This window comes from Nycticebus coucang, unplaced genomic scaffold (genome assembly GCF_027406575.1).
Source record: "Nycticebus coucang isolate mNycCou1 unplaced genomic scaffold, mNycCou1.pri scaffold_59, whole genome shotgun sequence".
Classification (NCBI taxonomy): domain Eukaryota; kingdom Metazoa; phylum Chordata; class Mammalia; order Primates; family Lorisidae; genus Nycticebus; species Nycticebus coucang.
In genome coordinates this window covers 401,057-473,145 of record NW_026515586.1, presented here as the reverse complement: position 1 = coordinate 473,145, position 72,089 = coordinate 401,057, and the positions used below count along the sequence as shown (strand labels likewise).

At 37.8% G+C, this 72,089-nt stretch overlaps 1 protein-coding gene across 1 annotated transcript; it reads right to left on the bottom strand.

The window, feature by feature from the left end:
- Positions 1 to 37,015: 37,015 nt before the first annotated feature.
- Positions 37,016 to 67,851, bottom strand: LOC128579495 (band 4.1-like protein 2). The gene is made up of 7 exons (XM_053581561.1): positions 67,591 to 67,851; positions 65,240 to 65,327; positions 60,285 to 60,422; positions 59,642 to 59,739; positions 54,938 to 55,098; positions 48,954 to 49,100; positions 37,016 to 37,143 (listed from the first exon to the last, which is right to left on the bottom strand). The coding sequence occupies exons 1-7, from the start codon at positions 67,626 to 67,628 to the stop codon at positions 37,016 to 37,018; spliced, it is 798 nt and encodes a 265-aa protein (XP_053437536.1). The 5' UTR covers positions 67,629 to 67,851.
- Positions 67,852 to 72,089: the final 4,238 nt, after the last annotated feature.

Below are 72,089 nucleotides of genomic sequence, written 5' to 3'. Positions count from 1 at the left end.
CTGAGTAGTTGAGACCAAAGTCACCCCCACATTGCTGGGACTATTTTTTGGTTGAAGTTGTCATAGGTGTTTAGCAGGCCTGGGCTGGGCTCGAACCCTCTTGCTTCAGTGTATGTGGCCGGCACCAAGCCTATATTCTTTTCTTAATACTTTTGAAATGTACCATTGCATTATGCGCATTAGGTGAGGTCCCCGCCAAATACCCTCCTTCTTCTCAGCTCCCCACTCTTCTTTCTACTTTCTGGACTTTAGTTATGTGTAGTATTGAATACCTTGGATACCTTTTTTTCTATTCTTGAGAGACTTTGCTAAGAAGAATATGTTCCAGCTCAATCCAGGTAAGCACACATGATCAAAAATCATTTTACAACAAAGACATTTGCACCAGAATGTTTATTGCAGTCCAATATGTAATTGCCAAGACATGGAGACAGCAAAGTGCCCATGAACCCATTAATGGATTAACAAATTGCAGTATGTGTATACGATGGGAGACTATGCTGCTTCAACGATATTATTGCTCAGTTTCTATTTGACTTCTCTAAATGTAGTTTTGAAACATGTTTTAAGCTTTTAATCCCACTAGATATGCATAGTTTATTTCTTAATGTAAGGTGACCTCTTTTTCATTTGAAAAATATCTAACCCACCCCCATTTTGGCAGCTTTTTTTGTTGTTGTGCTTTATGACATAGGGAGATACAAAGTGGTACAGGAAGAGTAGCTAATAGGGGAAGGAGATGTAATGCCGCACACACACAGTCATTGCTATGAAATGTCTGCAACACCCAAGGTCATCAGTGGCTGACTCTTGAGAAAGCGCAGTAATTACTTGCTACATGCAAGGATGCATGTGTGATGGATTTTAAAATACTGTATTTTTAAGCTAAGATAATTTTTGAAAAATATTTTGTATCAGTATAGAAAACAGTTTATAACTATTTGAAGTTATAAATAGAACTATTTTAAAAACAGAGTGTCATGTCGTTCTAGGTACTAATGTAAAGCAAGAAATTACTTAAAAAAATTTTTTTTTGAGAGTCTTACTTTGTTGCCCTCGGTAGAGTGCCCTGCTGTGGCCTCATAGTTCACAGCAACCTCCAACTCTTGGACTCAGGCAATTCTCTTTCTTCAGCTTCCCAAGTAGCTGGGACTACAGTCACCCACCAGAATGCCTGGTTGCTTTTTTGTTGCAGTTGTTGTTGTTTAGCAGGCCCGGGCCAGGTTGGAACCTGCCAGCCCTAGTGTATGTGACCAGCGTCATAACCACTGAGTCTTAAAATTCTTACTATATTTTAGTTGAGGGTTTCTGACCTATTTATGGCCTGCAGGGTGCATGTGTATTATTTGAGAACTATTTTGCTTATCTGTGGTATAGGATATTGCAAAAATTATGCCCAAACCTTTTCTTTTTTTTTTTTCTTTGCTTATCAGCTTTTGTGGGTGTTTGTGTATTTAATGGTGGCCCAAGGCAACTCTTCTTCAGATGTGTAGCAGAGAAGTCTAAAAGGCTGGACACTCCTTTAACATATTTTGGAATAGACTTTCACTCAAATCAGAATAGTCTGATCCTGTAAAAGTTTGGCTTCATTATTGTCATCACCTCTGTTTCACACAAGGTATTTTCTGCCTTCAGCTGCTGCATATCCTGTCTCTTCAATCAGATACTTTCAACAGAGATTGTGAGGGGCTGAATTGTTTCCTCAAAAAAGTCATGTTTTGTAGTTCTAACTCCTGGTTATTTAGAATGTGACTGTATTTAGAGATAGGATTTCTAAAAAGAAAAGTAAGTAAAATGAGCATGGGTAGGCTCATGCGGGTAGGCTCAAATCTAATATGACTGGTTTCTTTCTAAGACTTTGAGAAAAGATCTTTGATGTAGACCAAGGAGTGACTTGTGAGTAAAAAGAAATCAATCCTGCTGACATCTTGATCTCGGAATTTCCAGGCTTCAGAACAGTTACAAATAAATTTCATTTTTTAAGCCATTTAGTCTGTGGCATTTTGTCAGAACAGTGCTAGTAAACTAATCCATTAACTCTCTTCTGATATTGGGCAGGCCAGAGACTTCCTTCTCTCACCCTGGAGGATAATGGGCTGTTAGTCTTTCCCTTTAGCAAGATTCTTAATGCTTTTTCTTCCACAGACTCCTTTGGCAGACTGACACATGCTATGGATCCCTTCTCTGAATACATTTTTATAATTTAATTTTTTTTTTTTGAGACAGAGTCTTGCTCTTTTGCCCCAGGCTGGAGTGCCGCAGCTTCAGCCTAGCTCACAGCAACCTCAAACTCCTCTGACTTCAAGCAATCCTCCTGCCTCAACCTCCCAAGTAGCTGGGACTACAGGCGCCAGAGTGAACTTAAACTGTTGAGCTCAAGTGATCCTCCCATCTTGGCCTACAAGAGTGCTAGGATTATAGGCATGAGCCACTGCGCCCAGCCCCAGATTCTATTTTAAATGGACACAATAAAATGCATAAACTTACAAAGGGCACCAATGTTATGGAAATTAAGTTATCAAAATATTTTTACATGTAATGCTTAAGATCATGAGTGTTCCTATTAACACAGTGAATAGTGATATCTAGCAAACAAGCCTAATTTAAATGGTGATGAGCCTAAATAATATTTTGAGCTACGTATAATAATTGTAAAGTTACATGAAATATGTATGTATATGATGACAAAGCCACAAGTACTACTTTTACTACTGTGGTTTATTTCCTGCGTTCAAACCGGGAAATAATAAAAATTTCACTTAGAAGTTAGTGATGATAAATATGCAATTTGTTTTTCTTCATCCAAGTTCACAGAGTGGAATTAAGAGGTCCTGTCTTAGGGCGGCGCCTGTGGCTCAGTCGGTAAGGCACCGGCCCCATATACCGAGGGTGGTGGGTTCAAACCCGGCCCCGGCCAACTGCAACCAAAAAATAGCCAGGTGCTGTGGCAGGCGCCTGTAGTCCCAGCTACTCGGGAGGCTGAGGCAAGAGAATCGCATAAGCCCAGGAGTTGGAGGTTTCTGTGAGCTGTGTGAGGCCACGGCACTCTACCGAGGGCATAAAGTGAGACTCTATCTCTACAAAAAAAAAAAAAAAAAAAAATTCCTGTCTTAGAACATAATAAGAGAATCATTTCCATTTGTATAAAAAGCTAAGGATTTGAGACCACCAAGTAGAATGTTCATTTTGGGTAGTAAATTTGCACAGATCAAGCCCTTTTTTTGCCTGTTCTCCTTTGTAACCAGTGGTGTGTGTTTGCAAGGTAGTGAAAAGGAAAGAATAATCTGTGATTAAACATAAAGAAAACCTTTGCTGGGCTGTAAGATAGTTACCCTCGATAACTAATGGAATTTCAAAGTGTTTAGGGGAGGATGTGCATTCTAGGCTGTGCAACTGATTTTGTTGGAAACTTTAGAAGGTCTTCAGTTTTGATTTGCAAAGGCAAAGTGGCATTGGGGGGGTGTACAGTGTGTCTCCTGGGTCACTTATGTAGCTGGGTGAGGACATTATCAAAAGCTTCTTTCTGTCCAACATTAGCATAGATGACATAACCAAGGAACAGAATAGAATGTGTGTTTTGGTGGATCAGTGTAGAATTGATGAAGCTATGGCAGTTATTTCCACATGTGACAGTGATTTCTTACTCTCTCTGATTGCCATACAAATCTTATTTACCAGGAAGATTATGTGTCTAAAGCATTATTTCATAAGATATGTACTCTGCTGCTGGACATTGAATTTCTTTTGCCTTTAGTCTGTCTGTGTATAAAATGGATAAATCAAAAATACCTGTTGTGCTTTATTAAAAAATGTATATAAAGCATCAGCTGTAATATAGCAATACATGCAAAAGCCATTAAATATAAGCTGTGAAATGCAATGCAAAGACAAGGTGACAATATGATACTAAAAATAAACATGCTGAACACTTTACTAGCAATTGCAAATTAATGTAGCCTTCAAGATTTATTTAGTCAAACAATTTTTAACAGGAGTGATGACAATATTATTTAATGAGAAATATTAGGATTATAAACCTTTAGTTAAAAAAAGTCCTAACAATGCCAACCTTTTTTAATAGAGATGTGCTTTCTGGGTGGCGCCTGTGGCTCAAGGCGTAGAGCGCCAGTCCCATATGCCGGAGGTGGCGGGTTCAAACCCAGCCCCGGCCAAAAACCAAAAAAAAAAAAAATAGAGATGGCTTTCACGTGGACTTAATAACAACAGGATAGAATCCCTTGATATGAGGAAGCTTTTTCCTTCCTACAGTTCTAGCAAGAGTTAGACCTTAAATTGAGCATTTAATCCAATCTAATGAAAGATTTTTATTTTCATATAATTAGGAAGCAGAATCTCAGATATGACTTTGTAGATGAAATCTAACTACCTATTAAGATCTTAGGAGATACTTACAAAGAGTTTAGTGCTGGTCAGGCTGGGGTAGATACAAGTTTTAAAAGCTACAGGTGTGGTGACAGCCTTGCTGGAAAAATCCCTGAGAAAAAATTTAAAACTGGATAGTGACTGATGAAAACAATGAGATTCTAAGTATCTTTATCACTGTTAAAGAACTGAAAAATCAGATTGATTCCTCTTGAAGGCAGGACCATATTAAGAAATGTCAAGTTGGTAGGGGTTCCTAGAGGAAGGAAGCTGTATAATTTTTGAACAGTAGGTTATGATGGCCTTAGATGTGATAATTTTGACAGTGTATTTGTGATGGTTGAGTCAGAACAGGTCAATTAGCTTTTATTTATTTATTTTTTTATTAAATCATAGCTGTGTACATTAATGTGATCATGGGGCACCATACACTAGTTTCATAGATGGTTTTACACATTTTTCACCTTAGTAACTTAACCAATGCTTATATATGGTAGTTTAGAACATTTAGGTCTGTAGCATTTTATTTTAAAAATTGAGCAATATTTAATTAATTCTAATTCATTAAAATAATGTGAAGGGTTTGTTTGCATTCATCAAATTGCAACACTTCTTGCAATTTAGAATAATTAATGAGGAAACTAAATTCAACAATAACTAAGGATATTTAAAAGGATATTGTTCATCTACATTGACCTGAGAGAAATATGGAACCCTGCTAAAAATAGTGTAATTATAAAAGCCATCATATGATTCTAGAGCTGGGGCAGAAAAACTTAAGATGGGCCTGGGGCATCTTTTGTTGCCAGAAAATAAAAGTATGCTAAAAAAATGGGGCATATTGAAAAGACCTGGGAACAAACCGAAAGAACTTCCAGTGGCCAAAGTTGGGACAATGTAATCGAATCAACAATATAAATGGTATACATAAAAACATAAACAAAAAATAGATATTTGGATTATACCCCAAAGCTAAAATAGATACTTATGAAGCCATACTGGACACAAACACATTCGTGAGTAAACATTTAAGTGGGGTGGAAGTGACAACTTTTCATTACAACAATATTTCAATGAGTAAATCCAGAAAGAATGAGGGAAATAAAACAATCAACATTTGAATACCAAAATAATTGCTTTAACCAAGATCTGCTGATAGATGTTAAAATCAGTGAATAAAAGTGTAAACAGAAACAATGTTTGCCTTAAAGTATCAGATACTGCATTAATCAACGATCAAGATTAACAGCTATTAATGTCATCTACTTTCGTATATGAGGCACTGAGAAGGGTGTGTGACCTCTGCTGTCTTTCCCAGTAATAACTAAACTCAATCTAATAGTGAGAAAATATCATACCCAGATCATAGGATAGTCTGTGAAATAATTGTCCATTATATTCAGAGTGTCAAGGGAATAAAAGACAAGGAAAAACTGAGGAACTGCCCGAGATTGGAAGAAACTAAAGAGGCGTGACAACTAAATACAATGCAGGATCCCTGGTTGAATCTGGAACAGGAAAAAAGTGAAAAAACACAGAAACCTAAATACTGTGCTTAGGTTAATAGTATTGTACCAAGGTTCTTTTCTTAGTTTTGATAAATGAATGGGCTGTGGTTATGTAGATGTTATTAGCATAAAGGGAACATGAATGAAGGGCACATATATAGAATCTCTCTGTACTATTTTTACAACTCTTCTATGAAGTGTAAACTTAGCTCAACATTAACTTTCTTTAAAGCTCTTAGAATATACATATCTAATTATAAGATAATAGCTACACTTACACAGAAGTATGTGGCAGATATTGTTACAAGCGTTTTACATATATTGAGTTATATAATCTTTACAGTGTTATGTTGTAGATGCTAGTAGCATCACCCAGTAAGGATGAGAAAAGTGAGGTAAAGAGAGTTTTATCCTGAGGTCATACTTCTACTTGATGGTGAAGCTGGGACTTCATCTATAGAATGTGTAATCATAACTACTCTTTAATGGACTTCACAACAAGTGAGTTACCTATAAGAAATATAGTTGCCGGCTCGGCGCCTTTGGCTCAAGCAGCTAAGGCACCAGCCACATACACCTGAGCTGGCGGGTTCGAATCCATTCTGGGCCCACCAAACAACAATGATGGCTGCAACCAAAAAATAGCCGGGTGCTGTGGCAGGCGCCTGTAGTCCCAGCTACTTGGAAGGCAGAGGCAAGAGCATCACTTAAGCCCAGGAGTTGGAGATTGCTGTGAGCTGTAATACCATGGCACTCTACCCAAGGTGACAGCTGGAGGCTCTGTCAAAAAAAAAAAAAAAGAAAAAGAAAAAGAAATATTGTTGCCATAATGATGTTACTTGAAATACCTTGTGAATTTATTTGTGGGTGTGTGCAGCATGTCCCTTTCCATAACCTAAATGTTAGCAAATGTTTGTCTTTTGATAATGTGTTTGATTTTTAAAAATCATTCAGGCCAACTTAGCTATGCAGTTTGAAATAAAAAATAAGGTGGTCAGGTCATATAGAAGTAATGACTCTAGTAGTCTTCTAAAGTAACTGATTTAACTTTTAAAGAAAATGTTTTAAATATTTAACTCTATTAATATATATGACATGTAATACTGTTTTGCAACAGGATTTTTTCATTGACTATTATATCATAAATATCTTTTCATATCTATACTTTTATGCATTGTTTTTGATATGAAAAAACACTTAATTTTATGAATACAATAGACTTAGAATTGACTTATAGTCAAGCATCTATTTGGAAATGGGCTCTGTTTTCTTAGAAACAATACTCTTATGAAGTTCTTTCTATATATTGTGTATTCTTGTATCATTTTCCACTCATACTTGATATACAGGGTGCACATAAAGTTTGTGTATAACTATTTAAAATTGCACATGAACTTTATGGATGCCCTATATATGAATGAAAAAATGATAAATATATAATATTAATATATAAAATATATTGTAGAAGTATATTAGTATTTTAAATTAAAATATATATCAACATTTCACATTAAAATATATGTCAATATTAAATATTGAATATATTAATATATATATATAAACCCACTGCTTGCTAGCCACTATTCTACATACTAGGGATACCACAGAGCAGAAATTAAATCATCCTTGATTTAATCTCCTATTAAATCTGCTATTAGTCTCATCTGCTGAAATTTTATTTCAGCTATTACATTTTTCAGTTCTGAAGGGCTGATTTTTAATATAGTTTCTGTTTTTCAGCTGAAGTATCTTACTGTATTAACTGAGCATAATTTCCTCTACATCCTTGAGTATAAACGTAAGAGCTCTTTATACATTTTTCCTACTAATTTCAACATCTGGGTTACTTTAGAATGGGTTTTCATTAGTTGCCTCTTATATTGAATATTGATCATGTTTTTCTAATGAAATTTGGTTGATGTGCTAGACATCATGAATGATGGAATGTAAGGACTTCGATTTTCTTGTGTGCTTCCAAATGTGGGTGTATCTGCCGTGGTTTTGGGTGTTGTCCAGAATCTCAAGATAGTTGACGTGTTTTGTAGAATTTCTATTTGCCATTTATGGGATAGTTGGTACAACAGGGCAATGACTATAAATATAATTCTATGTAAACTCATTCTTGAAAGGGTTTAAAATGTTTTGAGCATCAGAGTAGTAATAATAATTTTTAGAACAGACTATCATTTGGGCATATTACTTCTTTGGACTTTGTTTAAATTTTATACTTTATAGTTATATTCTGTAAATGAATATTGTTAGCTTTTTCATTTCCCATTTTTTGTATGTTAATACATATGATATTCCAAAGAGGTTTTCTTCTTCATAAAAGTAGATTAACATTAAAAATAATACATTTAGGTAAATGACTAATTTATTCTGAGTCATAAGATATTTTGGGTAACTTTAATTGTATTATACTCCAATTATTTGAAAAAGATATATATAGCTTATATGTAAACTGTGTGATTAATAGTAGGAGCTACAATATAAAAAGAGAACAAAACAAAATGATGACATTTTCTGTTTTCTTAACTGTATCATTACCCCTCTATTTTTATTTTTTATTTTTATTTATTTATTTATTTATTTATTTATTTATTTATTTATTTTTGTAGAGACAGAGTTTCACTTCATTGCCCTTGGTAGAGTGCCGTGGCGTCACACAGCTCACAGCAACCTCCAACTCCTGGGCTTAGGCAATTCTCCTGCCTCAGCCTCCCGAGTAGCTGGGACTACAGGCACCCGCCACAACGCCCGGCTATTTTTTTTTGTTGTTGTTGCATTTTGGCCGGGGCTGGGCTTGAACCCGCCACCCTCGGTATATGGGGCCGGCGCCCTGCTCACTGAGCCACGGGCGCCGCCCATAAAAATAGTATGTAGGCATACCCCCAGGTATATGTTTTGGTTTCAGACCACCACAATAATGTGAATATCGCAATAAAGCAAAAACTGCAATATAGCAAGTCAAGCAACTGGTCTGGTTTCCCAGTGCCTGTAAAGGTTATGTTTATACTATATCACAAGACAGGTGCAATGTTTTATGCCTTTTATCCTAGCACCGTGGTAGGCCAAGGCAAGCCTGGTTGATATAGTGACAGTCCATCTTTATAAAAACAACAACAACAAAACACTTCTGTAGGCTGTTACATGTGAAATAGCATTATGTCTATAAAACACACACAATTAAAAATACTTTCTTGCTAAAAATGCTAATGACCATCTGAACTTTCAATGACTTATGACCATTTTGCTTGGGAAGGATCTTGCCTCAGTTTTGGCTGATCAGGATGGTGGCTGCTCAAGGCTGGGGTGCTGTGGCTTCTTCTTAATTAATGAAGTTGTCTTATTTCACTTATCAGTTGACTCTTCCTTTTACTACAGATTCACATGTAACATGTGATGCTGTTTGATAGCATTTTATCCATAGTAGAGCTTCTTTCAAAATTGAGGTCAATTCTCACAATACTTGCCTCTCCTTTATCAGCTAAGTTCAAGTAATATTCAAGGTGCCTTGTTATTTCAATGTGCTCACTCCTTCACCAGGAGTAGATTCCATCTTAAGAGACTACTTTCTTTATTTGGAGGTGGTATATTACATTAATAACTTTTTTAAATTTTAGTAAAATGTATATAATATAAAATTTGCCATTTTAATCATCTTCAAGTGTACAATTTAGAGGCAGTAAGTATATTCATAGAGTTGTGAAAACATCACCACTTTCTATTTTTAAAACTTCCATCACCCTAAGACAGAAACTCCTTACCCATTAAAATAGGTTACCACAGGCTCAGAGGAGGAGGGAATGGGGTTATTAATTGATGGATACCACTTTCTTTGTTCACTTTTAGGAAGCAACTCCTTATCTTTCAAAGTTTGATTATGATACTGCAGCAATTTAGTCACATCTTCAGACACCCCACATCTATTTATGCCTTCCTGGGTATTTCTACAACATACAAGGGCTGTCTGGAAAGTATCCAGTCATGTGATAGGAAAAGAGACATTACGGCTGGATACTTTCTGGACATATGCCACTATTTCCTCCATTGAAGTTGTGGATCCCTCAGAGTCATCAATAATATTTAGAATCAACTCTTTCCAAATTACTGTAAATGTTGGTATTTTGACTTCCTCCTATGAATCACAAATGTTTCTTATACCACGCACAATGGTGAATCCTTCCCAGAAGGTTTTTAGTTTAGTTTGTGCAGATCCATCAGAGGAATCACTGTCTGTGGCTGATAACCTGAAAAATGCATTTTTTTTTTTTTTGTAATTTTTGGCTGGGGCTGGGTTTGAACCCACAACCTCCAGCCTATGGGGCCGGTGCCCTACTCCTTTGAGCCACAGGTGCCACCAAGAAAATGCATTTCTTAAATAGTAAGACTTGTAAATCAAAATTATTACTTGATCTATGGGCTGCAGTATGGTTGTTTTAGCACAAAAACAATACTCATCTGTGTATCTCCATTAGAGCTCTTGCATTGTGAATGGGCAGTAATATTTTGAAAAGAATCTTTTTCTTTTTTTTTTCTGAGCAATAGATTTCAACCATGGGCTTGAAGTATTCAGCAAACCATGCTGTAAACAGATGTGCTGTCATCTAGGCTTGGTTGTTTCATTTCCAGAGCAAAGGTAGAGTAGGATACTTTGGATGGTAAATGAGCATTGGCTGGCTTCAGTTTAAGGTCACCAGCTGTACTGACGCCTAACAAGAGAGTCAGCCTGTCCTTTGAATTTTTGAAGTCAGGCATTGACTTCTCTCTAATTATGAAAGTCTGAGATGGCATTATATTCCAACATAGGGCTGTTTCGTGTGCACTGGAAACAAAACATATGTTTAGTGTGGTCACCTTCAACAGTGATCTTAACTAGATCTTCTGCATGGCTTGCAGCAACTTTACATCAGCTCTTGCCACCCACCTTTAACTTTTATGTTATAGAGATGACTTCTTTCCTTAAACCTCATAAATCACCTGAATCAACCTCTGCTAGCTTCAACACCTCCAGCTTTCCTCACCTCTCTTATCCTTCATATTTGAGAGAGGGTTTTACACTGGGTTAGGTTTGGGCTTAAGGGAATGTTGTGGATAGTTTGATCTTTAATCCAGACCACTAACATTTTCTCTATATCAGCAAAAAGGCTGTTTCACTTTCTTATCATACCTGTGTTTGTTGGAGTAACACTGTTAATTGCCTTCAGCAACTTTTCCTATTCATTCATAGCATGGATAGCTGTTCAGTGCAAAAGGCTTAGTTTTCAGACTTACCTAGACTTTTGACATGACTTCCTACAAAGCTTACTCGTTACTAGCTTTCAATTGAAAATGAGACGTGTGTGAATCTTCCTATCACTTGAATACTTAGAGACCATTGAGGGTTATTAATTGGCCTAACATCAACATTGTGTCTCAGACAATAGGGAGGTCAAAGGAAAAGGAGAGAGATAACTGAATGGCAAGTCATTGAAGCAGCTAAAACACACACAGTATTTATTGACTGTTTATTTTTCTATTTGGATGTAGTTTGTGGTGCTGCAAAACAATTATAGTGACATCAAAAATCACTGATCACATATTATAACAGATATAATAGTAATAAAACGAAATATTATTAGAATTATGAAAATGTGGCACAGTTTTATCAAGTGAGCACATGCTGTTGAAAAATAGAGCAGACAGACTTGTTGATGCAAGGTTGCCACAGATGTTCAATTTTAAAAAATGTGGTGTCTACAAGATACAGTAAAGCGGAGGACAATGAAATTTGGTATGCCTGTATACTGACGGTGCACAACCTGCTGTTTTGAAATATGTGTACATTGTGTCATTGCCAATTTCTGATTTAAAACCCTTTATTATATATACAGATTTATAAATTTCCATGCTGAAATTCAAGGCCAAAATATTTTCAAAGTAAGTTTGTAATGGTTTTCTTTAAAAGAGAAAAAAATAGGATTGTATGACTTTTAAAGATGAAAATATTTTCAGCTTGGTAATAGAAATGGAGACAGAATCACATTGATATTTCATATGAAAAATTGTCCTTCCCGTATTTCTCTCTTTTTTTTGAATAACAATATCCAATCATAATAAACTATTTTCTTTTTGACTATATAATTTCCCATTTGCACTTAGGAAAGGGAAAACTAAAGATTGCTAAGATTTCTTTCTGACGTCCATTTTTTGTAATTAAAATAATCATTAGCAATTAAATTATCATAGGATGTTTCTTGTCCTTTATAATGCTAACATAAAACCCTTGTTTGCTATGCCTTACTAACTTTCATTGCCTTTGAAAGGAATTCTCTGCTCTGTAATTGACAGGAATTCTTGGGAGATAAAACTCTAAATAGATATTTAAAAATTAAAAAGAAAGGCAGAAAATCAAATAGAAGGAATCAGCTGCAGTTTCTGATTTTGTTACCTAGCACTTAATTTCCATTCCTGGAATGCTCAAACATCCAGTCCTAGTTGGAAAGTTTTATCTTTATGAGCTATTTTTAATGAGGCACAGTGAGAATGTGATTTCAGATTTATCATGTGCCCTGTATCTGTTCATAGTGATCTTTAAGTAAGAAAAATAAATATAACAGTTTCTGTAGTACCTGCTAATACATTGTTGACAGTGAGTGATAGGAGGACTGCTAGTGGTTACCGAATAAGAACTTACATACTTTGGGGTAAGTTGAAATTTTTACACCCACATATAAACACAGTACATACAGAAAACTAAAAGGAAGTTCCCTACATATGCATGTCTATAAGAATCTAGACTCATCTATATCTACATAATTATTTTTATGTCATATGAACTAAAATAAGATGAGCAAATATATATAATTATAATTGTATAATATATATACATACATATACACATACATATAAAATATATACATACATATAGATTATATGTATAATGTCTGTGTATATATAATATGTGTGTGTGTGTATATATATATATAAAATCTTCCAATGTTTAGTCCATTTGTACTGCTGCAACAAAATACCACAGACTGGATAATTTATAAATGATAGAAATTTATTTCCAATCGATCTCCATCAGGAAGTCCAAGATCAAGGTGCTGGTTGGTTCAGTGTGTTGTTAGGATGGCCCCGTTTCCAGGAGAGGGCCTTGTTGCTGCAACCTCTGAAGAAGATGAACACAGTGTCCTCATGCAGCGGAAGAGAGGGAAAGAAGGGACTTGCTCCTCAAAGCTCTTTTATAAGATGCTAATCTCATTCTTATGAGCTATACTGTCATGAATATTATCAAATTGGTGATTGCAGTTCAACACGTAAATTTTGGTGATTACATTCAAAGCATAGAAGAAATGGTAAGAAATTTGGCTAAGATCTCACTATCTCTGTAGAGCTAAAGGTCTTCACTGAGGAGTCTAGGAAATAGTTAATTTTTCACTTTGAAGTTATGTTGTTCAACTTGTCCCTACTTTTAATTTTATTATTTAATGCATTTTTTAATAAATTCTTCACAACTTAGAACATATACTGTATTCCATTATTTTTTCATAAATACATTACATCCACCTAGCTCATTTGAAGCAACTTATATAAATGAAACTCAAAGTATCTATGTTAAATATAGTAAGTGGCTACAAACTTTAAAGAATCTTTTTAAAGTCATTTATTTTCACTACCAAATCAGAGTATACAGGCAAGGGCAACATTTTAAGACATATTATAAAACCTAAAATACTTAAAATAGTAAGTGCTATATAGTTAGGTTAGAAATATATGCTAGTTACATATAAGAATATGACATATTACCATATTAAAAATATTTTAAATAAGTATCAATAATAAAAAGTCAATAAATGGCCAAGTGATAAGTGTCTAAAGGAAATGAAGTTTATAATGTTATCATTATCAGTTCAGTAAATATTTAGTTAAACACTTGAGTATTTCTAAACCACCAAATATTAAAATTCAGAAAACAAAGAAAACACATGGAAGAATAAATTGTAGGGGTGAAAAGATAAAAATAGATCTTATTTCCAGCTAATAAAGAGTATAGCTTTTCATTTCCTAAAGAATTCCTAAAAACTGGAATTATTTTAAAACTATGGACATAAGTGGACAAAGACATGAAGTGATAATTATGAACAATATAATTAATGAATATATAAAAATGAGTAATCCCACTTGTTTTTAAAGAAATATAAATTGAATTGACAGCGAATATCTGTTTCTAATCTCAAAATACTCAGTGATTAAAAGATATACTTACTATGCTTTGAATGTACCTCAAAAATAATTTAATGATCTTCAAAAATGTTTATGGCACACCTAAGAGCCTCTCACAGCACACTGGTTGAAATAAATGTAGCTCTTAAATTATCAGATGAGAACTTAACACTGTATATAAGGCAATATATATTAAAAGCAAAAATAACATTTTACCAATAAAATCTAAAATATCAATGAGGGCAAAAATCAAAATGACAAAATATTTCAGTTCTATAAATATCCCCTAGTGTTTCAACTCAGGCATTTCTTGAGACAAAGTAGCCTCCTGACTTCCCAGGAGATAGAAGGGCATAAGATCATTGAAACAAATAAAAATAAACCTCAACCTACTACATGCTTTTACAATCAATCCACATTATGATTTATCTCATACTACAAAATAGACTAAACATAGAAGAAAAAATGATATTTGCAGGATACGTCTCTGACAAAGGTTTAATAACCAGAATCCACAGTGAACTCAAACGTATTAGCAAGAAAAGAACAAGTGATCCCATCTCAGGCTGGGCAAGGGACTTGAAGAGAAACTTCTCTGAAGAAGACAGGCGCACAGCCTAAAGACACATGAAAAAATGCTCATCATCCTTAATTATCAGAGAAATGCAAATCAAAACGACTTTGACATATCATCTAACTCCAGTAAGATTAGCCCGCATCACAAAATCCCCAAACCAGAGATGTTGGCACAGATGTGGAAAAAAGGGAACTCTTCTACACTACTGGTGGAAATGCAAAATAATATGTTCCTTTTGGAAAGATGTTTGGAGAATACTTAGAGATCTAAAAATAGAACTGCCATTTGATCCTATAATTCCTCTACTAGGTATATACCCAGAAGACCAAAAATCACATTATAACAAAGATATTTGTACCAGAATGTTTATTGCAGCCCAATTCATAATTGCTAAGTCATGGGAAAAAAACAAAGTGCCCATTGACTCATGAATGAATTAATAAATTGTGGTATTTGTACACCATGGAATATTATGCAGCCTTAAAGAAAAATGGAGACTTTACCTCTTTCATGTTTACATGGATGGAGCTGGAAAATATTCTTCTTAGCAAGGTATCCCAAGAATGGAAGAAAAAGTCCCAATGTATTCAGCCCTAAAATGAAACTAATTTATACCTTTCATAGGAAGGCTATAACCTGTTCTCAGTACAAGAATATGGGGAAGGGGGAAAGGGATGAGAAGGGAGGGGGAGGAAGGGTAGCGGGTGATTGGTGGGTCCACACCTAGGGTGCATCTTGGAAGAGTGCAGGTGAAGTTTACTAAGTGTAGAGTATAAGGGTTTGAACACAATAATTAAGAAAATGCCATGAAGGCTATGTTAACCAGTCTGGTTTAAATATTTCAGACTATATATGGAACCAGCACATTGTACCTCATGATTGCATTATTATACACAGCTATGATTTAATGAAAAAAAAAAGTACAACTCATTCATCTGAATACATTTCCCAGTTTGTCAGAGACAAAATATCTCTGCATTTCTTTGCCATAAGCACTATTCCTGAGATCCTCATTTTTTAGTATGTAAATCAAAATTTGAATAATCAATTTTTATCACTGTCACTTATTTTTGTAAGGTAGATATAGCTTATTCATCTCATTTGACAAAGTACATTTTTCAGCTGACCTCTGCAATCCTTAAATAATGTTTTATTTGAAAACTCTGTAGACACTATTCAAGAGTAAAGATATCTACTGTTCTTATTCTCAGGACGTGATCACAATAAAAAGTCCTTCTTGGGAGGATTCTAGTTCTGTTTCTTATATCACAACAGTTCTATAATCTTTAATAATTCAGAATTCAGATTATATCGTTTCTCAGTTTTTTTTTCTTTCACCTTTGTGGCTAAACATTTGATTGCAATGACAAAGTGCAGTCAGGATATAAACTTATTTTTAGTTATGCAACAGAATGGGAAATTTTGTCTAAAACATCAAATATTTTAAATTTTAAAGTTGGAAGAGGTCTTGAAATATGTTATCTAATTCCCGCTTTTTACCTCACTATGATTTGTAAATTGGCTACAGCTAATTAGAGGAAGAATTCTACCAGAAAGTCCAAATTTCTTGATTCATTTTCCACATTTTCCTTATCAAGGAAATAATTTATGAATTTTAATTGGAATTTTTCTATATAACTTTTAGCTGATATTCAAATTGTATTCCATTACTTAAAATAATGGGGATAAATAACATCCATAGTAATTGCTTATTGTAAGTGACAGTACAGCGTGCCCGTGTATGTGAAACACACATAAGGCTTGTGATAAAGTCTTTGTGAATCACAACACACTATTCTGTTCTCAGGACTCTCAATTGTAGGTATATCTGAAACTGTCAATCTAATAATAGATTGATTTAATAATAGAAACCCTAAAGCACATTAGATACAGTCTTCCCTCAGTGTCCACAGGAGACTGGTACCAGGACCCTGTAGATACCAGAATCCCAGGATGCTCTAGTTCTTTATACAACATGACGTAGTATTTGCATGTAACCTACACACATCCTCTCCTGTACTTCCAGTCATCTCTGTGTTACTCATAATACCTAATGTGATGTAAATGCTATATAATAGTTGTTATACTTTATTGTTTTTTATTTGTATTAGTTTTTATTATTTTTTATTTTCCTTAATAAACTCAATTGATTGTCAGTTGAATCATAGATACAAATCTCTGCATACGGAACTCCTGAATATGGAAGGCCGCTATCCTTAATTGCTTCCAAAACATCATAAACTTAATAGAAGGGAACATATTTTTGTTATAATTTTAATCTTTATATTTAAATAAAATATATTATGACATTTTATTAATATGACTATTTGATGTTCTAGAACTTCTATCTAAAATAATAGACAAGGAAATGTTTATTGCAGCAGCCCATATAGCCTGTGGCTAGGAGGAGTGAGAGTTATAGGAAATACCTGTATAGCTCAACAGTGGAACACCTGGGTGGAAAGGGCATGGAGAGGGATTTAGCTCTCCTAACAAGCATGAGAGCTCGTGAGATGAGAGCAGTGGTGAACTGGCAGTCTCTACGCCTGTGTGTTGAGAGGCACGAGATGAGTTTTATATAAGGCTGCAGGAGAAGGCAGTCAGGAAAATGTGCATTCTATCATGGACCTGCTTACTCTGACTCTGTCTCCTCTCTGCCTGCAGAACGCCAGCTCGGCATCTCTCTGCTGAAGATTACCAAGCTCTACTAAAGACTAAGATCTGTCTATTCTAAGAAGACTGCTTTACTCTAAGAATCTCTCTGTCTCCTGCTGAAGTAGATAGCCGTCAGACACCAAAGAGAAATTGCTCCTGAGCAAGGTAGCTTAGTGGTCTGAGTTCGGAACATAGTTAAGCCAGGCCCAGGCCTGGCCAATCCCAGGCTCTGACAGTTTATTGTGAAGTGATTTGTTTTTTTCTTACACATTATACATCTACATGGATATTTTTTCTACAGGTGTTAAGAAGATACTGGGCGGCGCCTGTGGCTCAGTCGGGAGGGCGCTGGCCCCATATACAGAGGGTGGCTTGTTCAAACCCGGCCCCAGCTGAACTGCAATCAAAAAATAGCCAGGCGTTGTGGCGGGAGCCTGTAGTCCCAGCTCTTGGGAGGCTGAGGCAAGAGAATCGCTGAAAGTCTAGGAGTTGGAGGTTGCTGTGAGCTGTGTGATGCCACGGCACTCTACCGAGGGCCATAAAGTGAGACTCTGTCTCTACAAAAAAAAAAAGAAGAAGATACTAAGATTTTCAACTTTATTGAGTATTTCAACTTTACAACATCCCAGTTAAAACCAAGGCTTGGAGGTTCTCATTTTCTTCCCCTTTCTGTCTTCTGAATGTAGACCATTGATGGCTCATCATTTACAAAGCACTGATAAGCACAGGCTTATAATAATTTAGCTGTTAATTGCTTTAGCTGGAGATTTTCTGTTATGAGTGTAGAATACATTTCAAACCAATGATACAAATTTTTTGTTTGTATTCACTATTTGCATGCAGAATGATTTTGAGATGAAAATTGAAGGCTTCTAATTTTATTCAGAATGACAGCTATGTATTTCCATAAATGTATGAGCATTTTGACGTGAAACTGTTATTTCTCATCTGAAGTCATAATTGTTCAGCATGAAAGTAGGCTATGAGAATGAATAATAATGACAATTTGCCTTTTTAAGATCATGGCATAATAGGCATAATTTTCAGAGGTGCGTATAAGCAAAAGGAACTCTGTCTGTAGGCAGCATCACAAGGTGGCTGTAAGAAGAAGATGTGAATTGCTCATCTTTGCAGCCGTCTCGCCTCTGACCTTTCTTTCTGGATAAGTGTAGCCTGTAGCCAGGTACCTGCCAGTGCTTTACTAAAGATGGTGACACAGAGAGCCAAAGAGAGGTCATGTAGGAATCCCAAGAGGTTAATACCTTTTGTTATAAAGCTCAATGGCATGACCATTTAGTTGTGACATGTCGTTTTTAAAGCAATCTGCTCCTTTTAGAGGAATCCATTTCTCTGGGTTGTCAAGAAGTAAAAAGCTTCTTTTGTTGTTGTTAAATGATGTTTTAAAATCCCATCCAATTTATGTTAAAGAATGGATGGGATTCTAGGATGGTTAAGACTGAAGACAGTGATACATGAAAAGAAATAAAAGAACACAGCAAACATGAGGCCTGGCAACAACCACGATAGTTATTTGTCTGCCAGCTGCAGTAATAAGGACTAGTTGTGCTGGATGAGAAAGCTGTTTAAAATTCAGATGCATCCAATAAAATATGCATGCTTCAAAAGAGATACGGTGCATAAATTTACAGTTTAAAAAATAACACCAACATTTCCAATGCTGAATTACTAAAATCAAAAATTAAATTCTTCAAGCTTATAGGTGTGATAAATAATGCAATAGATTATAGACATTGATAGAGATTTTGCTAAAAATAAAGTACTTTTGTGTACATTCTTATCAGTGTATATGTGTATGATGCATGTGTGTGTGTGTGTGTATGTGTGTGTGTGTGTGTGTGTGTGTGTGTTTAATTAGGAAAAATTCTATGAGTAAGTTTACGCTCTGAAGCATTTTCTGGTGACCCAATAATAATTTTCAGTTACCCACTTCACTTTGAAGAGCATATAGTAGGATTCTGAAATTAAGACATTCTCTTTTTGATTCTATATGCTTTAACATGGACTATAAGAGCAAGTTCCCTTATAAAAGTAAAGATATTACCATTAGCTCAGGGACTGTTTCTCATCTGTTTGGATCATCATTCTGACTGTCATTTCTGGGACCTTTCCTTCAGTTGTTTTTAAGCTAATGGTGAGAAGTTTGTGCAGAACCACCCACACATGCTTGTCCAGTTCCTGGGTGACCCACAGAATGCATGTGAGAGGGCTACTTGGATCACAGACAGTCTTTGCCTGTGGTACCAGAGATCCCTTCAGTGCAAAATTTATCTGGCCCTTATGGATACTGTATTAACATTGTGCATGGAATGTTCAACTGCCTCGCTCTTGAGCTCTTCCCTGACTTTAAATGAATACTTTCTTGTGATATAAATGTGTGAACCGTAGTCATTTATATAAACCTGGAGAAATACAAGGAGGTAGCATTGGAAGAAAATTGTTATTGCACTCTGATCTTGAAGGAAAATTGATTTATTATCATGAAATAACAAAGTACTCTTAAAGCTAAAACCTTTTTTTGCCCTACTTTAACCTGACAAAAAGGTTTACTTCCTAGTTATAAACCCATCTAGAGCATGGCCTCTAATGGAAAATCTGAAAACTGCTTGGCACATGGCCATGGGAACCACTGCCCTAATGAAAGCCTTCATTAAAATACTGCTAGGATCTGTGTGCTATGGCAGAGTTCCATCCAAAGTGAAAAAAAAATTAGTCGCACCTGTAATGAGAGTTCAATTAAGTGATCTTATAGGACAAGCTAGGAGAAAATTAAATATTGAATCCTTCATCACTAAGTGTTCATCTTGAAAGGAATCATATATGGACCGGAAAGAAAAGAGTGGAGATTAGCTGATAGGACTACTCGTGTGTGTGTGCGTGTGTGTGTATTTATTTATTTATTTTTTACAGTGAAGTAGCCCTTATTCAACTAAGGTACATTTTGTTCTTTGATGAAATAGGATCATGTAAGACTGCACATTCCATGTAAGACAGAGATGCTGAGGTTGGCAGGCAGTGCCAGGAAAGCACTGTGTGCTTGGACACAGCATGCGCTAGGACACGGCCTGTGCGAATCATTTGAACTATTGATCACGTGCAGTATCCTCAATTACTAAAAGGAGCAACCTTAGATTTTCTAACCTGATGTGGTATTTTGTCAAATTTTCAAATTATCTGCATAATCAGAAAATCAGTTAAGATATTTATGCAGCAAAAAGTGATCATATCTCTTTAGAGTATTGAAGTGCAGCCCTAAGATGTTCTTCTTTCCATGTGTGTTTTCCTCCTTGACACAGAATGTTTCTCTGCCCCGTATGCCTGGCATGGCCTTTATCTTTTCTTCTAAAATATCCAACCATTGTTTCCTAGCTGAGACATCCACAAACCTTGAACAACAAAGATGATTTACTCCTGGCCACTGCCCAGGGCCATTTGCCAACCTCCTTAGCAAAAATCATGAAACTTACCAGGAAGCGATATGAATGGCCACCACTGAGGGGTCCTTGGGACACTTTTCAAATTCACCATACTCAAATGTAGAAAGACTAGGACTTTCTCATACCCTGTGCTCAAATGAGATCTGATTATACTGTCCCTAAATAAACCCTCCAGCTCTGTCCTATTCAAGTCACAATAATGCCCATCATGCAGAAGAGACAAAATTGCTTCTAGCACACTGCCTCACACCTTGCAGTGAGTAATAACTACTTGATGAATGGATATGCAGAAAAAGGCACTAAACAGCAGGATGCATATCTGCAGCCAAAGTCAGAGCAATTATGTTTCTGGAAACAGGAGTCACCCAAAAGTAACAATGACCCGAGTTGCTGTTCTACTTAACCACACAATTAAAATGGTTATGTTTATCATAGAACCGTGATACTTGAGAGAAATCGTTTATCTTCACTCATATTAACTTCTGTTAAGTGTTTTTCATGTAATTAAAACAGTAAGAATTTTTCACACATATTTAAATACTTTTTGAAATTTATTTTTATATATTTTCATATTAATTTATTTTTTTGGTTTGGGCCTGTGAAAATATACTACTTTATATGTGTGAATGTCATCACTTCTAATATGTAATTTCTTTATCAGATACATGGAGTTAGAGGAACAATACATTATTAAAATTTTCCTGTATACATTGTACATATGTCATTTTCTTTAAACATTCACAACAGTAGTTAGGTAAACCTCAGTATGCTCTGTGTATAGATGAGAAAATTGAGTCTCCAAAGGTATTTCCCTTCCTGCAGGCTAATAAGTGTTAAGTACCATTTTCAGAACCAGGACATGACAAAGCAAACAAAGAAAATGATAGATAAGACATGAGGAATAAGAGAGTGTATTGAATTAACATTTTTACACATGTAAGATTTGCCATGCTTTCTAATTGCCGGACACCTGTCAGGTTTCTACTCAGCAGTGTATCCCATTTGTGGTTCAAGAGGCACTGGTCAGGAAAACGTGAGAAAACAGAGTAAGCTGTGGCTGGGAAGGAAATGGGGAGTCCCAGAGAGGCGCGCCCAGGACCCTGACTGGGCTTCAGACTGACTTGGGAGATACACTGTCCTTGACAGCCACTGCGTAGGTGGAGGTGTCGTACTACCTTGGAAATTTGGGGAAGCGTTCTCCTTTTTTATTTTTTAATCTCTGAAGTTAATCTGTAGTATGATGAGGTATAACCTGTGCCCTTGTCTCCTGTATACCTGCTAGTTAAGTTAATTTTTGAGCCATCATGAGTATCAGAAAACAGATATTTCCTTTTGGGGCCTCTTGAGAAATCAGACCCAAAAAACCATGAGCCCTTTGGTCATCACATAGATGTCTCAAAAGTACCTTAAACCCAAAGTCCTAAATTGAATGTATTTTTAACCAATGGTTATCAATCTCTCTTTTTTGATTTTCTAATTGAAGATACTCATGGACTCAGTCACCCAGGCCAGAAATCTGAATGGAAGAAGCTAGGGGAATGCCACGGCACAGTGGTTGAGAGCATAGATTTTGAAATAAGTGGGTCTGTTGTCAGGGTTCAGATTTCAGCTCTTATATTAATAGCATGACTTTATGAAAGTTACTTTATCTTTTGAAGTCTCCGTTTTTCGTCAATAAAATGGAGGCAACAGTCATAACTTTCTCATAGTACTATTATGCAGGCCATGTGATACAGTCCAAAGAAAGTACTTAATACAGTGACACAAATTAATTATGGTGATGACCATGTGATTAATGATTCTTAAGTTTTTGCTCAACTATCCTTCACCCCAAAGATCATCAAATCTTGCATACTCTAACTCAATCCTTTCAGATTGTCGCTTCATGTCTATTACTTAGGCCCTAATTAATTTTTGCATAAGTATTGTTGTGTGGGCTCCTGTTTATTTACCTCCCGCTTAACCTGCCTTTGTTTGTCCTTCTTGCTGCCCCCGAAGCATAAATACACTTTTGTTCTCTTCTGCTTAAAGTTCTGTAGTAGTTTTTCTGTTATTTATAAACCCCAGACTTCTTTTTATGTCATAGCAAGTCTTGCATAATGTGGACCCTGACTATTTATCTTACAGCATCTTTGGTCTCCTGCTACTCAAATCTCTTATTCCTATTCACTTCTTCACACCTTCACTTGTGCCACTACTTCTGCCCAAACAGCCCCACCAGTGTGTGTGATTTCTAAATTTATATTCGCTATTTCAGATCCCATGAAGAGCCTCCACTGCCTTTTTCTGCCATCCCTTAGGGGAGCTAGTTGCTTTGTCTCTCATGCCATTTGGGTCTCATCTAGACCTCTGTTATAGCACTGATTGTAGATTTTGTGATTATTATTTTTATTACCTACCTAGTGTAGTCCTCTGGAGGCCAGCATAGAGCACATTGCCAAGCAGAAACCTGAGCGGAAGCCTTGAGGAGCCAGGGGAATATAATGGTGACTTGCCAAAAGGGAGAGGAGAAGTACAAGCTAAGGGCCAAGCATGACTCATCCCTGGAGGTTCAGCTTTACAGGAGAGGAAGAGTCACTGGTAGCTGGCATGTTTTCCAACCACCTGGGGTAGGAGAAAGGGTCTTTAAGGCATTTGTTCTCCTTGTAAGTTTATATAAATTGACCCCTGTTCTTTGATGTTTTTTGGAGACATACTCTCACGGATACTTTGGGTCATACATTGTATGTGTTTTCTATTGCTGCCATACAAATTATCACAAACTTAGTAGGAGCTTAAAATAACACATTTATTATCTTGCAGTGAAAGAATTAAAAAATCTGCCATAGGTGTCACTGGGCTAAAGTCAGTGCTGTCAGCAGAACTGCATTCTGTACTGCAGGCTTTAGGGAAGGATCTATGGCCATGTGTTTGGGGGCTGTTAACGTAATTAGGGTTCTTTCAGTTGTAGAGCTGTGCGAGGCTGTCCCAGCTTCAGAGCCCTTCCAGACCCACTTGAATCCTTCCTGCCTTGTTGCTCGCACATCTCTTTGACCACAGCTTGTTTAAGGACTCATGAGATTAGATTCGACCCAGCCAAAAACCGTGTGTACAGTTCCTTTTGCCAAACAAGTTAACATATGCGCAGGTTCTAGAGATTAGGGCATTGTCATCTTTGGAGGAATTTTTCTGTCTGGCATACGTAGGACCGCATTATTATCGGGCACCTGTTCCTTCTTGAATAAAAGTCCCTCTGGCTCTGGGAAGCGAGGTATCTCTTCTCAGTTTGAGTCTTTTCGATGCCTAAAAGAATTAGAAATAAACTTGCATTTCTAGTGTAGCAAAGATTTGGCATTGCTTGGGTGAGTTCCTCATGCCCCGGGAAAGCATTTACTTCCATAGTCCTTAGGACTTCATTTGACATTTGTTAGTATGATTTTCCCAAACCTCTGGGATAAAGGGCGTATATGCCCTATTAGCATGTGCTGTCTGGCATTATTTTTCCTTCTTCATCCTCTCCATCCCACTTGCCCTGTGGACACTGGCTTGCTTTATCACAAGCTCCAGACAGCCCTGCCATCTCTCCCTCTCAAGGCAGCCTTCTTACCTAGCAAGGCTCCCGCAGTCCCTCTTCCACCCAGTCACTTTCCACCTCAGCTAGACAACTGGACTCTCAATTCTTATTTCATTCTAATACATTTTCCCTCACTTGCCTCACTCCCTTTTCCTATTCTTTGAATTTGACTGTCAGTTAGTGATCACAATCTGCCTTGATTCCCAAACCTATTAAATACATCCCATCAACTCCTCCTTATAAGTTTATTTCTTACCCAAGATACTCTCCAGGATCCCAAAACATCTTCTTGTCAGAATCAATGTTCTTTCATCCAGAAGTAACTATCTTCCCTTCTGTGCTTAGCTGCTTTCTTCTTGAAACTCTCTATTCTATTGACCCCATTATTTTTTATGTGTTTTTTAAATTCTCATCATTTTTTTACTTTTTTACCTCACAAAGAGTTTCTTTTAGATTCACTTTCACTGATTTTTCTTTCTATACAATCCTAGTAGAGATCGTTTCTCAGCTAACATCCTCTATTACAATCATGGAGTGCCTACTACTTCCTAAGTAACTATCACATTAAATTAAGGTCCTAAAATGTGTTATCTTCTTTTGAAGTATACATTTCCATAAGCTGCTGCCTTCTTTAGTTATTGCAAATCTATTTTTTATTGTTGGAAATTTATTGAGGGTCGAAAAAACCAGGTTACATTGATTGCTGTGTCGGATAAAGACCCTCCCATAGTAGTGTTCCACCCCCAAAGGTGTACCACCCCCACCCCCTCCCTCCTTCCCTGTCTCTGCACTCCCCATCCCCCACCCCCACCCTGTGCTATGTCATTTATTGTTCTCATATCAGAATTGAGTACATAGGATTCTTGTTTCTCCATTCTTGTGATGCTTTGCTAAGAATAATGTGTTTAACTTCCATCCAGTTTAATACAAAAGATGTAAAGTCTCCATCTTTTTTAATGGCTGAATAGCATTCCATGGTGTACATATACCACAGCTTGTTAATACATTCCTGGGTTGGTGGGCATTTAGGCTGTTTCCACATCTCTGTAATTATAAATTGACCTTCTATAAACAGTCTGGCGTATGTGTCCTTATTGTAAAAGGATTTTTTTTTCTTCTGGGTAGATGCCCAGTAATGGGATTGTAGGATAAAATGGGATGTCTAGTTTGAGTTCTTTGAGGTTTCTCCATACTTCCTTCCAAAAAGGTTGTACTACTTTGCAGTCCCACCAGCAGTGTAAAAGTGTTCCTTTCTCTCTACATCTGCGCCAGCCGTCTGCAGTTTTGAGACTTTGTGATGTGGGCCATTCTCACTGGGGTTAGATGGTATCTCAGGGTGGTTTTGATTCGCATTTCTGTAATAATTAGGGATGATGAGGATTTTCTCATGTTTGTTAGCCATTCATCTGTCTTCATTAGAGAAGGTTCTATTCATCTCTCTTGCAAATCTATCATTAAACAAACAAGCTGAACTGATGTCTTCTACAGCTTTGTAGAACCAGATACTGAGAGATGCGAATAACTCAGGTTGGATGAGTTGTTGAGCTACTAAGTGTGGTCTCAGTTACAAACAGGTGTGACTAATCCTAGCATTAGCAATTTTAATCTTGGCCTATACACCTAAATTTACATTTTTATCTCATTTTGTCTAGGTTAGGTAAAATGTCATACTGTTACTCTCATTTGAATGCGAAAAGAGTAAAGCTTCTTGCTCTAACTAGTGATGGCAAGATAAACAATAGCTATCCTGTAAGAGAAAGTCTTGTTCACTTCATCAGATAAGCTTTAGGGACTCAGTTCTACAACTAAGACACAGATTATTCCTTCTCTTTTTGCCACGAACATCTACCACTCATGTTACAAATCAGTGCTAGTAGCATAGCATGGTGTTCTTGCCCCCTTTACACTACGTGAATCATTGCAATCAATTTGATTTGCATTCATAAGAGCCATGGTTTGCTGTAAAACATAACATTGGAAAAATAAAAAGAATTTAAAAGGCACACACAAAAGGAATGCATTTCAAGATTATGTCTTAATTTCCCTGATTTGATTTTTTTAAAAAAATCCTAATAAAAGGTTCTGTCTTAAATGTAGCTTTTGCTGATATTTATAAATGATAATTTCTCTGCTAGGTGTTCCCTTCATTACAAGTAACAATTCTAAATTTTATTAGTGTCAATACCTTCATTCGTAAGTTATCCTGAAGATGTGGCCATTCTTCTAAGTGAAGTTTCATAAGAATGGAAAAAGAAAACCCACATGCACTCACTATTTAACTGGAACTAATCAGGCAACACCCATGTGCACATTTGCTAGTAAAATGCAATGGAAAGCAAGCAGGTGGCAAGGGCCAGGGGGAACAATGAATTTACATCTCACGGACACAATACATACTGTCTGGGTGATGGGCACACTTACAACTTTGACTCAAATTGTGCAAAGGCAACTCATGTAAACCAAAACATTTGTACAAAAATATTCTGAAATTTAAAAATATAAAACCAGCAAAAATAAAATAACCCAATATTTTGCAGCCTTCTAGTCATTAAGAGGATTTTATTTATTATAGAAATGTATAATATTATGAAAATAAATATAGGAAGGAGGTTTGATTTTCAGTTTCCCTTTTAGATATCAGGAGAAAATTACTGTAGTCTCTTACTATCGGGCAGCGAGGTGCAGAAGCCAGCTCATCTCAGTTGAAAAGAGCCAATGGAGAGGAAGTCTCCCCATTCCACATTCAGAGGTGTCACATTGGCGGCCACAAATGGGCCACGCTGTAAGTATCCACACTGTGGAAATCAGCAAATGAGGACTTTTCTCCCCAGAGAGCTGGTTTTAGCCTTAGTCAACATATGGCTGGTGTGGTGTACCCTATACACACAGCTTCCATATCAATGCAGTAGCTGTGAGATCCGAGGAGCCAAGTGGACTAATGTTTTTGTCACTGCTGCTGCTATTGTGTGTATGTTTTACAGTTGACTAGGGACTTACTCATTTTTGCAGTAATATTGTTACTGTAAACTGCGAGTTCTTTTTTAGTGGTAGGATTGAGGAATCACAAATAGTTACTGTAATAAATGGACTCTCAGCCACAATTTTCGAGGAGGCCTCATGAACTACATCTGATTAAAGTTGCCCCAGTGACTTTATTTTTTTTATTTTTATTTTTTTGAGACAGAGTTTCACTCTGTTAGCCTGGGTAGACTGCCGTGGCATCATAGCTCACAGCAACCTCAAAACTCTTGGGCTTAAGTATCTTCCTGAGTAGTTGGGAGGATCTACAACCACCCACCACAATGCCCAGTTAGTTTTTCTATTTTTAGTAGAGACAGGGTCTTGCTCTTGCTTAGGCTGGTCTTGACTTCTGAGCTCAAGCAATCTACCCACCTCGGCCTCCCAGAGTACTAGGATTAGAGGTGTGAGGCACCGTGCCTGTTAGCCCAATGTCCCTGAACAAACAACTCTGACAGAAAAATGAAATTGCCTAGTGGGACATTCATATAGAGCTTTAAGAGAATATTGAAAACAATGGCAGCAATAAAGGTGAAGCTGATCACTGGGATAAGGAGTCAGCATTATTTCCAAAGATAATCAAATTATTTGAAATGTTAAATGGCAAAGTTATTCAGGTTAGGGGGAGAATAATCAACATACACACTTCTGAGTCTTTCCGCAAAATAATACAGTGAAGAAGACAATTCTGTTCCTTCTACTTTTCCTCCAATGCCTCATTCCAGCGTTCATCAAATTATGGGTATCTACTAGTTTAACAGAAGCAGAAAGCTTTAGAACAGTTGTTCCCAACCTGTGGGTCACGACCCACAGGAACTGTATTGAAGGGTTGCAGCATTAGGAAGGTTGAGAACCACTGCTTTAGAAGTTTTTGTTACATACATTTAACCTAAAATATGGTCTCAGATAACAGAAAGTTTATTAACCTCGATATGGAGTCCAAATAGAGGTTGCCTCGATGGCTTTCACAGTTGAAATGAGCACATTGGAAGTTTTTCAAAGTAATTGATAAAAAAATTCAGAGAAATTTGCATTAATAGACTAAGTCTATTTAATGTTTTTAAGAAAAAATTTGAATAAATCTAAAGCAGGTGTCTTTTATGTAGTTTTTCATTTGGGAACATAGGTGAATCTTGGTCACCTTTTTTGCAACTTTAAGTTAAACTAGATTAACTAGACTAAAAAAGGCTGGGCAAACTACCATCAGAAGGCTGAATCTGACCCACTTTCTGATTTATATGCCCCTGAATTAAGAATGATTTTACATTTTTAAATGATTGATAAAAATCAAAAGAAAAATATTTTGTGATTTGTGAAAATTACAGGAAATTCAAATTTCCATAAATAAAAGTTATATTGAAACACAGTCTCAACCATTCTTTTACACATCTATAGCTATTTTCATGCTGCTAAAGCGAAATTGGGTAGTTACCACAAATATTATATGGTCTGTGAAGGCTAAAATATTTACTATCTCTCCCTTTAAAGAAAAAGTTTGTTTACCTCAGGAGCAAATACACTTCTTTATTGATGTTTTAATTGCATTCCTGTTAACTTGAATGAAATTCAAGATCAACAGTTTTCTTAAGGATATCAAATAACTGCATAAATTAATTATGAAACGTGCAAACAAGGAAGAAAGTGATGCCCATGCAGTCAGCTCAGCTCAGACAGATCACATGTTCACATTGCCCCTTTTCTCTCAGTGTCTGCAGCCAAAGACTGGAGCATCTGGGGATCTTCTGCTCCTCCCGCCACAGCACAGAGGATAAAAGCACAATGCTCTGGAACTATTAAAAAGAGGTTAATAAAGATATGCACAGAACAGAAAATAAAGAAGATACTTCAAAATTTCCTCTTATTTTGTTTCTCTGTGTGCTAAAAACATAATTTTTCAAGTGTATACTTCTAAAATGTGCCCAAGTTTTATGCACTCTGTCTGACATTGCTTCATTTTCTAATTCTGAGAGCCTCAAATGACTAGAATATCTGAACCTCCTAGGGCCTGGCTGTAGTTTTGGGTGCCCCTGTCACAGTGGAAATATGCATATGCCCTAATGTCATTTGTTCTGGTTATATGCAAATGTAGGTAACTAACTAGGGGAAAAGAAAATAATTATTATATCTCCAAATTAAGGGTAGTGGGCAGCACCTGTGGTTCAGTGGGTAGAGTGCTGGCCCCATATACCGAGGGTGGTGGGTTCCAACCCAGCTCCAGCCAGCTAAAACAGCAGTGACAATTGCAACAAAAAATAGCTGGGCATTGTGGCGGGTGTCGTAGTACCCGCTACTCGGGAGGCTGAGGCAGGAGAATCACCTAAGCCCAAGAGTTAGAGGTTTCTGTGAGCTGTGATGCCACAGCACTATACCCAGGATAATGAAGTGAGACTCTGTCTCAAAAAACAACAAAGAAACAAACAAACAAAAAAAAACAACAAATTAAGGGTAGCCAAATATAGACAAAGGTAGATTTTGAAAACTCATACAGTATTACTTAATGTGGTTTCGGAAAACTCGAGATTGCTTAGGTTTTCACAAGTATGGGGTCAGAAAAAGAAGGAAACTAACTTCCCAATTTTAACAAGCAAGATTTACTTGGGGTTATCTGTCCCAAACCCAGAACATGTTGAGTTCTTCAGAGCATTGATTTTCAACTGCTGGGCACACTGGTCGAGGAGGATCTTAGGTGCGTTGTGAAAATTTTTAATGATCATTAAATTATTTTCAATAGAATTTGAAAGCGCAGTGTATTCTCTTTTTTTAATCTTTTTTTTTAACACAATTTAAGTGTGCTATATGAGTTTAGCTATAGATTCTAGTGTACTGTGACTTAAAAAGGTTGAAAAGCACTGCTTTCAAGTTTCAGGGGAAGGTGAACATGCAAAGTACAAAGAACCAGAGAAGGAGCTTTGATCTTGGGTTGGGGCAGTATTCATTCTCAACAGTAGAAAAATTCTGGTATATCACTAAAACAATTCAAGGTTAATTATCATTGTATCATTTTATCCTGATAGCATGCCTGATAGGGGAGAATGTGGTAACCCTTACTGCAGCAGAGAAAAATGTGGTAATTCTGAAATGACTTCCTAAAATGCATAAAAGAAATAACGGATATGGCCAGATGTAAGACCAAGTCTTCTGACTTTAGAGTCATATCATTTAGAACTATTCTTCCAAAAAATAATACCTAGAATTCAAGAAAAGTAGGAATGCTTTTAGGACTTTAGATCATCTAATTTAAAGGACATATTATTTGGCCTATCAAAATCTAGAATACAGATGTACTTTCTCTTACCTTCTGGAAAAATCTCTTCTCCTCATGTTTAACATGGAATGCATTAGGAATTCAATGAATGTGCTCTTTTTAATAAACGTATGTGCTACTACAGTAGTGTCAGGGGGATACTTGTTTCAAAAACTAGTAATGAAAAGATAAAAATATAAACAATATTTCAAAACTGGCATGATTTCCTTCTGTTTTCTTTTGTGTGTATGTTTCAGTGGTTTGGCATTTTTTCTTTCGTATTAGATTTGAAAAATGCAAAATTACTGTACATCTGTTTGCAATCTCATTTTGAAGTTTATTCCATTTGTAAGCCACCCCTAAAGAATATTTCTTACTTTGTTTCTTCAGGATATTGTGTGTGTAGGACTAGGTATATACAATGCTCTTCTCTAAGATTACCAAGTGATAAAGAATACTATTTGGGGGCGGCGCCTGTGGTCCAAAGGAGTAGGGTGCCGGCCCCATATACTGGAGGTGGTGGGTTCAAACCTGACCCTGGCCAAAAACTGTTTTGCAAAACTGAAGCGTGAAATAGTAGTAGCTCTCTTCTTGGTACTCAAGACATCCTGATTTGATGATTTCATTTTAGAAACTTTACTGGAAAAGGGTCTGAATTTACACAGCAGGCTTAATTTCTTTCTCGAGAATAGGCCCTAAAATGCTGTGGAATTTTATTGATTTACTCTGAGAATCACTGCACTGCCCTTCAGGAAATCTGAGCTGAATTGAGAGGACACAGTGCGGTTGCTTTGTCAGAGTTAGAGCTGTTTGTCTCAAAACATTACACAGTATATATCGAGACTGCAGACACAGTTTGCTGGTCAAAAATACAGCTTTTATATTTAAGTCATTTTAATGGCAAGCGAGCATAAAAACTGATGATGAGATCTTCTGATGTAGATTTTATTGTGACAGGTTTATACTTTGCTTGGCATCCAAAATTTGATTCCTTACACAGATAGCCCTTGAGAGAGTGTTATTTGGTTATCCAAATCAGTGCTCATACGTTTTCAAGAAATCTTCTTAAAAAACCCAGTTCCACGCAGTGTGCCGTATTCCATACTCCTAACTTCCTTTAGCTAGGATACTTCTCTCTAACGTTTCCAAATTGCATAGTTTCCCTGCTCCCCTGGATTGGGCATGTTAGAGAGACTGAGTCTACTTAAAGGTCACAGCTTCTGATGTGGGCTTGGCCTTCCCATGGGGATGGAGAGACACTTGACATTCCCATGTCTTCACTTCCCTACTCACTGGTGAGGATTTAAGAATTGATGTGAAAATAACTGAACTTTGGCACTGATAATATGATTTTTAAGAGAGTTTATGTGAGAATAAAGAAAATGGAATATCCCAAAGTTATAGGTCAGCTTGGTCAAGCTGATTTCAGATAGCTAAATTTTATTAAAAAAAAAAAGAAAGAAAGAAAAGCATAGCGGGCTAGAGACACCAAAGAGGGACTCTTTGCACTTTATGCGAACAGCTGGTAGGCTGTGCTTTCTGCTGGGGACACCCGCAACCCCACAGCTCACATGCTCCCTCCAGGAAGTCCCCTCTGAGTCCTCAGGACATCTGGCTCCACCTCCCTTGCTGGCTCCACCCCAAGCTCAGTGCTGCCTCTTGGCTGCTTGTTACTCAAGCTTTTCAGCACCTGGCAGGGACCTGGCACACAGCTCTGCCTAAAGCTTGGTGAATCAGGACCCTGGGGCCAGACAGGGAGCCTCAAGATAAATCAGATGTATGCTGAGAACCACCCCTTGAAGGCTACCACACATCCTTAATTCCAAATGCTGAGGGCCTGGGGACCTGCATTTTGTCTCTCCTATTGGATGGTTCTTATTTATTCCCAGGCACTGGGGAAATGCAGGGTAAAGGGCACACACCCAGGACCTTCTGCTAATGGACCTCTCAGCAGCAAAATCTCTAAAGGGGACAAGAGGACTGGGCCATCCTCCACTACTGAAACTTCCAGGATTCCTCAGAGCTCCTTGTTAGCCCCCTGGGCTCCTTCAAACCCTTAGACCCTTACTGCTTTGGGGTTTACTTCTGATTTTTGTTCTCTGGCGACCTGTCAGTTAAATATTTATTCAAAAATAAAGAGAAATGCATGTCAAATATTTAACAAGTCCCAGGATATAGTTGTAGAGTGGCTGTACCTTCTTAAGCATAGAGCCGGTGGAAGAACACATGATTTATTCTTCCATACAGAAGAAAGGGTGGAGTGACGGTCCAGGCCTCAAATCCCACTGCAAGATGGCCATTCAATAAAAGCTCAGAATTTTCTTTATTCATTCATTGGCCTTATTTTTTTATTTTTGAAAATTAATACATCCACGGGGTGGGTTATCAATAGCTCTTCTCCTTAACCACTGCTCCATAAATGTCTCTGAAAAAAGAATGATTTCACAGCCACAGCTAGATTACTGAGTGAGGCCCAGGGTGATGAAGAGAAAGAGAGCAGGCAGAAGTGTCTTTATTGGCTGCTGCAGGGACCAGGGAACTAGGGAGGGAGACCAGGAAAGCCTTGGGCTGGAGGCCCAAGGTGTTTGTGCCCAGAATGAGTGTTGCTTCTGCAAGAACAGTTCCGCCCTGAATGGGGGAGGCTGAGCGCTTGCCAAGGTGGTGCCGGTAGGCCCGGGCTTGTGAAGTGGCTGTTGAAGGCAATCTCAGCAGGAAAGCCAAGGGCAGGTGTATGTCCACTGCTAACAATCTGCAGATTTGATTGGCTTGACTCACCCAGAGCCTCTGAAAGCCTGGAATTGCTGGTTGATGTTTAGAACTCCAGGGATTTCACATAAAAATGTTTCTGGCTTCTTGAGAAATTTCAAAAGGCTTTGGGCCCTCAAGCTGTTTGGCTGACGAGCCATGGTCAGCCAGAGCTGCTGGCCTTCTGACAAAAAGGGTCTGGCTCTAGGTGCCCAGTTCCACCCAGACCAGGTCAGGAATCGGAGTTACATGCTATATGCTCAGCTGGGTGGGCTTCCTGCCACCTGAACATCTGGTCTTTCTTCACCCACTGGGAAAGACTCAGACTAAGGGGAGGCAGGGAAAGCCAGGGAACATGGGACAAGGCAGGGGTGGATGCTGTCAGGTGGAGTAAAGGAGACACTGGCAGGTCTGAAGGCTCAGGTGACCATCCTGGCTCTGCTCTGTTATGCCAGGAGCAAGAGGGGAGAAGGCGGAGACCCACCTGTAGACTCAGCTGTCGCTCAATAGGCCCATTTGACAAATGTCTTTCTACAATCCTTACAGATCCCTAGCCTGCTGGGGGGGCTCTCCACCCCATCCCAGCAGTGCAAATCCCAAGGCAACCTTAGTAGATCTGGGACAAATAGGCCTGTATCCTTTATGGACAGGCAACATCTACTTTAAGGAAGTGAGTGCCCAGGAGGGTCATTACTTGGTTTTTCTGAAGAAAAGGAACCCAGAAAGGTCCTGATTCACCAAGCTTTAGGCACATCTGTGTGCTAGGTCCCTGCCAGGTGCTGAGAAGCTTGAGTAACAAGTAGCCAAGAGGCAGCACTGAGCTCGGGGTGGAGCCAGCAAGGGATGTGGAGCCGGATGTGCTGAGGACTCAGAGAGGACATCCTTGAGGGAGCATGTGAGCTGTGGAGATGCAGGTGTCCCCAGCAGAAAGCACAGCCTAACAGCTGTTAACATAAAGTGCAAAGAGTACCTCTTTGGTGTCTCTAGCCCGCTATTCTTTTCTTTCTTTTAATAATTTTTTTATTTCAAATTAATATGAGGGCACAAATTTTTAGGTTATATTGTTCTCACTTCCAAACTAAAGTTCAAGATGTAGAGGAACCTCTCACCAAGGGGGCTTGCTAAACACTCTATCATTGTGCACATTAGGTGGGATCCACCAAATACCTTCTCTCCTCCCATCAACTGCCCTTCCCACATCCCCCTCCCATTTCCTTCCTCACCTCTCCCCCTTTCTAAACTATATTTTTCTTTTGTCATTTATACAAGGATGTAATTGTTTATATATTGGTTTCATATTGGTACTGAGTACATAGGACTTATTTTTTTGAGATACTTTACTAAGAAGAATGTATCTCCATCCAGGTAAACATAAAAGATGTTAAGTCTCTATCTTTTTATGGCTGAATAGTATTCTATGGTATGCATATACCACAATTTGTTAATCTGTTCATGGGTTGATGAGTGTGTGGGTTGCTTCCATGACTTGGCAATTATGAATTGAGTTTCAGTAAACACTCTGGTGAAAATGTCTTTGTGGTAAAATGATTTCATAGATGCCTAATAAGGGGATTGTGAGATCAATGTGAACCTCCATAGAGTTTATATTAGTTTGCAATCCCACCAGCACTATAAAAGTGTTTCCTTTTCTCCACATCCACACCAGCATCTGCAGTTTTGGGAGTTTGTGATGTAGGCTAATTTTACTGGAGTTAGGTAATATCTCACCTGAGTGGTTTTGATTTGCATTTCTCTTATGATTAAAGACGATGAGCATTTCTTCATGTGTTTGTTGGCTATTCATCTGTCTTCTTTAGAGAAGTTTTTGTTCAAGTCTCTTGACCACATAGAAGTGGGGTTGTTTGCTCTTTTTTGTGGTGTTTAATTTGAGTTCTCTATAAATTATAGTTATCAGGATTTTGTCAGATTCATCACAGGAGAAATTTCCTTCCATTCCTAAGGCTATCTGTTTGCTTTGTTTGTGGTACCCTTAGCTACACAGAAACTTTTAGCGTGATCAAATCCCATTTATTTATTTGTAGTGTTGCTAGATTTGCCATGGGTATATTCCTCATATAGTTTTTCCCAAGGCCAATATCTTGAAGTGTCTTTTCCTCAAACTCTCTTCTAGAATTTCTATTGTTTTATGTCTTAAATTTAAATCTTTTATCCAGCGAGAATAAATCTTTTTCAGTGGTGAGAGGTGCTGGTCCAGTTTCAGTCTTTCACATGTGGCTGACACGTTCTCCCAGCATCATTGGTTAAACAAGAATTATTTTGCCTAGTGGGTCCTTTTTTTAGGCTTATCAAGATCATATGGCTGTATGTGGCTGGGTTCCTCTTTAGATTCTCTAATCTATTCCATAGATCTGAAGGCCTCTTCCTTGCAAGTTTTAGGGCAACACTCTGCCTGGTAGATGCTGGTGGTGTTAAATAGTTTCCTTGAGCGTCTATCTCCTATTGTCATCATTAGGATTCCGAAAAGCCAGCCTGTTGTCTGGTTTAGGAGGCTGGAGACTCCTGCAAACTTTTCTCATTTGATGGCTCCTAATTACTCAGGAGCAGAAGTGGCTAAGTCTTCAAGGTCCCTTTCCATCCTATAGTCGCTTGGTACCCACCCCCAACGGCATTTCCACTGTGTGAAATAGAATAGCACCCTGGGAATCCACAGTGGTGTCAGCCAAGCCAATATGGACTCTGAGTCATTAACTGTGTCCTAGAGGAGGCTTTCCTGAAGATGGGGTCACTCCACTGTGTCTTCTGTAAGTGATTTATTCATAATTGACCATGAAAAGAAAATGGAAAAAGGCAGGGCAGTCCCAGAAAAGTAGAGTGGAGGGAAGACAAAAGAGCCTGTGTGGCCTTTTGTGGCCTGCTGAGAAAACCAGGAGGAAGGAGCTTGAGGACCACCCAATGCAGAGAAGCCACATCTTCAAATCCCCAAGCCATGGGTCTCACCTGCTCCTAACCTGGGCAGTCAGGGGATCAAATAATAATTGGAACTCTTAGAACACTCCCAAGTTTTGGGGTTGCCCATGATCCCACCATGAACTGAGGACTGGAGGCAAAGGTGTGTTTCCCCAGTTTAGAAGGATGTATCGAGTGATTATAAGATGTACTGAGAGTTGCAGAGACAGGTGGCTTTTAATTCCATCTTTTCTCCCTTATTTGTAAAATACTAATTACATTACATCATGTCTTTTGATTAGTGAAACTTATTTGGAGTAATCTATCTGATCCTTCCCATCTCAGGAGGGCAAGTCAGTCCTTCCCACTGACTTTTGAGAATTGAGAGATTTCACTTAAAGCAGAAAAATAGGCCCTTCAGCCAGGAAATTGTGAGTCTGTGATTCTGTGGGAAAGGAGGACTTCACAGAGCTGAGTATTAAAAAAGACAGGCTTCCACCCAGGCCATGCGAACACTGGGCTGCTAATAATGCAATGATCAGACCCTGCAACTTCTTTTCATTCTTCATTTTGTCCCATTTTTGAAAAATCTTACACATATTCCTGACTTGCAAAAGAGTATGTGAAACAAAATTTAATTGAAATAAATTACACATTGCCACATTCCCACATAAAGGTTGTGAGAAGCCAGTGAAATCCACACTTTGATGAATTTCAGCTCTCGCTATGCCAGGAGCCTTTTGCCATGTACAGGACAGGGCATCAAATGGGTGTTTTGCCGTCCTCATCCACCATGAGGAGGTGTTTGTCCTTGAATGCTGAATTAGCAGCCAATATCATGGCCATAGCCACAGATAACGGTGTTGGTCTGTTGGACCTGGCCTCTGTTTCTGAGAAATATGCAAGCATTAGTACCTTTGACAGATGAGAAAACTGAAGTCTTAGCATTAGGAGCTTGCTCAAGAGCATGCAGCTGTTAAGTGCTGGAATTGGAGCTGTCTCCCAAGATGAGAACCAGGTGCTCTCCTTGCTCCTGGGAATCCACAATGGTGGCAGCCTAGCCAGTTCAATCATTTGAATCTGTTTGAAGTAATTTGGGGCTTCAAGCTAATGCTGGACATGACATTAACCTGTTGTTTTGAGATGTTTATCCATTATGCATAGTATGCTGAAAACTTGTCTGTGTTTGCAGAGAGAGGAGATATGATAGACCTTACCCAGCCAAAAAAAGCCTTTTTTTTTTTGTTTTTTTGGAGGGATGCTCATTGCTCTTTACCCATTCCAGTTTTCTAAACTTCTTTGATAGGGGTGAGGGGGAGGAGTTTAGAGAGTTTAACCATTTGGGTAAGATTTCTGAATGGTTGTGGTCAATGCTGCAACAATATGGCTGTCAGATAGGAAATAAAAGAAGGACAGCCTGGGCCTTGGTCAGGTACATGGATACACTTGTGTGTTTGGAGTGACCATTAATGACCAAGATCAGACTTCCTGAGGCTGCATCCCTGTGCATCATGCAGAAGAGTGTGTGCAAAAGCTCTTAGCAAGTGAGACAGCAGGGTGCTAATAGTGATGGTGAAAGGAAAAAGACATAGAAAACAAAAAAGAAAGGCTGACATGCTTTTTTATTCAGGGCTTCAAGGAACAGAATTGGGTTTTATTTCTAGATACTAGAAAGTGAAAATTTCAGTGTGGCTTTTTGTTTCGCATGTATTTAAAAAATAAAATAAACTACTGGTTGTTTGAAAGCAAATGAGGCTCCATCTGTCCTTCCTGAAACATTTGCCCATCCCCAATTTTAGCCAAACCGTGTGTGTAAACAGTGTCTTAATTGACTTCAGGTTAAGGAAGTCTGGAAAATAAGTTAAAATTTATAAAACCATAATGGACATCCTTGAGAACTCTTCACAAATCCAACTACAGGGATTTATTTACCAACCACAAACTGGGTGCAGGATGTTTGCTACATATTCAGTGGGTGGAAACAAATAGCAGAAAGATTGGACTAGTGTGCTAGAGGACTACATTTGGGGAGAAAAGATTCTCCCTGCAAAGCAGAGGGCCTGTCCCAGATGATCAACAGATGGTCCCAGATGATCAACACTCACAATGAAGTTGGTAATGGAGGCTCATTTAGATCTCTTTCATGTCTAATCTCTCTCTGTGTTTAGCGTTGTGTCTATTTTGAGATTCAGAAAAGAAATATTTGAATTTGCAAAGTAAATTGTCTTTTGGTTGTTTATTAATGATCATGTACACTTTTCTGTTTGATCCCTTGGAACTAAATCTCGGCCTTTAGGTTTCACATGTAAAGCGGGATCATGGACTTCTTTGGTAGTTCAGAGAGGCAGCATCTGGAGCCACAATGCCTGGTTTCAAACAACAGCTGCCCCAGTTCCTGCTTCACATGGGCACATTATTCACTGTCTTTCCTCCTCAGTTTTTGCACCTGAAAAAGGGGAGGATCATAATGGGACTTACCTTTAGGGTGGTGTGAGGGCTGAATGACACACAATCTCTCATTCCATTCTTAAAACAAACAGATAGCATCTGATTAAAAATAATCTCTCACCCATGAATGATTTTTTCCCCCTTTTGGCAATGTTGTATCTTCTTTCCTTTTCATTTTAGTAAATCATTTTGAAGGATTTCCATAGCTTGACTGAATATACTTGCTGGCTACTAGGAGTTTTATGACCTGGGGGTGGGGGTCAGTGAGGCTGCTTATAACAGTCTGAGTTAAAAAAGGTAGAAGAACATGTTTGCAGAGGAGTTTAGGGGGCAGGTAGGGGAGATCAATTTGTGTAGACTAGATGCCTCCTGAACAAAATCCCCAGTATCTTAGAAAAGCAAACTAATCCAGATGGCTGACTGGCTGGACAGGCAGAGTTTAGCAGCCTCTTTCTGTAATAGGAGGTCACCTCTACTGTCCCCCACTTCAAATACACATGCCAAAAAAGACAGACTTAGCATCTGGGACATTTATCCCAAAATTTAACATTTGTAGTGCTCCATGACGACTGCACATTGAAAAGTTTATGCTTCCCCATCATCCCCTTTTATTTTGTAATTGTCTGTTGTTCACAGTACTGATTTGTAGAATTGGGCATGATAAAGAGTAGCTATTTTAAATTTCTCCAACATGCCCATCTATATGTATATAGACTGCGGGTATGGACCAAAGTGTCTCATTTCTTTATGAAAGGAGAGATGTGCCATTCCCTCTCACACATTCTAGACTGACGTAAAAACAATACAATGGCCCTGAATGTTGGTAAATGTGACTGCTCTTGTGATACTGTTTTTGGTGAGATGAGTACAACCCATATGGGCTCCAAGAAATACATTAATGTTTTCATGAAAGATGTTCACAGGTAGTAAATTATCTGCAAATAACCTTGGGTATCAGCTTTCAGTGGACTGGATATTTATTTACTTAAAGCATTTCGTGTTGGTGGTTTCATAGGTCTGCTCCTACCTCACATGTCATTTTGGAGGAGGCAGTGCACAGCACAACTTTGGCAAAAGCCAAGTTACAATATTGGCTCCCCTCCCATTTTAAAATTGTATGATGAAACAAACTACAATTAAGGGTTGGTGTGTTCATTTTAAGTGACACAATGCAAAACAGGAAATGACTGAACCAGTAGAGATCACTCACTAGTTTATTTAACTGGGTGTGTACGGGCAGGCAACTCCTCTGCTGAGAGAAAAAGCACACAAAACATCACCCAGTCCTCCTGACATTGGTATTTAGACAAGGGTGCTACAAAGCAGAGATTGGAAACACTTAACACCACAGATGCCTGGCTGCTGAAGACCAGCAGAGATGCCTCTTGGATGCCAGGCAGCACTTATCACTAGGACCTGGCACTGAGGTGGCTGTTTCCCGAAAGTTCTTGCCAGACCTTTTCATTTCTCAGGAGAAAATGGACATCCATTTGGTTATGTGATTTTTTTTTAAGTTAATTTGGGCCATTCATTACTTTTTTTTTCTTTAATAGTTTTGGGGACGGAAAAGTAAAATTAAATGTGTGAGTGTCTCCAGCTTATAACCTTTGGGAAGGATGGATGCATTTATGTGTACAGGAGTGATGGGATCTATGATACTGCCACTGGGCCACCATGGGGAAAAGAATGTGGACTTTGGGGACTCATAGTCAGATTGGGCAGACATATCCCTGCCCCATGAGGAAGCGTTAAGGTGGAGGGAGAAAGTAGGGAATGAAAAGGCAAACAGACCCTGATTTGCATTCTCTTCCCCATCCTCTTCAGCACCCCCATGAGCACATAGGCCTTGCAGAAATGGGCTATTAAATAAACATATCCTGCTGAGACAGGGGATTAGTCCAAAGTTACAGCAGATCATTGTAAAAGGGCATTCCTATCCTCAGTTACCCTGGTAACTAACCAACACCCAACCCTGTAAATCTAACCTGGCAAAGGCTTGCTTTTCTTCCCCACCCCAACTGAAAGAAAGGTATAAAAACTCTCTTCTTTTGTCATGCAGGTGCAGAGAATTTTCAGATGTGAACCTTTCTTGGTCATCCAGCTGATAAAGGACCTAATACTCAATTGAAACAGTGTGTTGGCTTTTTCTCTACAATTCCACTTGCATTGGGTACAGCATTTGGAGGCCCCAGTGAGATCTCGCTAGCTGGAGTGTCCGAATACATGTGACGCCCCCTGGAGATGGCAGAAATTAAGGTGAGGCACATCCCTAGATATTCCAGGCCCTGTAATTTCCTGAAATCCTCTTGAGGGCTCTGAAGAAACTCAGATGGATTCCACCAAAATCCTGGGTCTGAAACTCTCTCAAGAGGTAAGTGTTCTTATTCTAAGTGTAGTTTATTTATGTTCAGGAAGTAACATTACATTACCAAGAACAGGCCACCGAATAGTCACAGAGACTCCAGTGCTGTGGGGATGCTGCTAAGTGCCCCTTCCTGTGCACGTTAGTGCACAGGAAGAATGATAGGCACCCAAGAAGGAGGCACAGGGACTCCTGAATACTACCCAGGAGAGACCCATGAGGGAGAGACAGGAGCTCCTGAGAGTTGGCTCATGCTAGAGAGACCTGTCCCAGGTTCCTGAAAACAGCAGGATGCCAGTGGGGAGACTCAGCCTCAGAGGCACATTTGATTTGTTCTTTGTTCATGAGTTTGTTTGTCATTATTGTCATCAGTGTGCTATTCTTAGTGTCTGTTCTGATTTCTATTCTTTTTGATTGGGTTCACAATTGTGGGAACTCAATAAAGTGAACACCTGACACCCCTCCAGTGCATGTTAAAGAACTCAGTGCTGGTTTCTCTGATGATTATGGAGTCCACTATTCTAAGAACCATCTCTGAGTCCTCTGTGAAGTTCAATGGCCCAGATTCAATGTAGGGTGGCCTTCTAATGGCTCCCTTGACCCAACTCTCATGACTGTGGTCCATCAAGTGGTCACTGGGAAGCCAGGTCATCTAGACCAGTTCCCATACATTGATCAGTAATTGATTTTAGTCCACAATCCCCTTCCCTGGCTTTGTGTATGTGCAGTGGGTACAACAAAGCGAGACCACTCAAGGAGAGAATAGGCTCAGATGCACCTTGTAGCTACCAACTGGCCGGAGGAAACTGGCATCTGCCCTGGGAAATATCTAAGACAAAGTAAAATCGATGCAGGGTCCCCACTATTTTAATGGAATTAGGTGTCTGATCAACCCCTGGATGTAAGATTGCTGGCAGAACTGGTGAGAGGTGTAGGAGAGTGTGTGTGTGTGGTGGGATTGAGACTGGACACGAAATGTAGATTTCCCCATTTCCCCTCACAAATCCTAGGAGAGTGTTGGTTTACCTTCTGTGGCTAAGTGACAGTTTGTGTAAGAAATCGAGGGTACCAAGGTTAAGAAATGTGTTGGAATTGTGTGCATGTGAATGCTTGGAAACTAACTGAGATGGGTAATAATAGGCAGGAGGAGTTCATGCCCCCTTCCCCTTTCCATAGGGAAAATAACTGTGTGCTGGCTGCTGTCTGTATCCCTGTATATAAAGTGTTTGCAGTTTGTCTGAGGGAAAGGGATGAGAAGCATGTGGAGAAAGGCTGCCCTGTTAAGAACTGTGCTGAAAGATTTTGGAAAAGGGCTTGTGGAGAGACTACTGCAACATGTCTCCGGGAAGACTGAGAACTTTAAACAAGAATAACTTACATGCCCTGATGTTCAGGTGATTGTTGCATTATTTAAGATAGAATTTGTTTTAAACCTGTTACTAAAGTTAAAATGTTCAAAGTTTATAGAACTGCTACCTCTATAATATTTCTAAGTTTGCTGGATTTGACCATGAGCTTGTGTTCTTGATTTTAAATCTCTGAATTGGGTGAGCTCATTCCCCTACTTAGGCCAGCAACTGCAGGGCGCAGATTAGCCCACATGACTTTTTTCTTCCCTGCTCCAACTTTTCCCACTGGCTATTCTGAAAGAAACTGGATGTTCCAGGTTTTCTGCTTTCTGTTTTGGATGCAGATCCTGTCCTTGATGGCCATATTTACTATGTGGCCGTGTTTGACTTAAGGGGACAATGAAAAGACATCAGAAAGAATACTTATGTTATGGTATTGTTGCTGGAGTTTCTTTCTTAAGTGAATACTTAGTGTCATGGTCTAAGAGTTGAGCCTACGGGACACAGATGAATGATAAATTGTGATTTTGTTGGACGGAGGTGCAGGCAGACAGAGTGAAAAATGCCAGAGTTTCTGGTTATAGGGAAGAGTCAGAGGTCTCCTGAATGGGTCCTTTTTCTAGGATTACTATTGACACTAAGAGAAATTTTGACCAGGCTTGTTAGATGGGAAGACGCCTTTAAAGCTGATTGAGTGTTTTAATAAATGAATGAATGCAGTCCCTTCACTGGGGCAAGGTTATTAGGTTTTTGTCATAGGGAGGGGATTAGGATATTTACTCTTTGTTCAGGCTGCTTTAATCCTGGATTTGCTTAGTTCAGAGGGTGTAGTCTGCAGGGTGCAACCTGTTTGTGCCTAGAAATGGGAATGTGATTTCTGAGCTCATCTGAGCCTAAAAAATGGGGTGTCCCTGTCTAGCTCTGAGTGGAAAAATCCTGTATCAATATTATATTCCACAAAATGTCTCTCTTTTGTAAAACATAATAATTTGATTATTTAAATTATTTGGGAAACTAAGTCTTTGTCAAAGAATAAGATTCTTGCCTTCTAAATTTTCTAATTATTAGTTTCGCCAAGTAAATAATTAACTTCATAGTAAACTGTGATCTTGTTTTCTATTAAGTAGTTTTTTTGAGAGTAAAAAACAAATAGGCAGAAAGGAAAATAGCATTGTGTAAGAAAAGGATCTTATGTGGTAAATTTTCTCCTGAAACAGAGTGATTATTTAAGAAAGTAATAGGCAGGAAAATTTAGAACATTTAGAATGTTTTCAATTGTCTGTGCTGGATTGAATACAGTTCATAAAATTATTATTGAAAGAATTTACATATAATCCAGATGACTATCCAGTACTGCCCTTAAAATCTTTTGACTTGTCATCTTGTTAAAGAAATGTTTTCAGCCTGTAATATTTGACAAACCTTCCAAAATAAAAAGTTTAAATTTGTTCTTTTTGAAATATCAAGACCATTGAAAATCTGAGAAAGACATATTAAACTTACTCAATATACCAAAAATGTATAGAAAATATTGTTAAATATGAAATAATTTTATATAGATTATATTTATATGTATATTCCAATATATGAAAAATTAGTCTGTCTTAATATATATTATCATTAATAATTTTAATTCATCACAAAAAGTATGTTTTGTAACTGACTGAGTTTAAAGTTTATCCTTCAAGAGAAATTATTAAAAAAGAATGAGGAATTCTCTCCAATTCAAAATTTTGGTGTCTTTGATAATTAAATAGCATCGGGCTAAAGGCAAACTTCTAAGACTTTAATTAGAAAACTAACCTGTCTGTAAGTGTTCTTAACCTAACTTCAAATGGAACAAAAATCAGTTACATGGAACTCAGCTGGTTTGTTATGTTTTTTTGTTTTAAACATTGCTGATTCTTTCTGTGTTCTGTTTTCCAGAAGTCAAGAAAACCATTTTCTGTCTTTTGAGCTTCAGGAATGTATATACTTATAGGCAGAATGTGAAACATTTGTTTTTCCTCTCTCCTTGATTTCTCTTGAATTTGAAAGCCATCTGTAAGTATTCCTAATTTCTGACAATACAATTATTTGCATAAGTTCAATAAGAATATATTTGGTTCTATAGGATATTATAAAAACACTGCTATTTTACCAAGGCTTTGACTGGAATAGCATTTTCAGAGGTGTCCAGACTGCCTTAAGGAATTAAAGTTGACTTTATAAGGCCAATAAAAAATAAGTTCATTGAAAAAACTGGACAGATACCCATCAATAACATTTCCTGGTCTGTATTAAATAAAGAATGTCACTTTTTGACACGTCTGGGAACCAAAATTTGCTTGGGCATCTCAAAAGACAAAGAATTTATCCAATGCATGTAGGTATCTAATTACACATATGAAATCTGGGCTCATGGAAAGCTTTCAACTCTAACCTGAGATTCCTTATAAAAAGTTTCAGCAAAGGCAATTTTAAAGGGAAGAAAGGCCTAGGTAACTAACAATTATTTTGATGCACTTTATGTAAATGATCACACCCAGTATACTGAAAGCACAGCTTATTTTTGCAATTGAATTAGTTCTGCTATCATTTGTTTTTAGTAAGGTGAGAAATTAGAAAGAGAAAAGTAGTTCAAAGAAAAAAAAGAAACTGTAGCCCACCTGTATTAGATTCCAGCCTTGTCTGTAATGCCAGCTCATAAAATGAGACATAGCTGTTTTACTAAACTGATCTGTTCAATTGGGACTAAGAGACGGGCCAAAGAATAAAAAGCTATATACAGTAATTATATTTACTCTGAAGACTTAAGTGTCAACAGAGGTCACCTGTTGGTCACACTGAAAACAATTGTGTATTATTAAACGTTATCTGTTTTGTCTATATAGAAACATTGAGAAAAAAAAACTGGAACTTGAATGAGAATTTCCCAGTAAATGATGTGAATGTAACATGGCCTCATAAAAGGCCCAATATTCAACTGATGTGCAAGAATATTCACTTGAATTGTCCAGAACTTTGGATCAGTTCCATAGGAACTCTTAAACCTAGGTATTATCTTAAAAACTGTGCTAAGTCTGTAGATAAGAATACTAATGTTCTCACTGTGAATTTCCAGGTGAATATTAGCCTTGAAATCCAGAACTTGCTGATATTTATACTTCACTGCTAAATGGTTTCGTTCTCTTATACTGAACGCAACTTTGACTATGGCCTTGTCAGTATAACAAAGCCAGAGAGCCGCAAACATATCCAAGGTGGCTGAGGTCAGGCAGAAGCCAGATGAAAGCCCTGAGAATTTCTGTGAAAGACTAAGTGAAACATACAAACTGGCCAACCATTATATGAAATTAGTAAGGGAGGAGAGAAAGGGTCAATTGAGTAAAAATCAGCCAACCAAAAGCCTTTAAGCTGCTAAAGGAAAAACTATGAACAGCCCTGGTGTCAGGCCTCCCTGACCTGGCCAAGCCCTTTTGAACTATGCATATTAGAGAGAAATAGAACAGCTGAGGAAGTGCTCAACCCAAATGTATTATCCTTGGCAAGACCAGTTGCTTATCTCTCTAAGCAACTTGCCAAGGGCCCAAAGAGATGGCCTCCATACCTAAGAACACATGTAGCCCCTGCCATACTACTGCTGGAGGCTGATAAATTCACTTTGGGACAAAACTTAAGAGTCCAAGTACCATATGAAATGGTCACTTTTATGAACACCAAGGGTATCATTGGTTGATCAAGTCATGCTTCACCAAATACCAAAGCTTTCTGTATGAAAATCAGAGGTTGGTTATAGAGGTGGCATATATGAGGCCATACACTTAGGAAAGAAGCAAAAAGAGAATTAAGAGATTTCTTGAGAGACACTTTTACATTCCTCTACGTACATTTGCTTGATTGTAAGCAAGGAAAAAAATCAATGAAGAAAACACAAACACTTTTTACAGGTTAGCAAATATAAAAAGGAAAGTGGTGGATGCTGCGGGGAAATAGATAAAACTACTGATCAAATTGGATTTGGCAGTTACATGAGACCTTCAGTCCTCCTGCCTGTTCCTGTTCTTTGAAAGGTGGTATCTGTGCTTCTATGCTCAGTGAATGTGCAGCATTTGTTGAACACAGCTTCTACTTCCCCAGCCTAGATGATGTCATAGAAAATAAACCCCTGATATTACCAGGACCTGAAAACCTACAGGGAGAACAATGTGTAGGGATATATTCTCTGACTGTTACTTTAGTTCTTTGAATCTGCTTTTATCAGATAAACATTTCATTTTTTTAATGAGTCATAAATTTGTAAGGAAAAGCTAAAATTAAACTCCCTTTAGAATTATTGTAGGAATCCAGCAATATACAAAAATTGAAAGAAATACATCTTGATCTTTAAAAACTTTCTTTACAACAAATGGTGCTGGCACAACTGGATAAACACATGTAAAAGACTGAAACTCAATGCACGACTTTCACCACTTACAAAAATTGATGCAAGATGGAAAAGAGACTTAAATATAAGACACAAAATGATAAAAATCTTGGAAGGAACTGTGGGGAAAACTCTTGACGATGTTGGACTGGGGAATGATTTTATGCACAAAGACTTCAGCAGTCATTTCAACAACAAAACAAAAAGACAACTTCAGAACAGGAAAAGATATTTGTAATGTATATATCTGACAAAGGGTTGATAACTAGAATCTACAGAGAACTCATATTAATCAACACAACATAAACAATCCCATCTACCGCTGGGCAAGAGATATGAATGGAACCTTCTCTGATGATGACAAATGCCTAACATTTGAAAAAAATGCTCATCATCCCTGATCATCAGAGAAATATAAATCAAAACCACCCTGAGACATCACCTAACCCCAGTGAGAAGGGCCCACATCACAAAGTCTCAAAGCTGCAGATGCTGGTGTGGATGTTGAAAGAAGGAAACACTTTTACACTGCTGTTGTGACTGCAAACTAATAAAACCTTTGTGGAAAATAGTATGGAGAATCCTCAAAGAACTCAAACTAGACCTCCCAGTTGATCCTGCAATCCCATTACTAGGCATCTACCCCAAAGAAAAAACATCCTTTTATCATAAAGACATTTGCACTAGACTGTTCACTGCAGCTCAATTTACAATCACCAACATATGCAAACAACCTAAATGCCCAAACACACAGGAATGGATTAAGAAGCTGTGGTACATGTATACCATGGAATATTATGCAGCCATAGTATTCTTTTGTATTAATTAATTATTATATTAACCTTTTGTATTAACCTGGATTGAGTTGGAACACATTCTTCTTAGTAAAGACTCACAAGAATGGGGAAGCAAGAATCCAATGTACTCAATTCTCATATGAAGGGGGTAGATGACCTAATACAAGGTGGAGGTGCTTTAAATTAAGTAGGCAAAGTGCAAAAGATACTTCATGATACGCTGTGCTCTTCTGTTTCAGATCTAAGGAGTTACTCTACTGGGTGCCTTGTTGGAATGATTACAAAAACATGTTTCTGACAGTGTCTCAGAAGTTGAAGGATACCACCTTATTGGACATAATTTCTATTGTTTCAAATCTAATGTTTAAACAAATAATATTTCAAGATTAAAGTCAAACATTATTTTACAATGAAATGCAAACAATTTAATGTCTCAGGCTATATGAATTACTTGTACTTGTGGCATGAGCCATGGCCCACATGGTCCTTGAGACCTCCTCCATGCTGCATACTAGGGGCTACTGGTATAAGATTCCTCAGGCACTGGCAGCTACTTTATCTGGCAGGTTCACTATAAATTCATGTTGCATGTCTTTGAAATTTTCAAAGTTAGTTTTAGAAAACATTATAAATGCACAGGCTGATTTCATTTTTTTTTTTTGTGAGTATGCTTACTTCCCATGATATGTTTAAAAATAAAAGTTAATTTGTGCAGACACGGGAAAGAGATCTGAAGAAATCCAAGACTCTTCAAATCAATATTCCAGTGATTTTAGTCGTAGTTGAAAAACACTTTATAGGTTACTTGTTCATTCACTATGGTGTATGCACAAAATAAAGCCAATGGCAACACACCTTCTTCTACTCACTCTTCACAAAACAGTTACATTTCTTTAAGGATGACTTGATCAGTTATAGTTTAAAATTTTTCATAAAGAACATCTTTGTTCTTGTTGAAAATTGAAGTCAACATAATTAAAATCACCAAGTCATAGGGTCCACTTTAAAATGTACTTGTAACAAAAAAAAGCTACATTTTGAATCATTTTACCTTTCATAATTTAGGAATCTTGCCAGATGATTATGAAGACAGTTGAAAAGTCCAGTAAATTACTTACTGGAATTAATACAATTTGCATGAAAATATCTTGCTAAAAAGTTTAGAGACCACAGTGAAAGCCAGCAAGAGCCTACACATATTTGAAAGTTGGAAAATTTTATCAGTTAGAGAAAATACATGGCTAATTTTGAATATTTGATTTCTGAAACAGAAAATGCCACAGATAACCTTGAGTCTAGGCAAACACTTAAAACCACATATGGTACTAATGTTCTGTACCTTTCAAAAAGTGCAGGACGTTAGTCCTCTTGGTGTCTTTCTGCTGGCCCTGTGTGATACGATGGCAATGATCACGACGCCAGGGCCATTTGATGTTATCTCTCCAGGAACGTCCTTCATAGCACTTGTCCAAAGGACCGATTTCATCTAGTAAGGAAGGGAAATTTTCAATTACTTTAGAATATATAAATGTTAACATTTTATGGAAATCCCCATTAAACAGATCAACAGACAGCATGTAAACAATTAACAGGAATGGAAATACTGACTGAGTTCTTTGAAAATGAGACTGTATACAAGAAACTTAAGTTTTAGATTTTTACCAAAGTCTGAAAGTACTCTGCATTGTAACCAACTGAACTACATAAGGATCTCGAATCACAGATTTATAAAGGATATACCCTTATCATGGAGCAGAACAGTGGGAGGGTCTATAATATCAGCTGAAATACCACAATCTGGGCAAAACTTCAGAATTACAATTGTAGATTACAATTCTTTGGAGTTCCTTTGATCTTGCCTGGATACACTTCTGAATCTATCTAGTGCAACAAATAGTTATATATTAAAATGATTCCCTTCAATAAATATTAAAAATTACTCCATAAGGCCATTTTTAATGTGAACAACATTCAAAAGATAAGAAAACCAAGGTGAATTTGAGGAATTTAACTATGTTCATATTTAACAGTTTTCTTTTTTTAAATCTCTGTCTTCCGTGCCTCAATACAATGGACAGTAAATCAAATATGTAGCCACCTCCCCCGCCTAGCATCCCTGGCTCTCGTGTGGTCTCTCTTCATCTCTCCTACTCGATGACACCATAGGGAAGCTACTCTCATCTTTCCACTGAAGTATTTTCTTAGGCCAGGGACCTGGACATTTTCTAGGCCTCTTCTTCATCCCTTATTACCATCATTCCCAACAGGGTCCTTGGATACATTTCTGAATGTGAACCATTAGCCCTTTTCTAGTTCCACTTCACCTTTCAAAAATTCACCATCCCTTAACAAATTTTCAGAGGTTTTCTTTTTAACTTTAATAATATTTTAATAATTTTCCTTTGGAAATTATTTGTACGGCCATGATTAACTCCTTATCTTATGGTTATGATTTCAAAGCACCTATTACAAACACTCAGGAATCTTGGATAATGAAAAAATATGCCATACACAGCAGTTCTCAACGTTTGTGGTCATGACCCCTTTGTTCAATTTGTAACAACGTGGCCTTTAGGAAGGTTGAGAACCACCGCCATAAAGAGAGAGACAAGATGGCTGACCAGATACACTAATGCTGGATCATCTGAGAAAGTATTTTAGATGAAAAATAAAGAATCAATCACAGATTGGGTATAATTTCTATAGAAAAGCATCAGAACCTATAGATGATTCCATAACAAAGTTTCAGAGTAGAACACAAAGGAGGAAGACATCCTAGTGTACAGTGAGAAGGGTAGAGAGAGCAATTTCTTCTCTTTCCCCCACATCTCTGGCAGTTGATGGGCTCTGTACCTGCTGGAGAGACTTTCTCCCCACATGAGCACACAGGCTGCTGCCACCAGTGAGCTGGGAACTGCTTATGGACCGGTCATGGGCCTCCCAACCCACAGAGAGCACTTTCTGCCCCCAGAGACTCAAAAGGGGATGGCAGGTGCCATACTGCTTCTCTACCTAACTTGGGAATTGTCCTTCTCAGAGCTCTTCAATTCTTCAGGTTTTGTTCTGTTTATTTCCACACACAGATTTCTCCAGCCCAGACTGTGAAATCCACAGGGTTCTAGGTGATTTGCTTGACTCCAGAACAAGGACCTTCTGCCCAGGGTGGGCATCTATTTGTACTCCTGCAAACAGACTCTTTTCCTGCCCTTCTCACACATGTCACTGCCAAGAGCAACCCAAAGGCAACTCAACACCAGCCCCTTTCTCCCACACATTGTCAGGACCCATTCTATGCAGTCTCAGAGACATGCCCATAAACAAGCACTAACAGTCAGATTAGGCTGCAAGTTCTTCAAAAGGACACTTGCAACATGAATGTTTATACCACCACAGTCCACAACTGGAAAGATGTCAAAACAACCCAAGTGCCTATCAATTTATCAGTGGATAAATAAAATATGATATATGTATACTATAGAGTAGTGATCATTCATTAAAAAAATGGTGATCATCTATGTTTATAACAACCTGGGTAGAACTGGAGGCCATTCCATGTGGTATATCACAAGATTGGGAAAAACAGCACATATACTTCACACTAAATTGCAACTAGTAGATCGATAGTTATGTGCACATCTGGAACTAAATAGAAATCAGGTAGGAGGGAGGGGAAAAAGACGTTGAGTAAATTCAACCTAACTGGTCTAATGCACACATTCTGGGTGAAGGGCACACTTACAACTTTGACTTAAAATGTATAAAAGCAAATTATGTAACTAAAACATGTGTACCCCTGTAATATACTGAAATAATAAAAAAGACCTAATACAGGTTCAAATGTAACATATTAAAATTTGTAGGAATGTCAAAATAAAAGCTGACAAAATGCTGACTCTGCATCCTTTAAGCACTCAGCTCTCCCTCACTTACTCCCTTAGTCCTTCCACCTCTGCTTCCTACAATGCTTTAGAGACTCCGGCCGTTCCACTGGCTGCCTCCTTCTCACACTTCAAGTCTCACGGACTTGCTTCTTCCTCAGTAGGCCTCCCTTCCTCTGTGATCCAGTCTAAGAAGCACCCCTGCTCATACTTTCTACTTTCAGAAAATTATTTCCCTCGCACACCCCACCGGTCACCATGCAGCTTGGTGATTTGTTCTCTTAAATGGATGACTTGCCTTCTTTTTAGTTCAATTTTCTAATCCTGGAGGATTTGCCATTTTAAATTGCTGATCTACATTGATTTTTATTTTGATATTTGTTCTTTAGATAGTACATTTATTTTTACTTTCTATGTAATTACTAGAGGATTTATTTTACCTTGCCAAACTTCAGTCGGAGGATTATTTATATACTTAAATTATTCTAGTGAAGAAAATAATGCTCAGTTCCAGGCTACTGCCTAGCTTTTCATGGGGTAAAAAAAAGAACACAGCCCTAAACCAAAAGTTCACTGATTGTTTGGTCATGTGTTGGCATCAAAGCCTTCCTTTTTTTTTGGAGACAGATTCTCACTATGATGCCCTGGGCAGAGTGCTGCGGTGTCACAGCTCATAATAACCTTAAAGCCCTAAAGTCTTAGACTTAAACCATTCTCTTGCCTCAGCCTCTCAAGTAGCTGGGACTATAGGCAACCGCCACAATGCCGGGTATTTTTTTGCTGCAGATGTCATTGTTTAGCTGGCCAGGGCTGGGCTCGAATCCACCAGCCCTGGCGTCTGTGGCTGACGCCATAACCACTGTGCTACAGGCGCCGAGCCAAACGTATGGGAGAGGGCACCTGAATTTGACTTCCTATTTTTTACAGTAACAATAATGCTTTTGATGACTTGCTCATCAGAAAAATTACAGTGTCCCAAGCACAACTGGAAAAATAAGGGATTACTATGCTGTACATTGCTTTTCCTTATAAAAATTATTGTTTTCAGATACAAACCTTCTGTCACCCTCTTTGCTAACTGCCCATACGACATGGTGGGTTTCCCTGAGCATGGTTTATACAAAGAGAAAAAAAATCCATTGGGTTATTGTTCTCCTAAACACTAAAATTCACCACATAGGAGTTACAGAGCCTCAGAGTTTCAAATAACTGCTGAAAACAGAGTTCCAGAAAGAGCTATAATTTCTCATGGGGCATTAAACAACAGTGACTTCATTGATTCAGCACTTGCATAAATTCTCTGTGGCAAGGGGTAAGGCTTGTAAAATATTTACATGGAATGGCACTTTTATTTCCTTAAAAAAGGCTCAGAGTAGGTAATGAGGTAAAAGATATTCTGACATAGGTAGTACATTCATAATTTACTTTCTTTTTCTTTTTTTCTTTCAGATTAATACTATAGTACAAATGATTAGGTTACAGTGTTTCCATTAGTTAGGTAAAGTCCCTGTTGTAGTTGTGTTCTACACCCGAAAGGAGTGCCATATACCTTTATGTTGTGCCTGTTAGTTGGGGGAGTATAAGTCACTGAATTTCAGTTCTTACTATTTGCAAGTATGGACATCTGTTTGAAGCATGGTTCATGGTTCTCTTATATAGTTATGTTTTTTCCTTTTTGTTCTTTGGAGACAGAGTCTCGCTCTGTCTCCCTGAGTAGAGTGCTGTGGCATCATAGCTCACAGCAACCTCAAACTCCGGGACTCAAACCAGCATGCTGCTTCAGTCTCCCAAGTAACTGGGGCTATAGGCATGTGCCACCATGCCTGGCTAGTTTTTTCCATTTTTAGTGGCAATTATGTCTTCTTCTTGCTCAGCCTATTCTTGAACTTCAAGCTCAACCAATCCACCCACCTCAGCCTACCAGAGTGCTAGTATTACAGGTGTGAGCCACTGCACCTGGCCTTGTATAGTTTTCATGTGGCCTCATGATATTACATGGGACCTTCACCAGAATCAAGATTTAATAACTATATACAAAAATGCCCAGAAACAAATTCTAGGATAGATCTGTCTCTATGTGTCCACCTGCATCAAGGTGTTTTCTAGGAAAAATAGATCAACACCAATGGATGCCAATAGTGTACTGATGAGAGAGCTGTCTTCTTTCTTAGCAGTATCTTGTTTACATTACCTAATTATTTAAAATATAAGTTGTTACTTATTCTAAAATATATCAAGAAATAATCAAAAAGATTTCTGCTAATGAACAGTATTAAAATAAAATTTCAAAATTGATATTACATATCTGTGCATATATACATATAAGTATATGTTTCAAAATTATGTGTACATATGAGTATACATATATAAATGGGAATAATCAATGAAAAATGTAGGAAAACTATTTCTTCAGGTAGAATATTGTCCATACTAATCACTTTCTCTTACATAGAAATAAATATTAAGGCCTTCATAAGGCATTCTAATTTAAATCTACTTTTAACTCTTTTATAGAAAACGTATTAACCCCAAAGCAGACCAGGTAATGAGATGCACATATGAAGTAACATCAGTTTATTTCCATGTGTAACTCATATAAAACTACAAATATGTAGCTGATTATAATTGCAATAGAAAAAAAATTCACATTTAAACATATCTCCCCTTGGGTTGAAGAACAAATAAATTGATTTCCTTTCTTTTTGTAAAAATGCTGTATTTAAAATTATTCTCTTGAAACAATGAACATTTCATACTACGGGAAGTCTTATAAGCTTCAGTAGGAGTTTTTTTAACTCAAAAATGTGATAATGGTAGAAGTGTTTTATGTTAATTTGAAGTAAGGTGCATATGCTAAAAGCCCTTAGGATTTCATTTATTAATTCAAGTTCATTTATCATTGAATCCAAGTTCTAGAAATTGAACCAAATAAACCACACCATAATCAAGTCTAACAACTCATAAGCAAGAACTCTTAAGGAATATTTTTGTTCAATAAGAACAAAGTTGAGTATCCCTTATCCAAAAGTGTGGGTCCAGGAATGTTTCAGATTTTGGATTTTCTCAGATTTGGAAAACCTGCATTATGTACACTTCCTGGCAGAGCATCCCAAATTCAAACACCTGAAATCCAAAATGCTCCAGTGACCATTTCTTCTGAACACGTGTTGGCATTCAAAATGTTTCAGACCTTGGAGCACTTTGGATTTCAGATTTGGGATGTTCAATCTGAACTAAGAGAATGTATCTTTAGACTGACATTTTTAAAGCACTACAAAATTATTTCCTTGTGAATATGTGTAATGAGCATTTTCTTTACTCAAGGAAAGGAATGGCTATCCCTTTATAGTGTTTCTGGTGACACTGTTAACTAGATCATTATATTCTAACCTCAGTAGTTTCAAGAAAGGTAAGTGAAATCCAAAAGTATCATAAATGTATTTACCTTCGATGAAAGGCGCATAGATATACATGGGAGGAGTACGCTTAACCGTTGGTGTTTCCCTGCGAGTAAAGGCGTTTGCCTGGCAGACCTGTGCCAGGGTCCGGCCACTGTACTTAAATTTGTACCAGGCGAGAAATCTGGCTTTAGGTGCCTGCTCCAGTCTATACGGGAAAGAAAGGACCTAAGTTAGATGTGAGGGCTTAAAGAAACTTTAAAACTACATAGTTTAATTAGATAATATCTCAAAAACAATGCCACCTAAGCTTTCTCATGAGAAAAGAACATTACAAATCCTCCTAAACAGACAGTTTTACGACAGGAATAATGTGAGTAAATTTACATTCGTGGATACACAAATGAGATGTCTTTCTCAACCTAAGCAAAGGAGCAGAGGTTGTCACTGTTTATCAAAGGTTATTTATTTGTATTAGATTAAATCATTTCCATATATACCCACTTGAATTCTTCCTGCCAGCTGTACATGCTAAGTAGCAGTCCATTACAATTACTGTTCCTTAATACTTAAGTCTATTTCTTCTGGGGAAAAAAAAACCTAACTTGGGAATTGGCTCCATCCACTGATTCTTCAAGAACACAGCACACAGTTGCTCTGCAGAGAAGCAACTGATGCAACTGGAGGATGCAAGATCCTGTCTTGTTAGCACAATTCTACTTTTTAAACCCTGGGTTCACAATAAAATTCAAATTTCCTTGAGGCCAAAAATATCCAGACTTTTGTAAAAGCTTATGTTCAGTAAATAAGACAATCTTTTTGGAATAAAATGGACATTATTTTGTTTTCATTATCTGATCAAGAGCTTACTAAACAAAGACAGTCTCAGAACTCTTGTACAATTCATTAAATAAGACTTCAGTTGGTAACACAAGAATATGGAGAGCTCTTTCAAAATTTTCCTATTGTTTGCCCAAAGAGAATGATTGCTTAAAGAGCTATTTACCATTTCAAGTATTACTAGACCTTCAGTAGGATTTTTTAGAAATCTTCTGCAATGAAAGCTATGGAATTCCAGGTGAGTCTAAATGTCATAAATACAAGAAGGGATCCTCCATCAACTCTATTCACCTGGACAAACAGCATATCAGAAGTAATTGATAAAAGAAGAACCCATATACTCTGGCTTTCCTGGCTTGTATCTATTCATGGAGAGGAATAGAGGTGTTTCCTGCTTTTCAAAGGAAACAAAGGTGATGCTACAGAGAAGTGCAATTTGCCAATGGTCAGTGCTTCCAATCGTGCGTTCAAAAGTCTCCCATGAGAATGCTGGAACTGCAGAAATGTAGACTAGTTACAAGACTCCCTTTGTAACATCAAAATCACTAGAGACATCTATCATTTCACTTTGGTATTATAAAAATAACTAAAAATGACTAACCTTTATAAAAAGTTTAAAGGCCTTGAGGAAGATGTGCATATCAATGATGCATCAAAAAGGAATTCATACATAAGAAGTACATGACCATTTGAATTTTTTAAATCTTGCCATTATAAATCAAATATCATTAATAATTTTTATGGAGTATAGAAGAATATTTAAAAATCCACTTATCTGACTCAGCTCCCTTAGCACAGTGGTTATGGTGCTGGCCACCTGCGCTGAGGTTGGTAGGTTCGAACCCAGCCTGGGGTCAGCTAAACAACAATGACAACTGCAACAAAAAAATAGCCAGGCATTGTGCAGGCACCTGTAGTCCCAGTTACATGGGAGAATGAGGCAAGAAAATCACCTAAGCCCAGGAGTTTGAGGTTGCTATGAGCTGTGATGCCACAGCACTCCACTGAGGGCAACATAAAGAGACTCGGTTTCAATTTAAATAAAAATCCACTTACTTACTAAAGTTAATTATACATTTAACTAATACAAGTATTTCCACAGAGCTCTCCATGAAGCCACCAGTGACACCAACACACATGGGATTACTCCGGCCCTACAATGCCAAGTTTAAGAGATAGTTTAATGTTAAGCTACAAGACTGTCGTGTTAATCTCCAGTTCAAATGACAATAAGAACAATTTAGGCATTAAGAAAAATACAAAGAGGATCCTATCTGCTGTTAATAAAACTTAGCAGTATAACATCCTGGATATGTTTACAAACACTTGGAGCCACACTACCTGGGTTTGAATTCTACATCCACCACTTACTACCTTAAGGCATGTTTCATAGCTCTTCTGTTCCTCATTCTCTCCATATGGAAAGGTTTGATATAAACCTTAAAACAATCCTTGTACAGCCCTTACAATTTCATTACATACCCAATCACAAAAAGCAGCTTTATTATATTCTCATTCCACTACTATCAACAGAAAGATTTGTTTATTTAATGACTTCAATCTGCAAGCCTCTATAATTTTCTGGAAAAAAAATCATTTTGTCCTTTGATCTAAAACAAAACAAAAACCACTGATCTGATTCAGAGCTCTGTAGACAAAATACATTTGCCTTTTCTTTGTTATCTATACTGTTTTACATAGCTTTGTTACGTAATACAATGCTATACAAAGTTTGAAATGTTAAAAGGGCTGTTGTTAACCATTATCTCAATGGCTTGCAGGATCAAATTGGTTTACTTTTACACTGGAGTCCATGGTACATTAGCAAAAATAATGAAGGAGAATAATGCTAACATATCTCAGAAACTCTTGCTAGAACAATGTAAGAAGAGGACAACACAGTGGTGGAAAGTGTGGGCTTTAGAGTCACAGGGCTGGGCCTCCGTCTCTGCTCAGTGCCTGGCTGCTGTGTTCTTCTGCAGGCACATGCCTATAAGCACCAGCTGCCTTGCCTGGGCTGACAAATAAATGAATCATTGTAATAGAAACCAATCAATTCTGTGTCTCACAACAAGCAATGCTCAATGTATGTTAGCATTTGTCAATCCTTTCTAAAAGAATTATTGCTATTATTACCATTATTGCACAGCAAAAGCTGCTGTCATCTGTCTTACATTTGTGCCATAAATGTCATTTACTACCTTTATAGAAAACAGGCTACTCTGGAATTGAGCAGAAATTGGTCATATCTACCAGGAGAAATTATCAACTTGTCAAAGAATTATCAGATCAGTGTAACTGAATCAAATGGATTCAACAAGTTGTTATGAGTTACATTTCTCCTTCAAAAGAAATATGGATGAGTAGTCTCCAAAATATGGGTTATTTTAATTTTACAAAGGAGTAATTTGTGCCAGCTGATAACTCACTTTCAAAATAACAAACTGTGTTATGTTATAAAACTAAGAATAATGGTGATAATTATAATGAAGATAATCTCTATGAACCACTAAAAATAATTCTGCTTTGTATGTTTTATCCTCATTTGATTTTCAGAACAATCTTATCAGGAAGATATTATGGTTATCACCAAAGATGGATGATGAAATTTGAGGTCAGAGAAGCTGAGCCACTTACCACAGTCACACAGCTAGTGGGTGGTAGAACAGCCTTAGCCCCAAGCCCAGAGCAAAGACCTTAAAGACAAATGATTTAGACACAAAGCTGGGTAGAATGGAGTGATAGAAAACCGCAGAAATGGATAAAAGAAGGATAAGGAAACTACATGTAAACATGTGTCGTTGAAGAGAAGTACGAAAGGAGATAGGACATAGCTAAAGATGGATAGTTAGTCAAAGGAATTTGTTTGTTTGTAAAAAATCAAGACATGAACATTTTTATTGGGCAAGGAAGCCAAATACATGCAATGGAGCGTAAAAATTTTATTGTATAAAGCAGGATTCTTTATGAGGCACGAAATGAGGGATCAAGGCATAGAAATCTCTATCTCCTCTTTGTGACAGGAGATGAGGGGAAGAATGAAAGCTAGTTGGAGAGGAGGAATGATGCTTAGGTGAGGGAAAAAGGGGAGAAAGAGATGGTGCACGACACTGACAACACTCATGACCCACAGCTCCTACCAACAGTGACCCACACGATGGACGGCATCAGAGGAGTGTGGCAGGGGGGACCAGGAACTCAAGCTGACTGTGGACATCTGGAATGGCAAAGGAAGTAAAAAGACTGCTTGACTGTCCAGTTCCACTGAGGATCTGGCTTATGCTGTGAATTACTTATCTGGAATAGCACTAATCCTCAGAATTGTGTTAGGTTCTGTTACAAAGAATACTTTGCCTGTGTTGCCATCACTGTGCTGCTTAAGGTGGAACTGGTAGCACAGGTACAGAAGGGGTACAGTCAGCACAAAGACTCGTCCAGGACCAACAGACTGGGAAGGTCAATGTGAAGACAGGTCTCGGCATGAGAAAGGACTGTTCTAACGATGTAGCCAGGAGGCAAGATGACAGGCCTCAGGCTAGTTTTGGAAAGAAGTTAAGCCAAGAAGGAGCTGACCAGATCATCTAAACGGCAGCTAAGCTGAGTGACAGTAGAGAGAAAAAGGTAGAAGGTGCAGGGCAGTGTGGTAGTGGTGGGAGGAAAGTGGTTTGAGTCAGGAAGTGGACTTCTGGACAGCTGCATAGTGACTCAGGCCTGAATGGCTGAGTATAAGACAGGGCTTTAGGCCACAAAAATGGACATGGAAGGGACTGCAGACAAAGGAGATAAGGCACAGAGTAGATTAGAGAACCCAAGGACACCAGGGTGGATGAACCTAATATACTATCCCTGTTACTGTCTCTAAATCAGTAGAGGCTACCAAGGACAATACCACACTACATTTCTAAAATTACCTGAAAAAGGTATGTTGCTCCACACACTCCTTCCAGAACCTTTTGGCTGCCTGGGGACTTGGCATTTGAAATGTAATGGTGCCATCAAATTTGTTCTTCTGGAATAAATACACAAAATCTATCAGCATATTCCCTTAAAAGGCAATGAGAAGCTACTGAGAAACATGGATTTAGATGGCTCTATAAAAAGTCTTTCTTCTTGAAAAAGGTAAATATTGTATATCTAATGTACTCATACAAAAAGGACTTTTCATAGATTGATACACCATTTTCCATGAAAATCAAGTAGAAGTTATTCAACATCAACCAACCGACCAACTTCAGTGTCCACTAAACTCCTTTTATTGCATTCCTATTCATCTCCACCACTGAATTAATTTAACAACAAAAACCTATTGTTCCTTCCCTACTGTGTGCTAAGATTTGTGACTTTTTCTGTGCATGTCTCTGTGTGTGTTTTTTTAGTAGCAAAAATATGCATATGCAGGCTGATCTTCAAAAAGACTGTCTTTTTTATAATGGAATACAGAATAGTTCATTTTCTTAAAATTTTAGTGGGAAAGAATTTATTTAGCTCTAGGCTGTAAAGCAGCAAACTAACGCAAGCGATTAGATATGCCAACGGTGATGAACGATTGCTTACCTCTTCAAGCCTCAGTCTCAGTAAAAACTCACTGCCCTTACAGGAGACCTTTGCGATGTTACCCCAGTCAAAGCGACAGAACGTCAGCTCTTCTTTATAGATGAACACGCCATTGCCAGACACACCCAGCTTGATGTTCTGCAAAGAATAACCGAATTAACCATAATTAGAGCTGTCAAAGTTATATAATCAAGAAGCTAAAGAGCTCTCTCAAAGAAAGAATGGCAACTTAATGCTTTTGTATTTAAATTATAGTAATAGTACACAAATTAATAGAAACTGTAAGACATAGTCACATCTGAAATCTATTTATCTTAAGAACTCAGCTTTGATTTGCCAAACAGTTATTGCAACGTGAATATAGGACTCAATATTCTTTCTGTTTGTTCATTTTTTGTTTTGAGACAGAGTCCCCTGGTGTCATAGTTTATAGCAACCTCAAACTCTTCGGCACAAGCAATGATCTTGCCTCAGCTTCCCAAGTAGCTGGGACTACAGGCGTCCACCAGGAGACCTGGCCATTTTTAGAGACAGGGTCTTACTCTTCCTCTGGCTGGCCTTGAACCCATGAGCTCAGGCAATCCACCCACCTCAGCCTCCCAGAGTGCTAAGGTTAGAGGCATGAGACACCACGCCTGGCCCTAGGACACAATATTCTTCAAAAGCGATAAGACATATGTTCTCCAGCTCTGAACAATAACAAGGAAGAAAGGAAACAACTGTATCAACTATCCTGAAGGTAAAGAAAATAAAATACGCTTTCCTGAAGGCTATTCAAGGCATTAGAAATGATCTGTTGGTCCACCCTAAGATGCACTCAACCATCTTATTTGAGGCCAATTTAATTCAGATAAATCACCCTGAAGTATTTATTTATTCAGATAAATAAATTATGTGAATTTTATTTAATTCAGATAAAGCTGTTGAAATGATGTCAGTAGTTCACAAAGCACAAATCCACCACAGAAAATTGCACTGAAATCTCTGAATTCTTTCAAGAACTTTTTCAATAAGTCAGAGTGCTGACATTTACTTCTCATCAAGCATTCCTTTGACTGGCATACTTTAAAAGACTATTATTGAAGCTCTTCGTAGTTTTCTTTCCCCCAGAGCTTTCATTTAAAATAGATGATAATTGAGAATAACAAAGAGCCTAAAGAGCTTTTAGAAAACTAAATCAATCGACAGCCAAAGTGACTAATTGCCTCCTCACATTTCAAGTAGTGCTAAGGGTCTAAGATGCACAATCTATAAAGTATACAAATATCCATGGTCTTTGGGGGAGAACTGGATCTCATCCATGACATATAGAATTCCAATCTTAGGTGCACATCTGGAAGTAAAACTCAATAGAAACCCAGTAGATAGGAGGTGGGGAAATGGGTTATTTGAATTCACATTTAACTGGTATAATGCCCCTTTTTGGGATGCAGAACACTTTTAACTTTGACTGAAGTGATCAAAAGCGTATTAGGGGTAAATCATGTCTACCTCTATAGTATTCCCAAACTGAAAAAAGAAATATCATGTCTACCCATTTTGTATTCCCAAACTAAAAAAAGAAATATAAAATTAAAGAATACTACCTAAAAGTATCCACATTCTTAAAAGTCAATAATAGGAAACAAGCTGTCAGAAAAAACATGCTGAAACAAACACCATCTTCAGTCTACATGTTACTTCATAAAGCATAATATCTTGACTACCTTTACTAAGAAAAATTCAATAGAATTTACATGTCTAGAAAATACAAGGACAGGTTGAGGAAGTTAATGCCAATTGCTTTCTGTGCTGTGATACTTGAATAATTCATACAAACAAAACTATATTAGATCAACCGAAGCATGATTTTAAAAATCTAGTCTATTCCTTTACTCACCCTGTCCTTGCAGCCACAACTCTCTCTAGGTATAGAATAAAAAGGTGGAGTGAATCAGGTGCATGTGCCCAAGTAACTTTGCCAAAACCATCCCTGCCCACGTCCACAGGGAGCAAGGTGGAAGATTGCTCACGGTGTCATGTTCTCACCAAAAGAGAGGAAGCAACCCAAGTGGAAACACTGCACAAGACATCTCCAGTCCAAAGGAATCTTTGGACAGGACAAGAAAGCCATTTTATCTGACTTAAAAATAAGGGCAATGCAGATTCAAGTAAATTGGTTGATTTTGGTATTGCTCTACAGCATGGTTTTAGGATTATTAACATTTGTGTGAATAGAAATTCAAGATAAGTGCCAGGGAGTAAAAGGGGAAAAGCATGTCTTAACCCCTCATATGTGAGTTCTGCCACCAGGCAGCAAAGGCAGAAAAGGAAAGTCTAAAAAGAAACACCTGCTCTGCCTTGCTCACCACCTCAGGACGCTGCCCCATGTGGATAACAGCGGGTCCCTTGATGGCTGGCTGCCAAATGGGTTTGGAAATTTCTCACAAGAGATTATGGAGAAAAATGGAGGGGAGGTCAGAGTATTTTACACTCAGATTCCCTCCCTGCATGGTGGCATCACGCTGCCTGTGTTCCTCTGACACTGGCTCCTCTCAAGACAACCATCTCCACACATCTGCCTTCTGGGTTCAGGTATGCAGTCTGCTCTGCCCCCTTCAGACCTGGGGAGGTCAAAAGGGATGCTGACACAGCCCGGGGGACCACAGTCGATGGTTTGTGCTGCTTTGTGGTTTGCTTGCACCTGTGTTAAGAGTCCTTTTATTCCAGACTCTTCTAATTATCCTAACATGAATGCACCAGTAAGAACTCCTCTAACATTGTATATTTTTTCTTCCATTCATGATATACTCTGCTAGAAAGAAAAAGTATCCAATGTACTCAGTACTATTACAAAGCCAATATATAACTACCCACACGTTCACACAAAAGATAAAACACAACTATAGCCCAGGATGAAGAAGGGGAGTGGGGAACGGTGAGGCTGGTGGAGGGAGGGTAATCACTGGGACCTCATCTATGGTGCATATTACAAGGGTACATGTCAAATCTATTAAAAGTAGAGTAAAAATGTCTTAACATAATAAGTAAGTGAGGTGAAGGCTATGTTAACCTCACATATGCTTGATGTAAGCATTCCAAATTGTATACAAAATTAGCACATTGTATCCCAAAATGTATTCATGTACACTGTTATGATTTAATAAAACAATTGTTAAGAGGAAAAAAATATACTGTACAAATTGCCCTGGCTGAGAAAGGGCAGACTAAAAAAAGAACTCCTTTAACAGCAATAAATAAATAAATCTGAACTCAAGACAATAAAAAAGGATCAAATAGAAAAAGGAACAAAACTATAAAGTACATGAAAACTTCTTTTCAATTGCTATAGAGAGTCTGTTCAATAAGCCACAAACATCTTACTCATCAAATATTATCTAACAAATCAAATAGCTAACAAACACAATGGTGATTACTTTGACTTTTTTAGTCTTCTGCTCTTAACTACAAAGCAAACACTGATATTATAACAGGGCCTATAACTTTTTAGCTTTCTTTCTAAGATATCACATTTAAAAACAAAATCTTGACGCTTTGTGACATTGTAATCTAAGAACTGGCTTCTCAATGATCACGAGATGCAAGATTTGCATGTGGCAAGCGTAGTAGGGTTTAGAGAAGGAGAAATGTGCTTGGGAGGTCTTTTGGGACCCATGAGTCATAGAAAGGAAATCTGTTTCAGTGGAAGCTTTCCTAGAGATTTCCTAAATCATGCAACCTGGGCTGCTAAACTGCAGGTAGGTTTTGACAGAGTCCTTTCAAACCTCACAACTGTGGGTTCCCTCAGTACATTCCACTGACTGTGGACACATTTCTCAAAACCAAATCCATCTTTCACCTGGGCTCCCATTCTCTTCCTTGACTCTCCCCACTATGTAATTACCTAAGCTAGAATCATGAAATAGGTGACATTTGTCACTAGTAATAACCATAGTATGCATTTACAGATTTCATTTTCATTTCTTGATGAAGAGGGTTCACCTGTTCATAACTCTTATTATATCAAAGTGACTGTCACTAGAATATCTGTGTATCTATGCTCACAAAAATAGGTATATTATCGCCTAGTTTATTGTATGAAATGGCCTATGAAGTATTCTGTCATGTTTTTATGTTTCTCAATTCAAACTCCTTTTAAATATACAAATAAACATGTTTTCAATTTTTGTAATTATTTTTTCAGAAATTTGATCTTTAGGATTTTATTTTTCAGGAGTATGGCATTCAAAATCGTATCTTCAAGATCATGACCAGTGCTCCACCATTATTTTTGAATCCCTGATCTTATTACCTCTCACAGTAGACTGAGGTTCCTATATCATGTGAGCCTGGGCCAGTGTACTTGATCTTTCACAAAATCCAAAACAGACCTATAGGAACGAGCCCAAGACTAGGGCTCCTTCACAGCCCAGAAGCATTTGGAAGCAGTCAGAACTGTGCCACCTCAGCCCTGTTAGGTTTACTAAGATCGGCTCCCTCTCCTAATACAAATGTGGAAGAGGGAGCGGGGGCAGACACAGCACTTCTAGCAGAAGCTGAGACTCAGTATAAACCAGGATAAGAGGTAAAAAATGCTGCCAAGTTGTGCTTAGAATAACTACCCATGAAAAGGTATTCATTAAAAAGACTACTGAAAAGAAGAAGTAGGGGGAGAATAAATGATTCCTCCCACTAACAAAACCCCATGATTAACCGAATAAATATTAGAAATCCTCAAGGGAAGGCCAACAGTCTTTTCCCAATAGTGAACTAGGCCATCCTTTTGTTATTTCCTTCTTTCCTCCCTCCCTCCCCCTTCCTTCACCTCCCTCTCTCCCTCCTTCCCTCCCTTCTTCCCTTCCTTCCTTTCTCTCTCTCTTCTTTTTTATGAAACTAGGCCATTCTAAAGCTAGAGCCCTGGGAAAACTTCAGTGAACACACTGGAGTGAAGTTACTTTCCATGACAATGACAGTACCTTGGCCTCATGCAGATGAACCCCGTACATGGGCAGTCCCCTGGCGTGCTCTATGAACTGATAATCAGCTTCTGCTGAAGCTATGCCACTGAGAATAAAAAGAAACAATATTACGGTTGATTTGAATACATGCAAAAAAGAAGTGTTTAAAACAGAGCCAGGGGTGGCTAAGATTAGATAGTTTGGAGTAGAGGATGTAACCCAGGAAAGTTGGCAGAAGACTAGGAAATGGGAAAACAGACTCAACTCTCAACTCTAGCATTTTTCTCTTAAGATCATCGCATCTAGGGCAGCAACTGTGGCTTAGTGAGTAGGGCGCCGTACCCATATACCCAGGGTGGTGGGTTTGAACCCGGCCCCAGCCAAACTGCAACAAAAAATAGCCAGATGTTTTGGTGGGTGCCTGTAGTCCCTGCTACTTGGGAGGCTGAGGCAAGAGAATAGCCTAAGCCCTAAAGCTTTAGGTTGCTGTGAGCTGTGACACCATGGCACTCTACCAAAGGTGACAGAGTAAGACACTATCTCTGAAAAAAAAAAAAGTAAACAAAAAGGATCCTCTCATCTTAACGTGCTAACAGCAATGAGTCACATACCTCCACCCTTATGATTTGTATGTTAAGAGAGTTGATTTTTATTATTTCTACTGGTGAAGAAAGCCACAGAATTAATGGGTATAAGTTAACAGAGAATTTTTTTTAAGTGACTTCATTTCTATGATATAGAGAAATTCTTACTCCCTACTTTTATGTTGCTAGGACTGACCATAATGAACACTGAAATGACTTGCATTTCATTTTATACCTATGATAGATAATCACATTCTGTCCACACTACAAATATTTCTATTCTTAACCCTAACTCAACAAATTTTAAGCTCCTAGAGAACAAGTCCATGTCCCATTAATCTTATATTCCCCAAGGCATTTCAGTACCTGATAATTCATATGAGAACTACACAATAAAGGCCTGTTGATCACAACTTAAACCACAGTAACATTTTCAGAGTGAAATGTTGTATTTATTTTTTAAAGAAAAGTCAAAAAATGTGGCCTGTTTTCTAATATGTGAAAGTTTCTTGCAGAACATTTACAAAGCATTTTATAAAACTACATTATCTTTCTTTCTTTCTCTTTCTCTCTCTCTCTCTCTTTCTTTCTTTCCTTTTTTTTTCTTTTCGCCTGTTTCCTAATATGTGAAAGTTTCTTGCAGAACGTTTACAAAATATTTTATAAGTCTACAATTTTCTTTCTATCTTTCTTTTTCTTTTTTTTTTTTATTGCAGTTTTTGGCTGGGGCTGGGCTTGAACCCATTGCTTCTGGCTTATGGGGCCAGCACCCTACTCCTTTGAGCCTGAGGCGCTGTCCTATAAATCTACAATTTTAAATAACAGAACAAATTATAATTATGCAGCTAGCTTTTAAAAACTTGTGTAAAAACCCATTCTCTTTTCACACAGATAGAAACATTCCCAAAGTATATGGTATTGAATTACTAATGTAATTTTAGTAATCTTTAGCTAAGGCAAAGAGGTCATCTTATGTGCATAAAGTAACTATCTGCTTATTGGTAGGTTCCTTCAGATTTTTTTTTTTTTTTTGAGATGGAGTCTCACTCTATTGCCCTACCTAGAGTGCCATGGTGTTATCACAGCACACTGCAACCTCCAAATCCTGGGCTAAGTGAAAATGCTGCCTCAGTCTTCTAAGTACATGGAACTACAGTGTGAGCCATGATATATGGATAGTTTTTCTGTTTCTAGTAGAGACAGTGTCTTGCTCTCCCTTAGGCTGGTTTGGGATGCCTCAGCTCAAACAGTCCTTCCATTGGCCTCCCAGTGTGCTGGGATGACAGTGTGAGCCGCCACACCCAGCCCCACCTCCACATTTCTGTTGCTATTTTCCTGCATCCATCACCACCTACACTTCTAATTCAAATCTCAATACCTTCTCCTTTCTTTTTTATTTACAAATCTCAATGCTTTGTTATCTCCCTGGCATTTTACCATAGTAATAAAAACCATTAAAAGGCAGAAGAAATAGAAATGCCAAACATGTATGTGTATATGCTTGTTTCCAGTGTGTATAGGTTAAAGGAAGAGGAGGTGTCCTAGGGAAAGGTGCATTCATCCAGTAAATGAAGCGTTTGAACATGAGCATAGGGTCTCATATTATAGTCACCCAACCAATGACAGGAGATCGCAGGGGGTGCACGTTGGCTTGATCAGAGCTAGGTTATCCAAAAATAAAACTGGATAATCCCCCAAACTGTGCTCAAATGTCTACAAAGTGTTACAAGAGACACTATTTAAATCTACCATGACCAGTCTCCCTCAGGAAGCACGACAACGTACATATGTGCTTTGTAGAAATTCAACACCAAGTCCTCCATCTTCTTGGTATCAATGGACCCAAAATAATAATCATTATGTGGCTTGATTTTGTTGAGGACCTCATCATCCACATAGTTTCCACGTTCCGCTTGGATGGTGTACGATTCCAGGAGGGCACGAGTCACAGGGGGGCAGGGCAGGCGCCCAGAAACAATGTCTGCCCGGATCTGGAGGCATAGGAGGTATCTGTGAGGAGCAGAGGGAAAAAAGGGGAGAATAATTAGTTAAGACTGCAGCACTTCTATTCCTTCAATGCTGATGTCCCTTTGGAAAGAAATATACAACATAGACCCCCTTCATATCCATAGAAAAAAAGGGTATTCTCTATGAAGAAGCCTCCTCTCACTCCTTGGGCTTCTAAACTTTGGTTTATTTACAGAAACTAGTTTCAAAGGCTAATGAATAGAATGGTAATGTTATTTATTTGATTTTCTTTCTTTTGATATAGAGTCCACCCTGTGTTGCCCTTGGTAGAGTGCCGTGAAATCACAGCTCACAGCTCACAGGTCTTGGGCTTAAGTGATTCTCTTGCCTCAGCCTCCCAAGTAGCTGGGATTACAGGCACTCGCCACAATTCCTGGCCTTCTTCTGTTGTTGTTGTTGTTGCAGTTGTTATTGTTTAGGTTTCCTGGGGTGGGTTCAATCCTGGCACACTGGGTGTACGTGGCCGGCACTGTAACTAACCACTGTACTACAGGCGCGGAGCCTAGAATGGAAATTCTTAACTGCTGTTCTGGTCATAGTCGATGATTACTGTTAGAATAAAGTAAAAATGCCAATCACATCAACTGTCTTCTTGGATTTAAAATGTTAACAAAAATTAGAATGCCACTCTAAAGTTCTGAAGATTAATGAAATTTTAAAAATAATGAGAGTCTTAATCATTGGCTAGAAGAACCTAAGGTTACCCTTCTTTATCATCTCTACCTCATTCATGTTACTTTCTCTTTTTCCTAAAAGAACTTTAACAAGTTTCTTGCCTCCTTTCCTTAACAATACAGGAAGGAGCCTATCCATTAAGGCTACAAGACTGTCTCTCCATAGCCCCTGCATTTACACCAAAAGTTACCATTCAAATTCTCAGAAACAGTAAATATTCTCTTCTTACTAAACAGAGTCCTTTATTTTTGCAATTGCAGTGGAGTGTGTTTTAATGGGCCACACAATCTTAGGAGATGGAATTGAAATAGCTACTGACTCTACAAGGGAAAGCCTACTTAGTTTGGTGGTTTGGGTGAGATCAGGGAACAAAAAAAAAAATTACCAGTTTAAATGCCTTTTAAAAATAGTTTCAGTTTTCTATCTTTATATGGCGTTTGTTACATGAGACTAGTGCACAGACCCACGAACTCTAAAGTAAAAATCACCAGTATTAAAGTTTCAAAGATTAAACATCAGTGACTTTTTAAAAGACCACAAAGAAAACAAAGTTGCTTCATTATATCATTTTTTTATGTTTCCATTTCTCAAATGGAAATCAAAAAGCTAAAGGGAGTAAACTTATTTTGAAATTGACAACATTTCAAACTAATTGGGATTACTCAATTCTAAGGAAACTTCTAAAACTTTCCTTAATAAAAAACTGTTAGGTTTCAACCCTGAAATTACTACTATTCTCCCAGAAATAAATAAATGCTATACGGAAAGATTAATTTTCAAATGCAAATATAAAGTACCTGGAAATACTCTCAGTCATCTGAGAATCACAAGATGGATAAAATTTTACATTAAATGTAAAAAGCCAGGAGCGATCTGCAATAATTAAATATCATGATTATTTAAACAATCAATAGAATGATTTTTTTTTTTTTTTTGTAGAGACAAAGATTCACTTTATTGCCCTCAGTAGAGTGCCATGGCATCACACGGCTCACAACAACCTCTAACTCTTGGGCTTATGCGATTCTTTTCCCTCAGCCTCCCAAGTAGCTCGGTATACAGGCGCCCACCACAATGCCCGGAAATTTTTCTGTTGCAGTTTGGCCAGGGCTGGGTTTGAACACACCACCCTCTGTATATGGGGCCGGTGCCCTGACCACTGAGGCACAGGTACCACTCAGAAGGACATTTTTGATAAAACTTTAAGGTCAATGTTTAAATGGTACAGATCAATCTCACTGCAGATCCGTGTGCAGAATTTTATTTTATTATTTTAAAAATTAACACAATTTACCAAACTAAAAGAAAATAAAAAATAAATTAGAAATCAATTACACAAATAACCCATCATTAACATGAATAGGTTCACTTCCTTAGAAACATTTATTTCTACTTTCATAAATGTTTACGTGGTGATCCATTATGCAAACATTTTAATATGACCTCCAAGTACTAGCTTAGAGATACGATTTCTTTTAATCACAGGCTTTTCAGTTGCTAAATATTCTCTGCCATTTGTTAAAAAATAAAAATTAAAAAAAAAGCATTTCAAGATTTCTACATTGTTGGTGGAAGGGAGTAATACTACTCATTGCATTACTAGTAGGATGCAGTATTTGAATAAAGTGTGAAAGGGATACCAGAAAAGGGAAGGTTTGGTAAAACTGCACAATACTTAAAGACAACAAAATTGTTCCCCAGGCTTTATACAAGAAGCATAAGTACCCTCAAATAAAATCAAGTTTTCTGTGTTGTGATCTAAAGGATAATCATTCATATCATAAATGACTTCTTAAAAATAAATCTTACCATTTATGCATTAAAACTTAATGCTGTGATGTGTCTCATTTTGAATGCTCAAAATAATAAAACTATAGGGAAAGGGGCAGGTATTACTTTTCTAAGGGGATTCAAATCACTCCATTAGACTGAATTTAGAGTTCTGCTCCAAGTTCACAGGATTTTTAAATAAAAACAAGGCTGTGCATATACACCTTAAAAGATCTTGCCAGATCTCTAATTTCTTGACTTGAAGTTTCTTTAGTCCCATCTTCTTCTTCAATGTGTCATTTTATCTTTTTCTCCTCACCAGCACACTCCCTTTCCTCTAACTCAATAGTCCACAAATAGTTATTGACTGGCTACTGTGGACATAAATGCACTTTTGCTGTATTTGGGGCACTACGTCACTGTTCTACTAATAATATCAATCCTATGTCAGATTTCACGTTTACTTTACACATATAAAAATAGGATAATGGGATACAGGATTTTTCTAAGTATTGTTAAATATTATGTCTCTTGCCTTGCAGCACTTTGGTGACAGCATCAAGCATCCAAGCACTGTGTATGAAAACATACGTTTTGGAGGTGACTGTCACTCCAGAGTAAAGCAATATCCTCACAGGATTATCGTTTCATAATGGTTAATTTTTGATTTTTTTCTAGGTATTAACACAGCACTTGAGTGCCTGGCTATGACTACAGGAATAAATTTCTAATAGAATGCCTATGTTTTCTAAAAGGTAATGAAATGTATCCATAACACTAGTCTTTTTCTAAAGGGACAAATACAAATTGTATATATTTCTAGTTCATAATACTATGTTGTAAAGTATGAATACGTTCTGGGATGGCTAAATCAAGCAAATTAACATAGTTGTTATACCTCAGATATATTTTTGTGTTGAGAACACTCAAAATCTACTCCTAATCATTTTCAAGTTAAATTTTCATTTCATTTTATATTGCCACATCATCATTTTTACCCGGCTATATAGCAACAGACCTTTTAGCTATAAACAGTTTATATATTAATCATATGCAAGCATTCAACAGATGGAGTCTTTTCAGGTAACTTTTAGAAAACAAAGGTTTTAAAGACAAATTTTCAACAAGAACAATGAGGTTTATATTTGTCACAAATAACTCAAAAATTAACGTTTACCTTTGCTAATTATATTTTGACTGAAAACTACAATGAAATCTTGGCAGAGATGAGGCTTAGAGAACTCATCTGGTGAGAGTGGACATTTGAAGGCACACGGAGATTCTATGGGTACATGGGAAGAAAGGGGTAAGCAGGCCAAACTATAAACCCAGATTCAAAGAGTAAAAACAGTGGCCCTTGATTGTGGAACTAAGGAGAAGTAAAGACAGTGAAGGTATCAGAGCCCTGGAAAGATGCTCGAGTCCTCACTCTTCCAGAACATCTGCAACCAGTGTTCTTTTACTACTCTGGATCCACAGATATGCTGACTAAACTAATTAGACACTTCCAAATCAAAGCCACACCCATGGTATATGTCTACTAAGAATCAAATCTACAAAAATCATCACATGATCGCATGTCTTCTTGCATGAGAAGACCATTTTCTCATTCTTTCCCAGAAAAACAAAGTCAGACACTGTGAGGGAACATTTAGGAATGTGAGTCTAGAACTTCCTAAAAAATAGAAGACCCTAAGCCAAGTTCAAAATAGTCACAATTCTACAAAAATATCATTAGCATTATTAACTCCTAAGATGGTATTACATGCAAAACAGAACTGATTAGTCTAGCACTATATTATTATCCCAGC

Bases quoted from the DNA above. Each gene is read 5' to 3' on its own strand.
- LOC128579495 (XM_053581561.1), bottom strand. From the start codon at position 67,628: ATGGAGGACTTGGTGTTGAATTTCTACAAAGCACATAT. The intron at 55,099-59,641 runs GTAATTTTAGAA...TTTCCCGTATAG, and splicing joins GAGCAACATACCTTTTTCAG to ACTGGAGCAGGCACCTAAAG. The intron at 37,144-48,953 runs GTACAGAACATT...CATATTTCTCAG, and splicing joins CGTCCTGCACTTTTTGAAAG to AAACAGAGGCCAGGTCCAAC.